The sequence below is a fragment of the Vipera berus genome, assembly GCF_964194415.1.
Source record: "Vipera berus genome assembly, chromosome: Z".
Classification (NCBI taxonomy): domain Eukaryota; kingdom Metazoa; phylum Chordata; class Lepidosauria; order Squamata; family Viperidae; genus Vipera; species Vipera berus.
This window is the reverse complement of record NC_138205.1, coordinates 95,552,434-95,606,132: the sequence shown is the minus strand read 5'-3', so window position 1 is coordinate 95,606,132 and position 53,699 is coordinate 95,552,434. Positions and strand designations below refer to the sequence as shown.

Genomic DNA, 53,699 nt, shown 5'->3' with positions numbered 1-53,699 from the left:
TGTGAATTTTCCAACACTGGAAGTTTTAAAGAAGCATCTGGACAGCCATTTGTCTGAAATGGTATAGGGCAGGGGTAGGCAATCTTGGCTCTTCCTTCCTGAGCAGGGGGTTGGACTAGATGATCTCCAAGGTCCCTTCCAACATCATCACCATCGTTTTGTTGTTGTTGTTGTTGTTGTTGTTGTTGTTGTTGTTGTTATTATTATTATTATTATTATTATTATTATTATTATTATTATTATTATTAAATATAGGAAACTTAATTATCTCTCCTTATGCCAATAGTCTGATCCAAACTGGAACATCCTATTTAAACTTTTCTAGTCTACTCTGACCATTAAACATAACACTAACTTCTATATTAATTTCATTTTATATTCCAAATATATACAATATAAACATTTCACAGAAAATTTTGGAAAATAGATTTCATTTAATGAGTCTTGGTTCTGATCAAAAACTAGCAGAGTGGTGTTATTATACATTAATATTAAGGGAGAATAAACTTTCAAATTTAACAAAAGCATGAAAACAATGGGCACTTATATGTCAAATGATCCTTAAATGGCAAATTGGATTTTATTCACAAATAACTAATCTCATTTATGTGTAGAACACTGAATGGATTTTGTTCATTGCATCCAAATTCTGCTAAATCGAAGTATAATTAGTTTACTTTAATATGTTATTAAAATACATATTGATTTATCATGTAAATTTCTTTTTAAAAAATACTGATTAATGTAGAATCAGAGCACAACAGGCTTATAAATGAAAACATGCAAATTCATCATAAATTTAACGGACTTGCTCATTCCAATGTGTAAATCGCATAACCATCCTGTGTGTGCATATATGTTTTCCAATTTACCACTCCTTCTCAATTAATGCTAATTACTGATGATCCTTACTAATTAGCAAACAGACATTTTTTTCTCATAATGCAATGATTCCATAAGCCCTTTTTATCCAGAAAAGATCATTCAGGGTTGAATTTTTGTTTAAGCTAGTGATTGCCAGGTATGGTAACTGAGAGCTGATGATAGTGGATGATGGGACACAGGCCTTAAGAGGAATATAAGGCAGTCAGATTTCCAGCAACAACCAAGCAAATCCATCAGAAATTGCTAACAGAAATGTATTTATTTATTCATTATGAAATTTATATGCTGCCCCTCTCACCAAGAGGCAACTCTAGTGGCTTACAATAAGTAAAAGCAACAGAATAAAAAAATAAAAAAATATTACAATAATAAATATTAGCATTAAAATTAACCTTGAAGATTGACAAAGATTGTGAGCAAGGGACCAAGGGACACATGGGATGGAAGTAGAATAATCTTTTAATCCATTATTCACCTCCAGTTGGCACCACCCCTATCAGGCCCCCAGGACAATTGTCAGAGCCAGGTTTTCAGACCCTTCCTTATAGCCCAGAGACTCGGTGTGGACCTCACCTCAAGGGACACAATACTCCAAATGGCAGAACTTGCCTACAGATTCCTTAGAGAAATTTAATGGTGTCCCCAAACAAATCTGTTACCAGCTAACCAGAAAAAGAAATAAAAAACTTTTTACTGGCAATATCTTAAGAAACAATGTGAAAATAAATAGACATTGAATTTGCAGTTATGAGCTATCTAATTAATGGTAGTGTTTGTATTCCTGTCCAAAACAATATAGCATGTATTTTCAGCACATTTTAAGTTGGAGCCACACTAAAAATAATTAGAGCAGCACTTAGATCTAGATGTGTTCAAAAAAGGCTGCATAACTGTTTGTCATGGATACTTTAATTTTATAACTGATCAGCAGGTAAGACTTGATACGCTTAATCAAGTCTTCTAGCCCTATAATTCTATGATTTTTAACATAGTGAAAAGAAAAACGTAGCAACTAAACCAAATATAATACGGGCATTACTTATCATTTAAAATGAGATATCCAGTTTTTTTTCTAATTATTATTTTTCTTGTTTCCCCTGCAGCTGTGCTTGCTATCACCCTTAGTCATATCATCCATCATCCAGCTACTGAAGCCAACTCCCTGCAACAAAGAGACACTTGTAAGTTTATATTGCTGCCATAAATTTTTGGACAATGAAAGTTCTTTAGGGAAAAAAAGAACTCTCAAACTCCTGGATATACTGCACAATCCAGATCATCAAATAACCTCCATGCTGGGATTTGTGGAATGTTCCATCTTTAGTCAAAACTGGAGACCTAATAAATTAATAATCCTATAGTGCACATTGTAAACATGAAAATCACTGGGTCAATAGAAGACCTCCATCTACTGAAGGAAATGAGAGCTATTTTTCCACTTCAGAATTCTACAAGTAAAGTTTTCCAAGTTTATATGAGGGAAAAGAAAATATTAATTGGAGAAATGTATAACATATATTAGTTTTTGAGTAGCTGTTGTGGCTTACAATATTTGATGAAATCAAGTTTTGAAAAATAGTTTGTATATTCAGGCTTCTTAAACAACATCTAATTTTACATCTCAGTACATGCAATTCTTCAGTTAGGTTTTGTTGTACTCTTATTTTGAATATTACCATCTGAGTATTCATTGCTTTAGACTTATTCAAAAGTACTAACAGCAAGAAGATATTTATTTTAAAGGAAAAACTCTTTAACAGCACATCTCAGATGTTAGATACTTTCACTTGTCTTAATTTGATACATAGACAAGGATTCATGGATTTAATCATCATTAATTATAATCCAACTGTTTGTCTCTGGAGGATGGACTCTGGTTTGGATATAATAGAGGTAGTCCTCGGTTTACCACCACAACCCAACATTTCCCTTGTTAAGTAAGTCAGTTATTAAGTGTGTTTTGCCTATTTTAGGACCTTTGATGTCACTTGTTAAGTGAATAACTACAGCTGTTAAGATAGTAACATGGTTGCTAAGTACATTGGACTTCCTCATTGACTTTGCTTGTCAGAAGGTTGCAAAAGGTGATCACATGATCCTGGGACCCTGCAACTGTCATAAATACATGCCAGTTGTCAAGCATCTGAACCTTGATCATATGGCTACAAGGATGCTGCAATGATAGTAAGTGTGAAAAATAGTTATAGAATTCCCCAAAAGGCTCACCAATAGCTGAGGCCCATATTAGTTGCTGAACACTTGCCTATTCCTGTCTTTAATATTATCACATAATAAAGGTGACTATATGGAGTCAAAATGTGGATCTTAATTCATATTTCAATGTATGGAATGTTCCATGAACACTAATGCCTATGAGTGTAGATCCAAGTGAAGACAACCTGTTTAACTGATTAGGGATCATCAAGTCAGTGTTAATTCTTAGCAACTATACAGATGAAGTGAAAATCATAAACATTGGTTAATACTATTGATTTTGATCTTGCAAATCACACATGACTTCTAAGAAGCCTTAGAAGCCTCAAAAGTATGTCCCATTGAAATTAGTGGGCATTTCTTTATATAAATGAGCTTCAGATGGCAGCCCTAAGGTTCTTTATGTTCCATGATACAACCTATGGAAAGTAATAGCATTGTATTTTTGCAGAAATAAGCATTTCTGAAATTTTACTTTTTAAATTCTCCATTCTGATCTTTGATGATGAAGTACAACTTTTTAGGATGCCAAAAGCAATAGACAATGTCACATATATTTTAGCAGATATGATTTTATCATATGGTGCAATTACTGATGTATAGTTAGCAATCACAAGAGTTATTGATATCTGTATTAGATATCTATGAGGGAGATCAAAGTCAACAATCAATTTTTTAGTCAAGACATATACCTGCCCTAGAGTAGAATTCTGGCAACCTTCACAAAATATAGTAATAAATTAGGAATTCAAGAGAATACTAATTCCATGGATATAACAAAAGTTGGAAGAATAACATTTTCATATATAAAAAAATCTCCAAAAGAACAAGAAGGTGTTAAACTAATAAATTTTGATTCTTAACACACTGTCTTCTCTAGTAATATTATAACAGGCATTAATCATAGAGTGCATCTCCCAATAATGATATACACATTATAGAGATATTTATTGTCCATAATGTCCTGTTTCATTTTCAGTTGATAGATTCCCTCTGCAATAATTAGTCTGAGAGAGTGACCAACCCAGAACATTCTTCCATATGTATATAACCGAGCTACCATCACTCCACCCTGTCAATTAGCTCACCTTTGCAACATAATAGAGCCTTGGTGGAGCAGTGGGCTAATGCCTCCTTAAGTAACACCAGCTGCCTGCAATTAGTGCAGGTTCGCATCCCACCAGGCTCAAGGTTGACTCAGCCTTCCATCCTTCCGAGGTAGGTAAAATGAGGACCCAGATTGTTGGGGGCAATAAGCTGACTTTGTAATAATGGCGCTTGGGGGGTGTATGAAAGCCCTAATAAGCAGGCATATACATAGAATGAAGGCTACTGCTAAGCTTGTAAGCCACCCTGAGTCTTCGGAGAAGAGCGGGATATAAATGGAATTAAAATAAAATAAAAATAAATAATTTTGAATGGCTTGCTCAGTCATATGGCAAAGGGTTGTCCACACTCTTCAGAAGGACTGAGAAGATACTATACTGCTCAAAAAATAAAGGGAACACTTAACAACACAATGTACTGTATTTAATAGTAGGATGTCTTATCTTGTGTTCCCTTTATTTTTTTGAGCAGTATATCTTCCCAATTTCTGCTGTCTTGGCCCCCATAGCACCTGGCAAATACCACAGAGATGCAGTGAGCAGGTGTTCATTCACCTTTATTGTCACATGTAGCTGGGAAGCAAAACTGACATGAAATGATTAGAGAAGTCCTATTTTAGTGAAACATGTTTAAGCTCATTTTCTTGGTCATGGATATTAAATGGAGTTAATTTAATTCTCCAGTATTTATTTTATATAAATAGAATCTAGAGGCATTATGAAGGCTCTTCGGGCCTCTTTGTACATAAATCTAAACTGTTCTGAGTTAACTGGCTGTCAATTAACACAGCTTTGGAGCTCATATATGTTCTCCTGTCATGAGTTAGTAAAGCAAGTCATATGGGCAGCGGAAGCAAATTTATTTATTTATTTGTTAAATTTATTTGTCACCTATCTTGCCAAATGTCATGGATTGCTCAGAATTTGAACTAGTGTTTCCAGGCATTGTACAATTGCCATTACACCCACACTATCTCAGGAGGGCTGTAATTTCTATGCTAGAGCAGGTATATTAGACGGGCGTTTATCTTGAAACCAAAACCTGAATTTGACTCCAAACCTAATCTTTGAATCCTGGTAGAGAAATTTTACTTAGGAATATTTCAAAGAATCAGCCTTATTTACAGCCAACTTGCTGCTCAACAGTCCAATATAAATTTACAGAAGCATAAGAAATAGGTGTGGCTGCTGGGTGGCACTGATGTGATCAAAGTAGTTTAAGCAATAGGAGGAAAACCAAGATATGACTGAAGGCCTCTGAGAAAGGAAAGAAGTAGAGGGGTGTTAATTTGGTTTATAGATTGTACTGAGTTGAAAAAGAGGGGAAAAAATTATGTTGTAAAAATATCATTTTTCAGAAGATAGTATTTCAAGGAGAAATGTGTTTTAGTTTTAGGAAGATGAATTTTGGTTAGTCGTAGCATCCAAAGAAATACTACAAGGAAGTTTAATTTAACTGGGTTTTAGATTTACTCTTGGGGCTTGAATTTAATTTAATTGTTTTATTTGTTTTTAATTTTTTGTATTCATGGTTTTAACTGCCCTGTAAACCGCCCTGAGTCCTACGGGAATAGGGCGGTATACAAATCCAATAAAATAAAATAAAATAAATAAATAAAATAAATAAATAAGCTCCTGGGTAGTTTTTTAAAAAATGGACTCCATGTTACCAGTTAAAGTCGAACTCAGTTTAAATTGGTCATATTTTCAGTCAAAAATTAAAACCTTAATGGTTTACTATTCAAAGATATATTTATAATAATCCATTAGAACTGTGCACAGTAGAAAATTTGAGGAGTAAATAGTTTCATCCTTCCTCTTATTTCAAGGCTGCCTGTTCCAAACCAAAAATTAGGGAAGTTCTGTTTAAAAATATTTTTATGATGAAAGGATTAAATTATGGCAATTCACAGACTTTGGGAGAGAAGTTCTCACTGACAAAAACTGTTCCCATTTTCTTAAGTCAATGTTTTCTTCATTGATATCATTAATATTTAAATTGTGTCTTAAAGGGTTAATGGATGTCTAATGACTACAGCTAACAAAAAGACTACATAAGACAAAAGATATTGAGGATGTTTTCAGGCCATATTAAACATTTTGGTTCTATGCATATTTATTTGGAGTAAGCTCTATTATGTTTATGCATTCTACTTCCCCGAGATTAAGACTGAACCTTTAAAACTGTTTTATTTCAAGGGAAAGGATTATATATTCAATTAATTTTTCTGCTGAAATCAGTGGGACTTAAAAATCCTTAATTTTGAATGTTGTGTTCTTATTTTAAATCTATTACTAAAAGTATAATATGTAATTATCCTATGTATATGCTTGGCTTCAATACTGTCCATTTCTGGAAAATTATAGTGCATTCCATAATAAAACATTATAGATTGCTTTATTACCTTTGGGAATTCAGCTGTGCTAGTAAATTATAGCTTAAGAATGCTTGCCATTTAATTTAAAAAGAAGTTAGTCATGCAACAGAAACCTTTGTTAAATGTATTACATTAGTTAAATAATATTTTTCCCATCATGGTGATTGAAAATAGACCTGTGTGTTCCTGATTCAATTCTATTTAAAATATTGGAAATTGTACTTTTAAGTAGTTTAGTAACAATCAAGTTCTGTTGTCTGGTCCAATAAACTATTCTGTAAAACCATTATTGGGAGTTAGAGTTAAATTTCTTACATATTATGATTTAATATGACTTAAAATAATAGATACAATCATTTAAAATGAAATTATTAATTGGCACAATCTTGAAATCTTGAAAAAAGATTAGTTATAATCTTGAAAAAAGATTAGTTATAATCTTGAAAAAAGATTAGTTATAAAAATTTGACATCTCCAGTTAGCAAAAGCATGCAACAATCAAATAAATAGATCCTCTAAGCTAAATGGAACTTTTGACATTAAATATATACCTTATGACAAGTAATACACTTTGGGACATCTGTTGTCCTTGGGACAAACTACAATTAACTCATAAAATGATAAGATTAAATAAAGGAGTCCAGGATTGGTAACAGCTACTTCTAAAATTTTAAGATTCTCATACTGAATCTACAGAGGTCTATCAAATTGTGTGTGTTTTACGTTTCTAGGACAAAATTCACTGCCAATCAGCTGTCTGTTGACTGCTTTCTGAGACTTAGGTATCTATGTTTTAATTGATGACATACCACTTCAGTTTCCATAACAAGATCATTCTATACAGAGTTTGCAAAATAATGAATCTATCAAATATTTTGCTTATTTCTATCTGGAGCCAGGAAACAGCATGGCTGCAAGGGAAAGATAAGGTGTACATCTTCTATTCTCAAACTAGCTGATTTCAATAAATTGGTAGTTCAATTAATGTTTTGTTGATTTATTTTTGCTGTGAGTTATCATGATGAGTTGTTACTGTTTCACAAAATTAATCTCTGATGTATTCCATTGCAGCTTTTATTGTTTAGGGGGGGGGGGTTTGGTCATTCATTCATTCATTCCTTTCAAGTCAGTATTAACATCTGCTAACTGCCTGGACAAATCCCTGCAATATACTTAGCAAGATTTTGGTAGCAGTTTGTCCCCACCTGCATCCTGGAACTGAGAGAGATGACTGGTCCAAAGTCATCCTGTTGGCTTTGTACTTCAGGCAAGATTAGAACTCACAGTCTCCTGGTTTCTAACCTGATGCATTAAAATAAACCACCAAACTGGCAACCTGATCTAAACTGGAAGCAATGATTACCTGGTTCTTTATGTTCTGCAGAAGTTTAAACATGGTCTCTCTGTTTCTAATACAATGTCTTAACATTGCACCAACCTAACTTTTTATCATTGAAACATACACGTGATAATATAAACCACATTAGAAATAACTCAGGCACCACACAAGTTATGTAGCAAGTAAACACATGGTCACTCATAAAGGACTCAAATGTCTATACACCAATGCACAGAGTATGAACAGCAAGCAGGGTGAACTAGAAATTCAGGTAAATGAGGGCAGATATGATATTGTTGCCATTACGGAAACATGGTGGGATGAAAGACACAAATGGAACACATAGCTAGAGGGTTTTAAATTACTTAAAAGAAACAAGACCAAACAAAAGAGGAAGTGCAGTTGCTCTCTATATAAGAAATAACTACATCTCTACAGAAATAGAGCACAACCATAATGAAAACAGTCTTGAATGCATTTGGGTCAATATAAAAAAAGGGGGGGAATGACATTGCCATAGGTGTATACTATAGGCCACCCAACCAAACAGAGGAAATAGATGAACTTTTTGCTGGTCAGCTAACTAAGGTATGTAGGAAGCACATGACAATGTGCACAGTAATGGGGGACTTTAATTACCCTGACATCAACTGGGAGACAAACTCTGCACCAAGTGGAAGATCAAACAAATTCCTGACAAACCTAGCAGACAACTTTGTCTCCCAAAAAGTAGTGAAGGGAACTAGGGGATTAGCCATATTGGATCGAATCCTCACTAACAGAGATGAAATGATAGAAGGTGTTGAAGCCATAGAAACCTTGGGGGGGGGAGTGATCATGCAATTTTGGAATTCAACATTATGGAAGCACAAGCAATTGAACACAGTCAAACTAGAGTCTTGGATTTTAAGAGAGCTAATTTCAATAAATGTAGAGAGAGTTTGGGAAGGATTCCATGGATGAGAATCCTAAAGAGGAAAACAACTCAAGAAGCTTGGGAAATTTTGAAAAGTGAGATAATAAAAGTCCAGTCTAGCACAATATCAACAAAGAGGAAAAATAACAGCTCTCAAAAGAAACCAGCATGGGTGCATAAAGAACTCTCTGATAAACTGAAAGATAAAAAGGACAAGTATAAAAAGTGGAAAGAGGGGCACATAACTAAGGCAGAATATCAGCAAATAGCCCATGCCTGCAAAGATAAAGTGAGGAAAGCTAAGGCTCAAAATGAACTATGGCTTGTGACCAAAGTCAAAAATAACAAAAAAAGCCTCTTTCAACATGTAAAAAACAAGAAAAAAGTTAATGAAATGATTGGTCCATTAGTGGGGGAAAGTGGCAAGAAGGTAACAAGCAACAGGGAGAAAGCAGAACTATTTAACTCATTTTTTTGCATTTGTCTTTACACAAAGGGGAAAAACTAGTGCAACCTAACAAAAACAGTACTATAAAAAATAGATTAGAAACACAAGTTAAGATAGGCAAGAAAATGATAAGTGAGCACCTATGCAGCCTAGACAAGTTCAAATCACCAGGACCAGATGGATTACACCCCAAGGTTCTCAAGGAACTGGCAGACATGATCTCAGAACCACTGAACTATATTTTTCAAAGATCCTGGAGCACTGGGGAACTACCAGAGGACTGGAAAAGAGCTGATGTAGTTCCCATCTTCAAAAAGGGGGAAAAATAGATCCAGGAAACTACAGACCTAACAGCCTGACCTCAATACCTGGGAAGATTCTGGAAAAGATAATCAAACAACAAATCAGTGAACACCTAGAGGCAGACAAAGTTATTACTAAAAGCCAACATGGATTTATAAAAAACAGATCATGCCAGACAAATCTTATTGCATTCTTTGACCAAATGACAAAATTAGTGGGCCAGAGGAATGCTGTGGATATAATTTACATGGACTTCAGTAAGGCATTTGATAAAGTAGATCACAACCTACTACTTGATAAGACAGAAAAATGTGGGTTAGACAGCATCACCACCAGATGGATTTGTAGCTGGCTGACCAAGCGTACTCAGCGTGTGGTCTCAATGGAACTGCATCTATATGAAGGGAAGTATGTAGTGGGGTGCCCCAGGACTCTGTTCTAGGCCCAGTGCTTTTCAACATCTTCATCAACAATTTGGATGAGGGGATAGATGGGGAACTCATCAAATTTGCAGATGACATCAAGCTGGCAGGAATAGCCAACACTCAAGAAGTTAGGCTTAAGATACAGAAGGACCTTGACAGACTTGACCATTGGTCACTATCTAATAAAATGAAATTCAGTGGTGAAAAAAGTAAGGTTCTACATTTAGGCAAGAAAAACCAAATGTGCAGGTATAGTATAGGTCAGGGGTCGGTATCTTAAACACTCAAAGATCCAGTTGGACCCATTTCCCAGAGAAAACACTGGGAGCCGCAAAACTCACACGCACGTGAAGGGGAGGGAGCTTGATTGAAAAATTTAATTAAAAAGAAATAGAGGCTGCTGTGCATCAGTTCTCTCTCTCTTTCTCTCCCTCCACCCTCTCCCCCCCCTCTCTCTGATCTTCTGCTTACCTGGCAAGCTGGCTTCATGCAGTTCTCCAACAAGCTAACACACATTCTTATTGGGCTGGCTCTCCTGCCCTTGGTCTGCCAGTCCTCTTCCCCCAGAGAGAGAGAGAGAGAGAGAGAGAGAGAGAGGCGCAAGTGCCTCTCTCTGTTTATCTCTCTCTCTCTGCAAATGGCACAGGATGACTGGGAGCCTCAGAAGGAGGCTGAAAGAGCCACATGCCAACCCGTAATATAGGTGGTACCTTGCTCAATAGTAGCAACTGTGAGAGGGATCTCGGAGTCCTAGTGGACAATCGCTTAGATATGAGCCAGCAGTGTGCTGCAACTGCCAAAAAAGCCAACACAGTGTTAGGCTGCATTAACAGAGGGACAGAATCAAGATCACGTGAAGTATTAATACCACTTTACAATGCCTTGGTAAGGCCACACTTGGAATACTGCATCCACTTTTGGTCACCATGATGTAAAAAAGATGTGGAGACTCTGGAAAGAGTACAGAGAAGAGCAACAAAGATTATTAGAGGTGTGGAAGCTAAAACATATAGGGAACAGCTGCTGGAATTGGGTATGTGTAGTTTAATGAAGAGAAGGACTAGAGGTGAAATGATAACAGTGCTCCAATATCTCAGGGGCTGCCAGAAAGAAGAGGGAGTCAAGCTATTCTCCAAAGCGCCCAAAGGCAGGACAAGAAGCAACGGATGGGAACTAATCCAGGAGAGAAGCAACCTAGAACTAAGGAGAAACTTCCTGACAGTTAGAACAATTAACCAGTGGAACAACCTGCCTCCAGAAGCGTTTAATGCTCCAACACTGGAAGTTTTTAAGAAGAGACTGGACAGCCATTTGTCTGAAATGGTATAGGGTTTCCTGCCTGAGCAGGGAGGGGACTGGACTAGATGACCTCCAAGGTCCCTTCCATTATTATTGTTGTTGTTGTTGTTGTTGTTGTTGTTGTTATTATTATTATTATTATTATTATTATTATTATTGTGTCTGATGTGCATTTACCATTCTGTAAGACTACATACAATACAATATATGCAACAATCATCTTTCAGAAGTAACTCAAAAAGAAATGTGTAAAAGAAAATACTGAATTGGAATAAATGATGAAATATACAAATGCTGGGACTTACATATTTGTATCAGGCACTAGGAGGCAAGTTCATAATCACAGGTTATATAGTGGCATGTGTGTTGTCACTTTGATGTCATCTGGTGCAAGTATTTCTGCTCTGTGTGCCTTATGTTAGAAATTTTGTCAAGTGATAATATGAAATTTTCAAAACTTTTACGGCATTTTCTAACAAAATCTGGCAAACTTACTGGTAAATCAAAACTGTTTCTTCAAAACTAATGCAAGCAATGACTTCTATTTGGACAGTAATGGGTTTAGTTGCTAGGGATATGGAGAAGAAAGCAAAACAACAAAGGCATTGTTCACACTTGTATTTCTTGAAGCCTAAATGGATAAAAGTCATCCTATCCCTGAGAAGCTTATAAATCTATGCTTAGAAAAAAGGCAGGACAAGCTACTGACACCGTCTTGGTGAATCATGATATGCAACATCATAAAAAAATCTATGATGGACAATGTGTAGGAGCAATTACTAGCATATGTGCATGTTAATAAATGTTAGCAGTACAACTGGACAAAATTGTGATCTCCAAAGCATGGATAGTTGTCTAATTTTTGGTCCCTTCATTTTCCAAACATTTAATTAGTGGTCTGTGATTACAAAAAGTTTGAGAAGCACAGATCTCTAAGGATACGCTTAAGAGAAAAAAAATGTATATAATTTTTATCAGGTTTTATTCTTCCACAAACATTAGGTCCTTATTTTACTATGAAAGTCTTGAGGATTGCATGAGCATGATTTAATTGTTCTTCTCAAGGATAGATTCAGGGTCATTTCATTGATTTACAAAGCTTTTAATGATAGTTTCTCATACCATTGCATAGTGCCACCTAATTGGTATATGCAGTCTCTCTTCCCTTAATTTTCAGATATTTATTGGTGTCTCATATATAGGATTTAACATGATTACCACATATTTTTTGGGTGTGTGTGTGAAATTCTTCTAGTTGTACATAGTGTATATTCTATGAGTATCTTCAGTTACATTGATCATAAGGAGGCACCACATAACTGGCGTCAGCTTTATTGCACAGATACTTACATCTAAAGAGTCTCAATAATATTGTTTATGCTTGCGTGTATATACTTTAGCATGTATTCCATTGTTACAATAATTATTTTATTATCTTTCTCTGCTTAATTTAAAATAAGCAATAAATGAAGTATATTTAGAAAGGTGTGTGTTAACATCATTGTTATTTTATTTTCCTCTTCTGGACTTATATTTCATTTAGTAATCAATTGATCAATCAATAACACATATCTAGAAAACTTAAAATGCAGTTTTAATGCCAGTGCATTTGTGTAAAATTAGGGAAAGTGCTCTTGTGAGTGAACATATGCATAATTGAAGAGAAACTATTTAATCTGTCCCTCATTTGCTCTGCTATTAATTTAAACCATTTTAGTTTTTGTTAAAATACCCCAAATGCTCATATGCTCTTAGGTAGCTTTGGCAAACATCCTTCTAAAACAGGCACTTGGAAGAGTCGGAAAATATTCAGATATGAAGGCCTTTGAAGTGTCAAATTGGCCAAATGTAAGAAAACTGACAGAGATCTCAGTGAAAGATTTGCAAGACCGTGCTACATGTTCACATATGGCCATTCTGGTGTTATACACACAAGAGCTTGATCATATTCTGGCAACTTTCCAGCAGTGAAATATCATATCAGAAAGATATTCTACTATCTTCCTTTTGAAAGTTTTGTATTTTTGGCAAAGATGATTACAATACCATCAGCTTCAAAAAAGAAAGAGAGCGCCCTCTAGCCTCCATCCTTCAGAAGAGCCTTGATCTCAGCACTGAGTTTTTACCCTTTTAAATTAGGAGTTTTATTTCCTTGGCAGTAGTTTTATAATCAAAACATTAATCATGAATCCACTGCATACTTATAGTTATTTAGCTTATCTCTGCTACTCAAATAAAAGAAGCATTGTACGGAATACAAAATATGTTATAATCAGTTTTTGCAACAGTTTATTAGATGACTTTAGAACACTGTTTTGCAAACATGGCAACTTTCAGATGTATGTGAACTTCAACTTCCAGAACTCCAAGTTCACAAGAGGCAGAGTTTGCCTCATACTGGATAATTGTGAAATCCTTCAGTTCTGATAACAGATCTGCAGATTACAAAATGCAGTTTGTAAGTTACTCTTCAGTCTCAGCAGGAAACATAGGAAACTTATAATAACAAGCCTAGATTCAACTTGTAGCTTATGGATGTGTAGTTTATGAGGGAGGACAAGAAGGAGTAAGTGATTAATTCTCCATTGTAATGTGAACTCTGCCTCTTATATACTGGGATATGACATTACAATGGAACATTATTCTGGTATTAACTGTAGTTATGCCTATGAATGAGGTTATGCCTATAAAATCTAATTCTTACATATCCAAAGCTGCCTTTTACCTAAAATTCAGCCTGAAGTAAAACATTACATGAAAAAAATACACCTTCAGGACATATGAAAAAGTTATCCCAAGTATTATCAGTCACTTTGAATTTCTATAGCTCTTCGTATTGTAATATCTTCCTTTGCTGCAGTGCTGGTGAAGTGTCAAGAGTAAACTCTTACTTCATTATGGAATCAAAACAGCTAATTCTTTCAAACTGCTATGATAAAATATATATGGCTAATGGTTCAAATTCCTGATACATTTTAATTAGTTCTATTTCCTTTTGGTTTAATAGCAACTGACTCTGCTTTACTTGGCTTAGAGCCTTAAGAAATGTGTTCACTAATGTTTAATTCAAGTATTTTTCCTAGCCTAGAGGTGATCTCTGGATTACTGAGCATATTATCTTTTCCTGAATTTAAGTGATGGTGTTGAAAATGGCCTTATCCTTTCTAAAGGATCAATAACCCAAATGTTCCTTTGAGCAACAATGGCAATGGCTATCTCTGGCATTTGTTGCAAAAAAATTGGTACTTCTGAAATTAAAGCAACAATTAACACCCAGAACAAAATTAGGAATAGTCTTAAAGTGAAATGTTGAAATGAAAAATCTTTATTTATTATAAATGTTGGTTATATATATTTCAAAGTGCTATTAAAATCCACTTTCCGTTCTCTAAAATAATTTATCTAAATATTTTCTGAAATCAGTCTTTTAGCATCTGATATAACTAATGGATCTAATAATCAAAGTGGTATATCTTTTTGACAGCCAAAGAGAAAAATAACACAAGGCAAATTACATTCTAAAATTTAAAAATGATACTCCAGTAGGGAGGTAGCTATGGCAGGCCAGGGGCTCTCCCAAGGTAGAAACAATTTTAACTAGGCACCTTACAACAATCCAGCAGTTATAGATCAATTTTTATCATAAAGAGATTCACAGGAAATTGGGATGGGATGAGAGTTACTTTTTTAAAATGGGTTGAATAATGATTAAATTTATCTTCCTCCCAGGCATTGAGCTTTCTAAAAATGAGTGTTGAGGGACATAGATGAGTAAGATACCTGCCACATAGAAATTTGACTGGAAAGTTACAAAAAGAAAAAGAATAATACTGATATGCATTGTAGGAGGACAGCTGTGCTAGTCTATGATGGTAAAAAAGTCAGCTTATGAAATCTTATTCCAGAAAAGGTGCTACATATTCCAGCATATTTTGTATAACCAAATGGGAAATCTTAACAATTTTTCAGAGAACTGTTACATCATCCCAATTTTTCTTGGCAGCTTGGGTTTGTTTCCTTATTGATTCAGAAGTAGCACCATTTTTAGTAGACTGAGCTTCAGTTGATCATTCACATCCTAGCAATAGTTAAGATTTCTATGAAATAATACTCAGATACTTATAATTTCAATCAATTATAATGAGAAAGGCATATATATATTATTGCAAATCAATCAATGTTTAATTTGCTGGCTTACAGTTTATTTTTTTTGTGTGATCTTAAGATATTTATGGATGATGGGAAATGGTCAGAATTTCACACTACAACATAGAATGTGCAAATTTTCATGTTGAGTGTTTCTGTCATCTGCAGAAATGTGCTATAGGAATGATGGTAGAATTCGGTGATACTACTTCTAACTCTGATGAGGCACCTCCTGTCCAACGTATGGGTTTATGGTTATCATTACTGGGGGAAACTGACATCTGGAAGCACAATTACAGTGCAGCTTTCATGGAACCAAAACTAGAATTGGTTATAGCTTCCAGAGATCTCTAGGAGTTTTCTGATCCAAAGTTATAGTCAAATTCTCTGGTGCAGTTCAGAGATAAATGTTAATTCATCACACAGCAAGTTTGCCCTACTCAGCTACTGTAGACATACTAAAACCAGAGACCCAAACATTTTTGAAATGTTGGCTGGTTGATGAAGACATTTTGCAGATGACCTGTTTACTCCTGGTAGGAAAGCAAAAGAAACATTTAATTAGCTACCAAAAAAATCATACTTCAGGAAGTAGCATGTATGTTTCTGAGCCATCAAAGCTGCAATGATTTCAAAATTATGGAACACTAATCAGATAATAAGCATTCTAGACAAACTGGCCTTTGCTATATAAAAAATAAAAAGTCCCAATTGCCTGCCTGGTCTTAAACCTTTGCACTTGTTCATCACCTGGGGAAGAGATGATGTAAGGTATAACTTCTTGTTACAAGGCAGAGTGACAAGATGATGGCTGATCTCTTTCTTTCAGGTTAAAGCCTTAACCAAGGAGTCAAATTGACAGTGAAAGTGGCTGCTCCAAGTTAAAATGCCTGCTGTTTAGCACCAGTGACTAATCCAAAGTCACCCAATTGGTTTTTATGTCTAAGACAGCACTAGAACTCATAGTCTCCTGGTTTCTATATCAGCACTTAATCTATTACATCTGCTGGAGAATTCTGGGAGTCAAAATCCACGCATCTTAAAATGGACACAGTTGAGAAACACTGCGGTGGAGAGATGAAGTTCTACAGGACAGGCACCGCAATTGCGAAGGTACAACTTCACAAATGTAGGGTCCAAGAAGATAGCATTGTTTGATAGGCTTGCCCTAAAGTGTTTCCTTTTTGCTAGATACGATAGAGCAATTTTATCATTTTCTTTCCTATAGCACTATTTTTTTTTAAAAAAAGTAATAACATTGTGCTGTACTTATTTCTGTGTACACGCCTATGTTTGATAATAGATTCTTTCCTTCCTATTTTTCTTTTACTTTTTTTGTTGCACTTTTATCTTTTTTATTTCTTTTTTTCTCTTTTCCCTTCAGTTTTTATCTTCCTTTTAAAAAACCTTTAATTATGGTTGTCTTGTATAAAAAGATAATAGATTGTTGGGCAGGAAGCCACAAAAATTTCTGGTAACAAAATTTAAAAAGCAGAAACAAATATTCCATAACTCTTAGAGAACTTACTCTTTATACTATTATAATATTGTTAGAATAGGTTCCTGTTCCATGTTAGGCCTTTGACATTCTTATATCCTAGTGTAAAAGCCAAGAATAAAGCAAACCTTTTAAGGCAATCATAGAGTTACTCTCATTGCTGGAACTCTTGACTTTTATTACCTTTTCCCATTAAAATTAGATAAGTCTGCCTGCCTAGTTTAGAAAAGACAGCTTCAATGTTCATTATTTTATGGAGTGAAATACTAGCAATACATTTAAATGAGCAAGAAAGTGTGCCTGCTACAAATTGCAATAAATATTTCTTGCTTTCATGTTCAGATCTGGAAAGCTTGCTAGAGAACTGAGGCAAGCCAAGTTTCAATGAATTAAAACACATCTTAATCCATGGCTTCTAAGCTATGTATTCAGAACCCTGCAGAAGATAACTTTATCATGCCAAGTTTGCAAACAAAGATTTAATCTTATGCCAATCTAATAATGTTACTTGGACAATTTTCCTTTTTCAGAGATTGATACAGAGTAGCAAATTCAGTTGTCATGTAAAGCATCCATTGGGATTTTATTCATATGCAACTTTATATTTGTACATGTAGACAGACCTGTACATGTAGACAGATCTGCACCCATTATGTGATTTAATACAAGCCTACATTGAATTTTATGTTTCTTATGCTTTTACTAATTGCATTTGAACAGCTGAAAAAACATTATTGAGCAAATACTATTTGTAATATTTTTCAGGTCCTAAGGGATTTGATTATGCCAATGATTAAGCCAATGTTAGCTCTTACGGAGAACATAAATAGACCTTCAGATAATTTTTTCCTACCTTAATCCTTCTACTGTAGTTTTGCAATGATACATGCATTGCCACTGAAATTGAGTCTACCTATCTTGCTGCTTGCTCTTCTTCTCTATCCTTTCATCTTTCCCAGCATTATGAAATTTCAAGATAGGTATGTATTTGAAGAATGGATGCAAAATGTGATAATTTGAGCTGGGTGATTTTGTTTCTTGTATTAGAATTTGGGATTGATGTGTTCTATGGTCTGCTTGTTTTCTTAACTATCCAGGTATTCTGAGGAATCTTCTTCCACATCATTTTTCATGATTTCCAAGGAAAAAAGACAGATTGAAGATGGCTGTACAAAAAATGGAGCTGACAACCAGAGTGAAGAATGAAGAGCCAACAAGTGAACTCTTAAATTATTCCAAACCACTCTGAACAAGGAGACAACTTGAGATTACTAACAAGTACTCCAGACAACTGCTTCTCACAGGAATACCATAAGATAGTAGTCTCCAGTGTATTCAAAGCTCTGGGAGATGAAGGAATAGCCATCTCCTTCAAACCACAGTCAGTGACTTTTTTTTCTAATCATTTTTGGGAGTTGCTTGTTAACTGCTTTTCAGCTCTTAAAAAATCTTTGTATTGCCAAATTTGACAGCACTGGCTAATTTTCCTTTTAGTCCCTAGTGAATAGAAGTATCAACTACAAACTTAACAATTTTTTTCTTGGAATAAACAATAAAAGGGTGATTAAAAATTGATTTTAGAAAATTATAGAGTAAGGGTCCAGATAAATTTGAAATTAGAATTTAGAAATATATTATTTAGAATTATAAAAAATCATTCCCATGGGAAAATTATTTTGTTTTGATTTAAAAAAATAAGGTAACATTTTAAAAATTAGACAGTAAACTAAAGATTATAATTAAAGGGCAAAAATACATAAATTCAGCATAATTACAGAAACAAAATATTCTACCATTGGACATACTGAGGGATATTTTAAAAAAATGAACTCAGAAGTTCATAATAATAATATCTACAGAGCATCTGCCTTTATTGTGACCCTTTGTCTACAAAATGTTATGGAAGAGGAACAACTAACATGATATAGGGGAAGGAGTGTTAGTACTTGGGGATAAAGCTAAAAGAAGGATCAGCCTTGAATGTCTACATACTTACAAGCAAGTTAAGTCCAACACCCTCTTGAATTCCCTTGACCCTCTTCTAACTCCTAGCAGATGCTGTTACTTGAGAATATTCCTAAATGTGAGTAGCAATAAATCATTTCAAATTAATTAAATCTTCACATGCAGGCCTGATTTTTCATACCTGACATATGATCAAAACTCAGTTGAAAATGAGTTTAGAAATGGTTTTACAAATGACAGGATGACATGGAAAAGGATGTTACACTTGACATACAAAAGCTGATGTTTTAATAATTAAATGTATATACAAATAATAAGTAAGAGAGTAACGAGGATAATATTCCCATATAGGATTCCCAAAATAGGTTTTTAAGTTTTAAAGAATGTCATGAAAAGGGACAAAGAAGACATAAAAAAAGTTGGACTAAAAAGATGTTTTATGAGAAAATGAATACAATTTTGGTTTATTTGAGCGAGGTTAATAACGTTTATTTTATTTATTTATTTCTATTCCACATTTATTATTTTTTTCTACAAATAACTGAAGGCAAAGAACATATCCAACACACATTCTTCCTCTTATTTTCCCCACCACAACAAAAACCCTGTGAAGTGAATTGGGCAGAGAGAGAGGGACTGGCCCAAGGTCACCCAGCTGGCTTTCATGGCTTAGGTAGGACTAGAACTCATGTCTCCTGCTCTTTAGTCTGATATATTAATCATTAGATTAAACTGATTCTCAGTAACAACAGTTAAATTGTTATTTTTGGAATGGACGTTTGCTGATACCAGGAGTGAAGTGACAATGTTTTGCGGATTGTTTATAGATAAGAAATGGGATATGGGAAGAAGAGATCAATTGTTGTATTTCAAGAGGAGGTGATAGGTTACTGAAATTGTTTATATGTAATGAAAGTTGGTAGTCATTTCTTTTTATTTACTATATTCTTATTTTTCTTTATTTTCTATTTTTATTTTCCCATTTTTTCTTTTCTTCTTTTAGTCTTTCTATTGTTTTATCTTTAGTTTGTATTAGCTTTTACTATTGTAATTATAATCTTTGATAAAATTACTATATAAAAATGGAGTCCTCTCCCATATCAACATTCAAAAGCATCAATACTCTCTATTCTGCTTCTCCAAAGTCCAACTTTTACTTCATCAAATATCATGCGAAAAACTAATACATGATTCTGATCTTTGTAGATGTGTCACAGCATCAGAACATCTGTAATAAAGCCTATCAAGTGTTAGATTGTGGTGCATTTCTTGACTGTTAGTTCCTTTACTGTTGACAGTGAATTCCAAAAAGCAGAGGCTATCCAGCACTTCAATATCTTGTCAGTTCCAGGTTGGTTCCTGTACCTGTTGGTTGCTGTACCTATACTTCTGAATAATTCCATTGTAGTCCCATTTCCCCCCCATGATCCTTGATTTTCATTGCTATAGCTTTCAGCCTTTTCAGCTACCAGAGTAATCTCAGCGAAATGCAGGCTACTAATGTTTTTCTCGCTAATTTTAAAACTATGTTTATCTTCCAATCCAGCCTTACTCAATATATATTATGTATATAAACTTAATAAATATAGAATATTACATTCCTGTCTCATTCCTTTGCCAGTTTTATATCATATTTCACATAGACTGCAGTTTCCTGACCTGTGTACAGATATCTCATAAAGACAATATTCAGGGATTTCCATTTTCATAAGCACAGTCCACAGTTTAAAATTGTCAACATAATCAAATGAATCTCCGTTGAGTATATAAATTAAGCAGATATTGACTTATTTTTTTGTAGTTTTTGGCTTATCTGGCATACATCGGCAATTATGCCTCATGTACTTTGGCCTTTTCTAAATATCTGGCATCTTTCTTTAAATGTAAGGTTCTAATGTACACTGAATGACCTAATTATTATTTTGCTGACATATGAGATTAAGAGGATTGTTGTACATGCTGTTATTTTTTGTTGGTTGTTGTCATTCACACGTAGGCTGACCTTTTTTAATGTGTTGGCCACTGTGTCCTTAACTATAGTTTGCAAAGCAAAGCAATCTAAGGATGAAACCTCTTTTTGAATTCAAAGATCTTTTGGAAGTTTTTTCTTGTTTTTCCAAGTTGATTTTTATCTTGAATATATTTACAGATGTCAGTGCAATACTGTTTCTTGTCTCTTTTAAAATTCATCATTAAGTTCCCTCCTGAGATGTTTCTCTCTCTAGACTTTGGCAATTTAAAGAAAATCCAGTTTTCTTCCTTACATGTCATAGTCTTAGACTATATGAATTTCAAATTCATATTTAATAATAGTCCTGATATATTCTTGTTCCCTGTCCCTAAGCTGCAGAAGTTTTTCATTTTTCCTTGGGAATGGTAGCTATATGCTCAGTTTCATGGTGTGAATGATGGTTGATTTTGTTCTTTTACTTCAGACTTCAATCTCGCACACAAGCAATCTGTTGCACAGACAATCATCACTAGTCACATCTTTATTGTTCCAAGTCCTAATTCCAGTCAATTTGATTTCAGTGCATTTCATCTTGTTATGACCATATACAATATATATAGTTAGTATTCACAGAAAATTATTACCGATGAAAAAAGTTATAGGATACCAAAATATAATTAATAGGGTCTTATTTATTGGATAATTTATTCTTCATTTATGTTCACACAAGAATAATTTGATTTTTAAGATTCAGTTCAAATAGGCACATAATCAAATTAAATATGATAAAAAGTAAGTAACATGTAATATCATTAACATGTTTAACATGGTTTTAAACCATACAAAACAGCAAACAGTCTGCAGTATGATGAATTGGGAATGCAGGAATAGTTCGATGGGGTGAAAGTAGAGATATATGTAATTCATCTTTTGTTGATTGTAAAAAAATTAACACTCAAGAAAAAGATGTGTTCCGATTCCTTTCTAAAAAATTTTTTAAATAAAATCTATAAATTTCTGGTCTATGTACTGTATAAAAAGTGCTTGTTAAAATGCATAATCTATTTTGCATACTCAGGAGGAAAATATACCGGTAATTGTCTTCTATGGATTTCAGGAAACATATATTGGCTGTTAAAGTGGTTTATCCATCTGTTTATACTTTCACACAGAAAATGTAGTGACTATTTTGTTCTGTGCAACAAATAGAAATGCCAGTTCAGAAGTGGAAAAAGGGCTCTGGTTTTTGTCTTAATATGTTGTGACATTTAAGTTCATTTGCCTGATTGGTTCCTTTCTCTTGTTTTTTCCTTTCCCCTATGCCTTAATTATAGCTATAATATGAAGTTTACTATGATCTTATGGGGTTACGAGTTCTGGAACTCTTAGGAGACAAATGTCCCACATAGCTTGACGTGAAATTGCATATGTAGTGGCAAATTTTAGATAAGCACATTTGCAAATGAGCTGCAATTAGCTAGCATTAATAATTACTGCTACAAATACTACTGAGGAAAGTAACTGAAGTTAAGTGGGAAAAGAATGTCCACAACTATCTCATGGCTAAGATGACATTTATATCGTATGTTTATCTCTCCAATCAAGTTCTCTACCCACTTTCATTTTTAGATATTAACTGATGTATGGCAGAGGACCAGTGTGCTGTTACATCAGCCATAAAGTATTATGCAGTGCATATTGTGCTGCCACCATGTGGTTGTTTGGGAACTACAACATTTATGTTAATTTGTTCAGCCAACCCCTCCCATTTGTGACGTACTTCCTCCTTCTTCTTAACCCTGAATGTTCTATCACTTCCTGGCACCATTATATGCGGCCTGCTCTCATGGTAGGACCATTACTGTCTTTGACCTTGAAATACCGTCCATTTCATCATCTACTACATCTTGTCTGCTGTAATTTTCTCTGCATGCAAATAAAGGTCCTCGTGGATGATAAAAAGGTAATTTCATGAGTTCTGCTATCTGGCAAATGCTGTCAGCAGTGATAGTATCCACTTATACAGGCCAGGCACATGTGTCTCAGCAAGGGGATACATCATTAAACAACAGTCTGAGTCAGAATAACCAGCTTGATGACTGCTTCTTACAACTAACTCCCGATGTGAGGGTCCATAGCCAAACTGTCCTCTCATGTGTGTCTTCCTAGGAAATGCTTTATAAATATAGACTCAAACAATATATTTTTAAAATTACTCTGTACATTATATAGTATATATAAGAAACACAGATTATAAAAGATAATAGCCATTTGGTTGTAAAACTGAATGGGGGAATAGAGTGCATGGATAGATACACTAGTGCCTAATAAAAACAAGTAGAAAAAAAAGAATTTGGGAAATTAAAAGATAAAGGGAAAAACTCCTGGTAATTACACAGAGATAGTTTTCTTGGCTACTTTACAGAGAAGATTTGTGGTTATCTTCTGCTGGAATCTTTCCCCCCACCAACTTCTAGGTTAATATATACCTCTGGGCCTTTCTCATTGTCTTCCTCCCAAACACTTCAACAATATTATTAAATTTTCAGATACCTGAAGGTCATTTATGTTTCCATAGGCTACCAAATAAAGAGTAGAAAGAGCATCATAGACATCATAGGTCCAAATTTCTATAAGATGTGAACGCTCCTATGCTAATTAAATGTTGGACTTGGAAAATGAAACTGAAACAAGATAAAAGGAAATGGAAGAAAAACAGAGCATCCCAAGTTAAAAAAAGAGTATAAACATCTTCACTTGATCATGGATGGGTCATGGATATCTAAAATAACATTATACCCAAGGCAACCTCTAATCTTCCACTTTGGATTAATGAACTTGATTGATACATAAAATAAGTGGCCATCTCTGAATACCTGTCTTGTATAGAAATATAGTCAAATGTTATTCTTATACAATTAATTTATGTAGAAATGGAAACCACTACAATTTGGAATAAAAGTCAATTAGAAGGTGGCCAATGGCTGTATTTAGTTGAAGACAACTTACAATTTGTCTGTAAATGACTGCAATCATGTGTAACTAGGCTTTGGGTGCAATAAGTACAATAAGTGTTGGGGTGTGGGAGGCCTGGCTGTGGTGGTCCTTCCAGTAAGGTAAGCAGGTATGGGGCACATGGGGCAGCTTCACCCCCTCCACCCCTGCCCTAACTTGATTTTTAGGGGTGTGCCTCACCTCAAAACTAGGGCTTAGTTTTGGAGTAGGGCTTACATTAGGTCCACCCCCAAAAATCAAACTAGGGGCTTACTATTGGGCTGGGTCTAACTTTCGGGGAAATACTGTAATCCTAAAAATGGATTTAGTGCAAATACGATGCTACATAAATATCATATGAACTTGTCATGGAATAATCTTGGAAACCAAACAAATCTGCCTTGGACTACCCAGAAAAGAAGAAGGAACCAGAGCAATTAATATCAGGATTCAGATCATTTATAGCATATGATTCAAATAAGGAGAATACTTTAGGACTGTGCTGAGAGTGGAGCTGGACAGCATGATAAAACAGGATAATCTGATTACAAAAAATTAAGAGTCTTTATCAAGTGGCATTAATAATGAAAATCAGAATTTCAAAGTTATTCAACAAGGCACATATAGGTATTACTGACAAAAACAAAGAAAAGGCATTATATGGATATGTGGAAGGCAAATATTTAAGCATTTTGTGAATTGTGACACCATGCATTTATTAGTTTGGTATCCTCATGGTTATATGGTGATAACCTGGCAATTAAAAAAGGATTTGCACATGTTTGTAACATGTAAATACATGATTATATGAAAATGCAGAAAATTGATATGGAGGAGGTAGAATAAAATCAAAGTGGAAGTGATGAGGGTGAAAACAAGGGCTCCCTACTTATTAGGAGAGATAGGAAGGGCTGCTAATAGTGGAGACAAAGGGGACCAGTAGTTTGGTGGTCATTTGCAAATCTGCCTGGATAAGTATTGGAAGATAATGTTGTGGAAACCTGTAGATTCTGCATTTGAATGTACACTTAATCTAAACTCAAGAATAGGACATTATCGTGTCAAAGATGCTCCTTTGCTGTTGCTGCATTATACTATCTCAATTACATTCCTAAGCCTTAGAAAATAGATTTATTTTTTTAATCTGAATTGTAATCCATTCCAAAATAAATTAAGAATCCAGGTTTCTTGAAATATTGACAAGAAAATGAAATCAATTGTTTTCAGTTCTGCAAGTAATGAAGTTGGGAATATGTTGAGCATTAGAATCTGCAAGTATTTGATATATGCTGCAAGGTTAATAGGATATCTAAGTTTGGAATGGTTGCTGTTAGGAACAGAGTGCAGAAAGACAAATCAGTTTAAAGTGATTATATTTCACAGCACACTTCAAGAGTCAAGAGGTACTTGACTTGTAATCTGTTCATGTCTTCTAAAACAGATTCATACAAGTTTTATTCAAGTTAAGAGAATAACAAGCTACAATCATAGCTTGTGCAGGACAGATTTCCTATAGACTTTTGCCACTGAAATGAACAGGGACATTGTTACATTTCTTTAACATATTTTAATTTCTTTGAAATTTCTATTACTGGAAGCCAATATCCAACAGTAATTTTAAGTTAATTTACACCCATAAACCAATGCATGTTCATGCAGAGATTGCATTGATTTGTTTAGTTGCCTAGGAATAAATTTTTCCAATTAAATAGGAATTGCTTGAGTAGATAAGCATAATAATGGTAACTGATTTTAAAGTAAAAATGAAGGGACTGTACATCAAAAGTGCATCAGAAATCAGTTTATTTTAGTAAAGAATGATATCAGGTTAATACGAACATTATATATGTATATAATCAATGATTTAGGATTATAGAACTGCTGGAAAAGAAAAAGTGAGATGAAAACTCAGTTATACTGGAAAAATACATGGAAGAAAATTTGTAACTATCCCATGCTCTCAGAATTCCAAACTAGCATCAGCTATATTTGGTCTGCAGTTCCTTAAATACTCTGCTCATGGTTTTTGCAGAATTTCTTACAAATTCCCTATAACTGTAATGCAAACTATTTGCCTATGCCTTGTAAGATTTAATTAAGCAAACCAGAAATATTTTAAATAGGATTTATTATTTTCAAATGGTAAAATGCTGGAATTAGACAGAGAACACATGTAAAAACAACTCCTCTTAAAGACCTATGCACATCAGTAAACCCAAATCATTTATCTTGGTATTGATCAGGCTTCTTGCTGTACCTTCCATTAAACAAAAAGTTAGGATTTTCAAATTTATTTCTAACAATGCCTCTAGGCATTCTCCAATTATAGTCCAATCTTTAACTCTGTCTTTAATATTTAACTAGTCCACATGAAAACTCAAGTCCCCCCAGATTAATCCCAAGTAATTCTGTACGGTTCAATTGTTTTGCCACTGACAGCAGTTTGTCTAGTAAATAATACTACTACTACTAATAATAATAATAAACATTGAAGGAAAATGTGATAACAACTTGACATGGGCATGGCTTAAGATGGGAACCATCAAAAAAGAAACAGAAGGCTTAATACTGGCTGCTCAAGAACAAGCACTACAATCTAATGCCATGAAAGCGAAGATACAAAAATCTACTGACAATCCAAACTGCCGACTTTGCAATGACAAAGTTGAACCTGTTTCACTTTTAATATGTGAGTGCAGCAAAATTGCGCAAACTGATTACAAAGCTAGACATGACCGAGTTGCTAAAAAAATCCACTGGGCATTGTGTAAAAAATACGACTTGCCTGTGTCTGAAAAGTCGTGGGAACATAGGGTGGAAAAAGTTGTCAAGAATGAGAGGGTGAAGATCTTGTGGGACTTCCGAATACAGACAGAGCACCATTTGGAACACAACACGCCAGATATCGCAGTCATAGAGAACCGAAGTGTACAGTTGATTGATATCGCTGTACCACGGAGATGTCAGAGTCGAAGAAAAAGAACTGAAAAAAATTACGAAATACTGCTACCTGGCCATCAAAACTGCGCAATTATGGATGAAATGTGTAACAGTGATACCCATTGTCATCAGGGCACTGGGAACTATGTCCAAAAACTTTGCAAAATACATCAAGAAATACATCAAAATACATCAACCATTAGAGCCAGTCAATTTGAGTGTTCAGTTGACTGAGATTCATGTTTTATGAATAAAAGTTTTATAATAATAATATGGAAGGGTTCTTGGAGATCATATAGTCCAACTCCTTGCTAAGGCTAGAAACTCTATACCACTTCAGACAAATGACTGTCCAGTCTCTTCTTAAAAACTTCCAGCCTTTGAGCATTAACTGCTTCTGGAGGCAGGTTGTTCCACTGATTAATTGTTCTGTCAGGAAATTTAGTTCTAGGTTGCTTCTCTCTTTGGTTAGTTTCTATGTGTTGCTTCTTGTCCTGCCCTCAGGTGCTTTGGAGAATAGCTTGATTCCCTCTTCTTTTGTGGCAACCCCTGAGATATTGGAACACTACTATCATGTCACTCTTAGTCCTTCTCTTCATTAAACTAAGGTAAAGGTTCCCCCGCACATACGTGCTAGTCATTTCCAACTCTAGGGGGCGGTGCTCATCTCCGTTTCAAAGCCAAAGAGCCAGCACTTGTCCGAGGACGTCTCCATGGTCATGTGGCCGGCATGACTAGACGCCAAAGGCGCATGGAATGCTATTACCTTCCCACTGTAGTGCTCCCTATTTTTCTACCTGCATTTTTACGTGCTTTCGAACTGCTAGGTTGGCAGAAGCTGGGACGAGTAACAGGCTCTGTTACACGGCACTCGGGATTCAACCCGCCAAACTGCCAACCATCTGGTCGACAAGCTCAGCGTCCTAACCCACTGAGCCACCGTGTCCCTCTTTATTAAACTAAACATACCCAATTCCAGCAACTGTTCCTTATGTTTTAGCCTCCAGTCCCCTAATTATCTTTGTTGCTCTTCTCTGTACTCTTTCTAGTCTCGACATCTTTTTTACATCATGGTGGCCAAAACTGGATGCAGTATTCCAAGTGTGGCCTTACCAAGGCACTGTAAAGTGGTATTAACACTTCACGTGATCTTGACTCTGTCCCTGTTAATACAGACTAGAACAGGGGTGTCAAACTGCCGGCCTGCGGGCCAGACATGTCATCAGGAAACTGCGCTCATCTCATTGCTGGCAATGGAGAAAAAGCTCCGATACGTCGTGTATCATCACAAGTTTGACATGTCTGGCCTAGAACGTGTTGGTTTTTTTGGCTGCTGCAGCACATTGCTGGCTCATATTTAAGTGATTGTCCACTAGGACTCTGAGATTCCTCTCACAATTACTACTATTGAGCAAGGTACCAGCTATACTATACCTGTGCATTTGTTTTTTCTTGCCTAAATGTAGAACCTTACTTTTTTCACCGCTGAATTTCATTTTATTAGATAGCACCCAACGGTCAGGTCTGTCAAGATCCTTCTGTATCTTAAGCCTATCTTCTTGAGTGTTGGCTATTCCTGCCAGCTTGGTGTCATCTGCAAATTTGATGCGTTCCCTATTTATCCCCTCATCCAAATATTTGATGAAGATGTTGAAGAACACTGGGCCCAGAACAAAGCCCTGGGGCACACCACTGCACACTTCCCTCCATGTAGATGTAGCTCCATTGAGGACCACAGGGTGAGTACAGCCAGTCAGCCAGCTACGAATCCATCATCTGATGATGCTGTCTAACCCACATTTTTCTATCTTATTAAGTAGTAGGTTGTGATCTACTTAATGAAATGCCTTACTGAAGTCCAAGTAAATTATATCCACAGCATTCCTCTGGTTCACTAATTTTGTCACATGTTCAAAGAATGCAATAAGATTTGTCTAATATATATATATATATATATATATATATATATATATATATATATATATATATATATATATATATGTGTGTGTGTGTGTGTGTGTGTGTGTGTGTGTGTGTGTGTGTGTGTACTCAATTGGCCACACCCACCCAATAAGCCACACCCACCCAGCACCTGACGATACATAAGTGTGTTCTGAGTTGCAGTTTGGTCTCTAAAATGTTCACCATCACTGACCTAGGTTATAATCCATGTGGTCCTGGTGATTTGAACTCATCTAGGGTGGACAGGTGCTCACTTAACATTTTCTTGCTTATCTTAACTTGTGTTTCTAATTTATTTTTTACAGTACTGTTTTTGATAGGTTGGACTGGTTTTTCCCTTTGTATAAATTAGAAACAATTCTTCTGGGACTTCTGGTTTTGCACTGTAGCACTTGGCCATGTGATTGTGGAGCTCCGCACCCCACGGCTAGTTTCGCCCTGCCAGGGGACCCTAAATGGGACAAAAGTCACCATGGAGAGGCGACAAAGAAAGAGGGGTGCTCTGACGATCACGGAACAACGGCGGTCGATCCGTTCAATCTGAGAGAAGCCTGCTAACCCAACAGGAGAAAGGCTAGCTGTACACTAGTGTTTAGCCACTTGTAGCCAAAATCCAAGAGCAGGAACTAGAACAGTGGTGAACAGCGTGCTTGGAATTGGTGATAGTATCGATCTTCTTTCTTCTATTTTGTAACTGATTCCTTGGAAAAGATCCCCAAAGTAAGAAATCCTCCAAAAGTGAAGGGAGGGGACTACAGCCCCACTCCTCCACAGACGGAAGCAGTGAATTAACTTTTAAGGGGGAAAGAAGTATACTGAAATGAAATTTATAATACTACAGTCTGGATAAATCTAGAAACTAAGAAAATTGTTAAGATTTTACACCCTAAAGGGTTCTGATGAAATTATATAAAAAAAATAGAATTGTTTGGAAAAGCTGGAAAACAAACTACTGACATCTAGCGGAGAATCACAGTATAGAACATCAACAAGACTGATTCAGAAATTGGCAAGACACCCAGAAACAAAGAATAATCTGTTCCCTTGAACTTTAATAACTCTCAAGAAGACAGCTAGGAACAAAGAAAGAAAACATACTGAGCCAGCCATAAGATTAAAAAGTGTCTGCAGAAAAAGAAATACTCTGACTGCTGTTTAAGCCCAAGAATTGTTTACAGAAAAAGAAAAAGTTTGATTCTTGGCTAATCTCTCAGGGGAAAATTTACAGGAAGTACTCAAGGTGGCTAAATATGCTGGATTGCAATTCTGTCTGGTTGCTAACTGACTCCTGAATAGAAGAACTGTCATAAAATACTGTTTTCACTGATACCTTGACAATTGGAAACACATTGGATTACAAAAACCATATATAGAGATAAGAACTATATAAGATTGGGTTGTTTGGATTCTGAGATTGGCTGGTTTGACAAGGCTAATCATAGAGACTATGGCACTGATGAAAGATTATTTGGAGGGGGGAAGACAATATGGATAATGTATACTTATCAAAAAAATGACAGGAAACCACATCTAATATCTACTCCTGAAAGATGTAGCCTGGAATATCAGAGACCTCCAGAAGCAATATTCCAAGACAAGATAAATACTTTACAGGAGGAAATGTATGCAATGCTCCAACAGATACAAGTCACAATGGCTTCAAACCACGAGGAGATCAAAAACAACTTTGATGACAGAAATGAGCACATCTCCAATCAAAACTTACAATAAAAAAACTCTCAGAAAATGACAATAAAGAATGAACAAACAAATAAAATAATAGAACACAAACTAGAAGAAAATGACTTAAACAGAGAAGCTACAAATGAAAAGAATTATAACTTAACACAAACAGGAAAAAATCTACAAGATTTTGCCATAACAATAAAAATGGAAAACATACTTTGTCAGGACGTCAAAATAAATCTGAGGACAAGAAAGGACAAAATGGACTATAGAACTGCCAGGAGAATCATTAGAGTTTGGGAGACAAAAAGCACATATCCTACGCAATTTGTCCTCCTTAATCCCAACAATACCACAAAAATACAGGAACTTTCTGGCAAGCAAAATATATTAACTTGGAAAGCTACTTGGCAAAAAACGAAGACCAGAGTTAAATTCAAAAGATTTGATTCACCTTACCAGATGGAAAACTACATGAGCAAACACCTATTTGAATATGGTTAAAAGAACAAATAATTTTGGATATAAAGGGGCTCTATAGTAAGCGGGATAAAAGATATAAGTAGTATAGTATTTTTTACAATATATGAAATGTAAAAATATTGGGATGATATATGTAAATGAAAAGTTTGAAATTTAAAGGTAATTAATTTGAAGAGAACTAGGACTGAGAAATGACCGAAATATTGAGGGGAAATTAAGCTTAAACAAGAATTTTTGAAAACAGGATATATAGTGACTTAACAAAATAACTTTTATAAATATAAGTGAAATATAAGCTGATCAAAAAAGATGTTATATGTAGATGTTATAAGATAAATAAGTAGCATAGTATCCTTATAACACATGAAATATGAAAATATTGGGATGGTGTATGTAAATGGAAAGCTTGGATATTTAGATAATCAACATTGAGAAAATTATGACTGATAAAAATGGTTTGAATAGTAAGGGGAAATTAAGCTTAAATAAGTTATGAAAATGGAATGCATGATGATTTTTATAAATATAAGTTGATTAGAAAAAATATCATATATGGACATTATTATTATTTGTACAAACATAGAAAAAATGCCTATATTTAATCATTTATCCATTGAAAATATTGTTATACTGTTTTTAAGGTTGACAAAAGAATACTATTGGAAGAAGGGAAGATCAAAGAAATGTACTACCGTATTTTTCGGACCATAAGACGCACTTTTTCCCCCAAAAGTGCAGGGGGGGGAAACGAGGGTGCGTCTTATGGTCCGAAGGTGATCCGTATGGCCAGCCCCAACCTCTGCAAGTGGAGCACGAATCGGCACGTGCTGACAAACGCTGATCTCACGCTCCTGCACTCTCCCTCGCTCGGTTTCAGCTTCCCTTGCTACAAGAGAAAGCAGGCTGAAACGGAGTGAGGGAGATTGCCAGGAATGCGAATTGGCTGATCTCGCACTGCTGCAATCTGCCTCGTTTCAGCCTGCTTTCTCTTGTAGCAAGGGAAGCTGAAACCGAGCGAGGGAGTTTGGAGGAGCGCGAGATCAGCCAATTCGCATTTCTGGCAATCTCCCTCACTCAATTTCAGCTTGCTTTCTGCAAGAGAAAGCTGGGCTGCAGGGCTGCCTCTGCGGGTACTGCTCTAATGCAGAGAGGGAAGGACAAAGAGGGAGGGAAGGAAGGAAGGAAGGGACAATGGGAGAGGGAGGGAGAGAAAGAGAGAGAGAGAGGAGAAAGAATTTTTTTTCTTGTTTTCCTGCTCTAAAAACTGGATGCGTCTTATGGTCCGGTGTGTCTTATGGTCCGAAAAATACGGTAATTAATACACTAATTATGGAATTATAAAAATTAATCATTGTTGACTGTTAGTTAATTATTACTGTTTTTTTAAATATATGAACCAAGACAACACGCTGTTCACTAGGCACTAGGGATAGTGATTGTAAAATCAGTAATATATATATATATATATATATATATATATATATATATATATATATATATATATATATATATATATATATATATATATATATATATATATATATATATATATATATATATATATATATATATATATATATATATATATATATATATATATATATATATATATATATATATATTAAAAAGAAACAATTCTTCCAATTTAGTTAGTGTTGCTGAATCCAGGGCAGGAATAGTGGATGTTACAGCACAGCAATGTTGTTAGGATTTGAAAGTCCTGCATCTGCCTCTTGGTCCTTTTTTTGAGCTGCAAAATCTGTGAGATTGGAAGTCAACTGTGATAACTGTCAGGCATGTCAAGGTCCACAATCAAGGAAGTCCAAGAGACAAAATCATGATGTGTTGATGAAATGCATAAGGTATACTCCTGAAGACAAATACAAATAAATGAATGTATATCTTTGCTGTCTATAATATAAAGAAAAACTTACACTGAAGCACCTTCAGATATCCCACTGATTTTTTTTGAGAACAAAATATATAAGAATCCAGGATATACTTGTTCTACCCTTCTATTACCAATACTATCAACCCTCAGGTGCCAATTTTGTTATGTCTGAATAAGAATTGCATTTGTGATTCCATTTATTTATATTCAAGTATAACTGCTCATACGGCTTGATGGCCAATATTTCTGGCTTTCTCAGATCCTTTGTTGTTGAACACAATTCTTCAGACTGCCTGGCTCAACACCTGAAACTTAAAATTTGAAGATACGTGTTCAACATGAATATAGGATATGGAAAACTATACTAGCATTGTCTTCTGATTACACCTTAGTTCTTGCTATACAGAAAACTAAAATATGAGGGGGAGGGGACAATAATTAACAATCTTCTGTCATTTTAATATGAAAAATTCATTAATATATTGTCATCACTGAACGTAGACAGAGCAAACATCAAATAATAATAATAATAATAATAATAATAATAATAATAATAATAATAATAATAATAATAATAATAATAATAATAATAATAATAATAATAATTTTATTTATATACCGCCCTTCTCCCGGAGGACTCAGGGCGGTGAACAGGGCAAATATATAAAAAATAGAAAAATACAAAAGTTAAAAGAAAATTAAACATATGCCCGATTAAAACAGGAAATACAAATATTAAAAATGACCATAAAATAGAACTTCAAGCCAAAAGACATAATTATATATGCTTCTTTGTCTTTAGTAGGCTAGAGATTTTGAAAAGAGCATTATGTTAACAAATTTCTGTTGGGATGAGAGAAAAGAATAAGGAAGAATCATTAGATGACAAATTGCTCCAGACACAGATAGAGATGATATAGATATAAAACTGAAACAGATGATACAGATTTCCTGTTTTTATCAGTTATGCTACCCAAACCTTTATCAGTACTGTATTTTGAAAAAAGAGCTGGTAATGTGAGCTTTTAACTAGTTACTGTAATTTATTAAAAAAACACAGAAGATATGTTAAGTCATTAGTATTTCAATTGTTTGACAGGATTGTTGGAAAGCAAGAGAATGATGAATATATAAATTATCATCATCACCATCAAATTATCATCATCATCATAAGCAGGTATTTTAGGTCATCAGCACAAGGTATGAACTAAAAATATTTAAGAGCAAATATGAAGTACAGGAACTGATTCATAGACTGCACATTGTCACAAAATATGTACAAAATTAACATGCAGCTAAAATCTGAAGACTTCTGAATCTTTTGAATGGTTCCTCTACATATGCTAAGAATCTGGTAGAAATAAAAAGTTCAGTAATGAAATCCTTATTCTAGTCACCATACCCTACAAGCTCAAATTGAAGAATATTTATTACTTTTTACATTTAATGTATCTCTGGTAGTTTAAAGAAAAAAGAGCATAAGAATAAAATAATTTCATTAAAATGATTGTTTTCTGGTGTTCCTTTTCCAAATATAAATGCCTTTTATTTTGAAATATATTTTACAGTTGTCACAGAATAATGGTCTTGATCCAGGGATTTTCTTCCACAGATAGCAGCACTGAGAATTTCTCATTCCCAGATGATTGTCTCAAATACTTATCTAAATCTTGCTTTAAAATCAGAATTGCCTGCATGCGAAGCTTGTATGAAAAAAGGAGGGTTAACTTTGATTATTCAATCACAGCTATGATGACATTTTTGACCCCCCTACCTCCTCTGGCCCTGTTTAAAAAACTAACCAACCTGTTTAAAAAACTAACCAACCTATGAATTCTGAAATATTTATAACCTGTTTATAGGAACAGATTGATAATCATGAAGAGAAAGTTCAGATGTGTCTTTCAGTCCATTTTCATAAGCGTGCGTACTATTGCCATCTAAACTGTCCTTTTAAATGAGAAGTTGGATTTGTACTTCTGGTTATTTATCAATGGGTTGCTCCTGAGAGCAGCCATGCTTTGAAGGCAGGCTTTTTTTTTAACAAGGAGCTTCTTTAAGATAGTTTTTAAAAAATTAATTACACAATAAACTTCTGGATCTCTGTCAAGTTGCTCGCTGTGAGAAAGCCAGAGAGAAGCCCTGCTGGGTGGGTAAACTGATGACTCACTTTTAATATCAGGCAGAGCCAGGATCTCTAGTCCTGCCAAGTGAGCTCTACAGGGATCCCCGGTTCAACCCACTCACATTTCCTCGGCACAGCACTCTTTTTCAGCAAACATAGCTTAAGTGAGGCCCTTTGCTTTGTAAACACAAGGGCTTGATGAAATACAGCATCAGTGAAGGGAAATTCTAGTCTTAGCTTAGTACACAGATCCAATGTCCTAGCTTAATACATAGAAAATACTGCCCCATTAATTTAATTACTCTAAGAATAATTCTTTTTAGATGTTATCTTTGAGCATTGGATTCCAGAATGGATTATTTACATTTTTCCTTTCTTAAAGATGAACTTCAAAATTAATTCCTTCCTTCCTTCCTTCCTTCCTTCCTTCCTTCCTTCCTTCCTTCCTTGTCCTCCTCCCTCCCTCCCTCCTTTTCTGTTTTGGAAACTTGATTTTTTTTCCAGGGAAAAAAGAAGCAGTTCTATTCAGTTTTGATTTGTGGTTCATGAGCCATTAAATTTTGCAAAGACAAACTATGTGGTTCTATATTTTGACATTACAACTTTAAGTCATGCTATTTGGAACTTTTTATGAGTTTGTTAGATGTATTTACTGGAAATACCCCAATCTCTGCTTGGCAAAATTTAAAATGTGGAGAATTCTTCCAGTACAATAGTCTCATCTCTAACAGATTTATGTTTTATTGCATTTCAGTGTAAAAAATACATAAGGTATAAAAATAATTTACATGGCTGCCCATCTCATAGCAATGACTCTGAAGAGTAAATAATATTAAACCCAACACTTAAAACGATAATCCACAGAATTTCTGGTAAATGACATCTTCCAATCATAAAACATTGGATCCCTTACCCTGGGGAAACAGCCAGTTCTTCAGAAAATCTAAAAGGGTCAGGTCCATTCAGATTTTTGTGGGATTGCTGTTCCACACAGCAGGCGATGTCGCAGAGAAGGCACAACTGCTGGATCCCACAAGACAACCTTGTTTAGCAGAGAGCCCTGGAGCATTCCCTCTATGCTAGAACTCCTGGGTCAAGCAGAAATACACTGGATGTAATATGGTCCCATAAACTGTCTGGCCCTATGATAACTGGTAAATATGCTGCCAATTAGAAAATTATTATCAAATGTTTAAATACATAACACCTCTTTCTTATTGCATTCAGGTTACTATTAAGAGACAAAACAGTTTCAGTTCTAACTTACTGGAATACTCTGTTTGGTTATGAAAACTCATTGCCAAATTGATTGCAAATTGAACAATTCAGTCAGAGATGCTCAATTACTCTCTACCAAGATTCGTAAACGTTACCCTTTTATAGCAACCAAAAGCTTTTCTCTGATAGGATACAAAGCTGTTGTACACTTCAAAAGAAATTTGGATAAGACTTCAGAGAAAATATTACCCTGTAATGGGGATACATCTGTGCAATATATGTGCAAAATATGCTATTTTTCATTACTTTTCAATTCCTATGAAATATATGATGAAACATCTCAAATTAAGTTTCTCTTGAAATTATGTGGAGGCTTGCTCCTTTGTCTTCTTCATATGAATTTTACTAGGAATCAGACATAAGAGACATAAGACTCTCGATGTAACTTGGAAATATATTGTTCTAAGATAGATATGTCCAAAAGAAGCTCAAGAGATATTATCATAAAGAATGGCATTTTCATACCTTCAACAACTCATTTAGAAGAAATAGTCTTTTTCATCCTTTAAGGCAGGGGCCTTCAAACTTGGCCATTTTATGACTTGTGGATTTCAACTCCCAGAATTCCTCATCCAGGCATGCTGGCTGAGGAATTCTGGGAGTTGAAGTTCACAAGTCACAAAAGGGTCAAGTTTGAAGACCCCCTGCTTTAAGGCAAAGAGGGAACCAGTAGCTTTCCTGATGTTGCTGATGGTGACAGAGGCTATCAATTATGATTCAATAATACCTGACAGACCCCAATCCTCATTTAGGAAATTTATTCTATAGTCATGAGGTAGTTTGAACGGAACACCCAATGCTTTTTGTCTTGCCCTCAGGCGCTTTGGAGAATATGTCAACTTCCTTTTCTCTGTGACAGCTCAAGTATTGGTACACTGCTATCAGGTCTCAGCTAAACCTTCTCTTTGTTAAGCTAAATATACCTAGTTCTCTTAGCCATTTGTCATAATTTTTGCAGCATCTCCATGGTGAGGTGATCAAAATTCAGATGCATGGCAACTGGTATGTATTTATGATGGCTGCAGTGTCCCATGGTCACATTCTGTGACCTTCTGACAAGCAAACTCCCAGGGGAGATTCACTTAACAGCTATGTTACTAACTTACCAACTGTGGCAAGAAAAGTTGTAAAATGAGGCAAAACTCACTTAAATTTTGGGCTTAACTGTGATTGTAAATCAAGTTCCAAATGTGACCCCATTAATCCAATATAGAGTGGTAATATTGCTTCTTTGTTCTTGATGCTCTCCCTCTGTTGATGTAACCTAGCACTGCATTAGCCTTTTGGCAGTGGAGCATTCTGTTGTCTCTTGGGTGATGGTCTGCTAGGATTCCTTGATCTCTCTCACAGTTACTACTATTGAGCCAGGTACTGCCTATTCTGTACCTATGCATCTGGTTTTTCTGCCTAAGCGCAGGACCTTATTTTTCTCACTACTACATCCTACATCATGCAAATTATTTCCTCTGTGTTGCTTTGTCCAATCCGCTTCAGTGACTTTCTCAATCCTATACAGAAAAATGAAAGAGGGGAAATAGATAATATCTGGCAGAAATGTCCGTTTTCCTGGTAACTGAGCACTCCCTTCTGCCATCCTTCTAGTCAGGAGAATGGAAAGCTGCTAGTGATTTTGTTAAATAGTACTTATATCTTGTTGCTTTTAGGATATATAAATAAAATTATTATTATTATTATTATTATTATTATTATTATTATTATTATTATTATTATTATTATTATTATTATTATTATTATTATATGATGGATACAACCTGCAAATGTGGGCAACTATCAACAAATTTAAAAGCTCTCTGTAAATAATCAGTTCACACCATCTGTTGCCTTAAAGCTACACTTACATAGCCTCAGTTAATGAATTAAGCAATTTTTCCAAAATTTTAAAACAATTGCTTAAAGCTGCTGCTGAGTGTTAAATGACTCCTGAACAATTATTTTAGTGCACACATTCTACCACGCTCTCCCCCCCCACACATGTAACTGGTTTATTTTAGACTGTTACACTTAAGATACTACTCTTCTTTCCTGCTACCTTTTATCTTCCCCACTAATCCCCTTTTTAAAATATATTTTCTCATATGCAGAAAATATGCTTTAAATTGTTTTGTCATTAGTTGTCTCTTGATTATCAATATTATAGCAAAAACAATGCAAGAATAATAGGGGTCTTTTATTTTTAAAAACATGTGTGGTACTTTCTTGGCTCCTTCTTAAATGTTATTATTACTGGAGCTTTTACAATTCTGTGACTCCAAAGGAACCCTACAATTTCCTTCGGTGTAGGGTTTCTCCTTTTCCTGTGTTTTCATGCCACAAAAAGGGTGTCTCAGAAAGTTTTCTTCTCTCTCTCTCTTCCCCTAAAAGAACTGTAATAGCCCCAGCATATTCCTAATCTAATTAACATCCATAACACTTAGACAATAAATTGACTTCAACTGCTCTTGAAGTTCCCTGCCACCTTGTTAAGTTGCCTTCCATTGCAGCTGTAAATCAAAGGAGAAGGGCTAAGGTCACAGTCCATGTTTGCTGTACGCTTGAGTGAGAGACACTGATGGTTTTACCAAGTGCTCCTTTATGTTGTTTTTGCAGAGCTGTAGAAGAGAGTACATTGCAATCCCAAACAAAATTTTGTTCATCTTGAGCAGAAAAGCAAAGTAGCAAAGTTCAGTTAAGTGTAAATGTCAAATACAAGGTAAATAAAAATTAAAAAAATCAAATAAGTCTACAGCTCACTGTTTAACATGTTTATTCAGGAGTAAGAACTCCAGAATTCCATGACATTTTTTTAATGCAGCCAACAAATCAAAGACTCACAAGTAAAAAACAAGTGTATATGTGTGTATGTGTGAGAAAGAGTGAGAGTATTAATATGATGTTCCATGCTTGAACTGAAATGCAGGTGCACTTAGAACTGTAGCTTTAAAAATTATGTGTTAAGTATTGTTAGAAAATTATATCCTGGTTAAATCATTCCCATAATGCATTCCATTTATAAAAAGATACACATTCAGAGCTTTAGGAATATAACAATATAAACTATTAAACTAGATCATTGATCCATGTAGCTCAATTTTGATTATTATGGCTATGTATTCCATCACTATCAAAGTAGGAATTAAATATTAACAATTACAATTGTTAATATTTACTGTTACAATACATTGCTGTCAGTGAATTATTGTTTATTTCACTGCTTGTAACCAACCCTGTATCAATAATAAAATAAAGGTATCTACTAATGCTCAAAATGTAACCTATGATGAAGAACTGATATCTTTGCAGGACTTGCTGAACCACTTTCTGAATTTAGTGGTACAGTACACCAACTTAGCTGGATCTTCTTATCAGAGTCATGAATACTTTAGGGCCCCTTGCTTTCAAGAAGTGTATTCTAAGTATTGTTAAAATTACTGTATATTTAATCTACTATCTAAATAAGTAATAGGCAATTTATGACCCTGGGGCCACATGGGACCTTGAGTCTCTCTCTCTCTCTCTCTCTCTCTCTCTCTCTCTGTGTGTGTGTGTGTGTGTGTGTATGTGTGTGTATGTGTGTGTGTGTTTTACAGAGCTTCTCCTGATGTCAATTACTGGGAATAAATAGTTTTCTGCCATTTTGACATGATGATCTCATTATAGTATAAGCTCTTATATCAATGTAGCACAGGTTTTAAAATAAACAGCCCTCTTCTGCCTTCATTCTTTCTTACCTCCTGCTTGCTCCTCCAGACCTGTGAAAGTGAAAAATCTTTGTCTTGTCTATATGTAGACTTGCCTATCTAGCAGGATGCTCACTTCACTCTAGAAGGCTCCAGCCACCAAGAAGGTAGAGGTCCACTTCTGGCCTCGAGAATCATTCTGCAGTTACATTTAGATCAATTGCCATTTTAATTTTTATTAGATGTACACATTGGCATATTTTCAGCACTGAGTAGTGAAGGGTGAGTAGTAAAGAACAAATTCAGCAAAATATCTAGTAGTGGGGAATCAAAAAGAGAAGGGGATCTTTTTTGCATTTCCCAAATTGGTAGCCTAACATTTATGGTCAGAGAGTGAGATCACAAGGCAATAATATTGAAACATGCCATCTAAAAATTCTATATATCTTTTGGTTATATCTTGCTAAAAGATAAATTGGATAAAAATCTACCTCAGATGATTAAAGACAGAAATACTGTCATCTGGATACATTATCTATTATCCATCTCCTTAAAGAATCTATCTATGTTCTCCGATACTTTTCTATAAGCATAGATCTATTTTATTGGTTTATTGTTTTTACCATGGCATTAGTGAATGCATGGCGAAAAAAATCCCATTACATCTGAAAAGAAGGGATCATATTGTGTTTTACCACAAAATACACTGTAATTGCTACTGTATTACAAATAAATATTTTAATAAGGAAAAGCTGAAGCAGTCATGGAAAAACATATCTCATCACTGGTTCACTTAAATTGGATATATGTACATCTGGCTTTATTTTTAAAGCATATGCAAGTCTTAACATTTTCAGCAACAGGATAGCTCAATAGATATGAGGCAACCCAGTTTTTGTGTTTGATAAATCGCATGTAAAATCCTGTATGAATTCTTAAAATATATTTTATATCATCTAGTATTGATACCAGCAAATGTTGAACTGCCCAGAAATGTTCATTGAACAGAAAAGAATGGAAGTTTTATTATGTTAAGGCAGCAGCAATAACTATACGTCCTAGAAGCTAAGCCATATTGAACTCAATGGGACCTATGTCCAATTAATGTATAGGATTCCTCAGCAAAATTTCTAGCTTCCATGCTTGTGGTCATGTATCTTAAGATTGATCTGGCTCACATCAGGCTAAGTCATAATGTATTTGGTTTGGATTCAGATTAGCATGTTGTGCTAACCATAATTTATGACATAGCATGTGGTGGTTTATTCACTAAAGCATAGGTCATATTTGGACATTATATATAACTTATTCTTAAAAAGATTATCTTTCTCTTTGATGGTTTGTCAAGGAATAATTCTGTATTTTTGAATGGCTTCCAGCTCAAGTCTGTCTTACAGTGGGGTGGGTGGTCATAATTAGAGAAAGAATGACTTTAATGTTGCACAGAAGTGTTTAATACCGGGAGAGCTAACTGAGCAGGCATACTGTACAATAAATATTGACATAGCTATAGCTTGCATTTCTATTTCTATTATAGTAACTACTTTTAAATGTATGCCTTTCCATAAACATTTAGCAAATTCGTATTTAATCTTCATTTTTCATAATGCACTGTCCCTAGTTTCTTGTAATGAATGACCTATTCCCTAATATATTAACAAGGAATTCTCATGAACAAGAATAGCTAATCTCACATTTTCTGTTATTTTACAAGTCCCATAGTTGTTTACTATTTTTCAAGTTGTCTGAATTCATGAAAACAAAAACTGAGGATAAAGCCAAGTTTGCTGTACTTACCTATCCCTTAAGCCAGTTGTTTCTGGCTGTTATTCCACTTTGATAGTGTAAGTTCAATGTCCTACACTTAAAACCATCTTCAAAGAGTATTTAGCAGCTTATAACTTTGAAGAACTCTGATCAGATCTCACCCATACTAAAAAATTTGCTCTGTTTGCCAACTCCATTCCACTTTCTCTCTAATATGTCAAGGAGGAGGGACAGATTTTAAGTCTCTTAATGGCCCAGAGATTCTCTATTTAAGGAAGTGCCCTTCTTCTCCCAGATTTGCAAAAGAGATTGCTTTTCAGAAATGCAGGAAAGAGCCTTCTCCTGTGTCAATGCACTATTGTTGGATTTTTAATTAGTGCCAATGCTGTGTTTTCTCTTGAAAAGAGAGTCAGAATGTATCTTTTCAGTGTAATTACTCACATCGTTTGATGTTTTATTACAAGCAGTAGTTTTGCTTCTTTGTTATAAACATTGATAAGGATAGTTATCATTGCTTTAATCTAGCTATTGTTTTGTTATTTTGTCAGGTACCTTTTTGTCAAGCACATATAGAGAAAGAGGAGACAGGATACTAATACAATAAATAAATAGTTATTTATCTCCAGGAATACTACAAAACTATATAGTTGATGATGTAGGAGACCAGAAATCACAACAAAGCAGTTGTTAGATGAGGTAGGGAAGTTGTGAAAAAGTGCCAAGTATGTATGTGAACATATCTTGGCTCAAAATGTCTTTGATTATATCTAGTGCATTCTGGGCAGGTATCAGAGGACCTCTGTTAAGAGTTAGAAACTTTTTTTATGGCTGCCATGAAGAACAGTTTAGCTAGACATTATGTTCTCTGACATTTTGCAGAGCTGGCTATAAGCAACACAGCCAAATAAAAGAGAGGGCAAAAAGTCACACAAACTATCAGAATAAACACAAGCCCCTTCCATGCTAAATTCTTTTTAAAAAATAATAGCCTGAAATACAAACTTCAAACTACCAGTTTCTAGAAGCAAGGATTATTCCAGAACAGGCATCTATAAAATCTGCAGGCATAAAATATGAGATGGATCAAATGAAAGTATTTTGCTGTTAAATCTATTCATTTTGCTAAACATAAATTTGAATTACAAGTTTATTAAAAAAAATTGTAGTGATATGTTTAAGACAGGTTACTGTACAACATATTGATTTCAATCCTTACCAATCAGTTCCTACAGAAGTCTTACTGAGAATTAATTGCCATTTTTAAAAAATAAAACATAATCAGTTTGCAAAGTCTGGCCATTTATAGAAAAATAGTAACAAATTAATTATAAATCACATTGTCATTTTTGTTGTATGGGGGAATCATTTCATAATATTCCCTTCAGCCAATTAGTTTTCCCCCCCACTTTATCCTTCTTTAAAAGGTGATGACTTTTTTTGTATACCTATTCATCAATCTTTAGGTCTATGGCATTGATCAGACACCTGGAAACTGCCATATGTTTTAGCCATCAGGTTTGTAGATTCAAAATAATGGGCTTCTTTTTCTTCTTTGTATTCCTTTAAAGTAGGCAATAATACCAGACAGATGATGATATAGATACAGAAGTTGATATTGATTAAAAAACTAGAATTAGATTCTTTGCAAAATCATGTCTTTTTGAAGAAATTTAACAGCATTACCACTCATGCTGTTAAATGTAAAAAATCAGGGGCAAACTATTAAATAGCAATCCTTGAATGAAAATATGTATCTTCCTTGTAATGAGAACAAAACTGCTATTGATTAAAATTGCAATAATGCTTAAGGTTCCATTATCTTCTCAAATCTGCTTGTTATTTTCTTCTTTCTATGTGCTATTTTATTTTATTATTAGAAAGAAATCAACATTTTAAATAATATCTCAGCTGACTTTCGGGTTCATTAACTGGAAAAGCTCCTAGGAATTGTATCAAAGAATAATTACAACTTTTGGGAAACATATTTCACTTATTTATTTATTTGGCCACACTTCTGTCCTATTTATGTCCTGGGAATAGGATACATACAAATGTGGGTTGAGGAAGAATGCAACAATATAAACATTTAAAACACAACAAAAATAAAATATGAAAGAACTAAAGGCAATGTAATATACCAAAACCTAATAATTTGCTGACTACAAAGGTAATGAAGTTGTCACCATTCTCATGTTAAATGGCTTGAAAAGAAGTTCCACAATCGATACTACAGAGAAGACTTTGTCTTCATTATAAAGAAAGATATGGATCAGAGGGAAATCTCTGCCATAAAATATGCTCAGATATAATATGATTTGTTGAACTTATGACTAGACCATCTATTATGATTTATTTAATTGATCTTGATTCTGAAGGTCCCCCCAGCTTTTTGTCCTTGAAAACATTAAGTGGAAGATCAAATTAGATCTTGCCATTTTAAAAAGCATTGAGAAGGGATTGGTTATGCTTTCTGATTATCTTTGGAGGACTCAGAACAAGGGTAGTACAACAGAACTGACTCTCCTGGCTCTCTTATTCAATACCATCAACCATGATATTCTTCTCAATCAGCTCTGCGGTTAGGCGTGGGAGATACTTTTGTGGTGGTTCTCCTCCTTTCTCCATGGCCAGTGGTGTTAGTTTGCAGGGCAGAAGGGAGGCCAAGCTCTAGTCCCTGCAGTATGGGATGCCTCAGGCTCAGGCCTCTCTATTCTCCTTTTTTAACATCTACATGAAACTGCTGGGGGAGGTCATCCAATAATGCAGGTTATGATATTATTATTTAGGTTGAGGATATCCAGTTATACATCTCCATCCCCGGCTGTTGTGGTCCTTAAAGGATATGAGTTTCTGGATGGAAAGAGGAATCAACTTTGGCTCAATGCTAGCAATATGGAGTGGTCTGGGGTTTTGGTTCCTCAGGCTCTATTGATTTCTCATCTGACTTTATGAGATTGTAATTCCCTGGACTAAACTGGTGCTTTATTAGGGGAGGCTTAGCTAGGGAGGCTTTTGCACAGATCATGTTGTGTGCCAATCGCATCTTTCCTGGACCTTTTATAGCACTCATGACTTAGTCACCATGCTCCCTAAGAATGTCTCCCCCGCTTCATTAGAATGGATAGGATAGGGATGTTCCAGATCTCTTCTCTGAGATCAACTACCTAGTGGGACCTCTGAAATATGCCTTTTCTATTGCTGCCCCTTCTTTATGGGATTCAGCAGGCCCCCATCCTTAGCTTTCTGGAACGCCATCAAGACCTGTTTTTAGCAAATCATTATGATAGTAAAGAATAGATAGCATGAAATGTTGGATCTGGCGGTGGAACATTCCCCAATGGGATGCTTATTTTGTTTCTGTTTTATTGTTTTGTCATTTTTGGTTATATTTTAAGCTATTGGGTTTTACTGCTGCATGAGCCAACAGTGATTTAAGATAGAAATCTTAATTAATGAATAGAAAAATTTCAATTAAACTTAAGCACAAATCTTTTATTGAAACCAAAGAATCCCTAACTTGGATCTAACTCTGTAATAAGCTGTATGTTCACAGAGAGTAAAAGGGATCCTTTTAAGAATATTATTAATAACTTTTTTAAAGTAGATACTGCAATAATGTTGAGAAATCATTCTGAAATTTGTGCTGGAAAGAGCTATAACTTCTATCTTTTACTCATCAGAAATTTGAGACCCTCAGCATTCCTATTTAATTCTAAAAGATGCAATATTATGTTAGGAAAGATTAGCATACAAATGGTAATGGAAACTCTACACTGTTGGAACAATAACAGGAGACTTGGAAATTCTAGCCAGTGTTTTTCAATGTTGGCAACTTTAAGATGTGTGAACTTCAACTCCCAGAATTCCCCAGCTAGCACGTTGGCTGGGGAATTTTGAGTTGCAGTCCACACATGTTAAAGTTGCCAGGTTTGAAAAACAGTGTTGTAGTCCGACTTCTTGAATTACCCAGAATATTGAAGAAGTACATCTGCTGTACTCATAAAAGTACAATGGATACAATGATAGGACCATTTCCTTGCCTGGCCCTTAGTCCCAACTATCCAAGATTAAATAAATGCTTATTGAGGATTTTGGATTAAACAAACTTCAGGAACAAGGTCTTTCTACATGTTATTTGATGCTCTTTCTAGCTTAAAAAAGAGATGGATTTCTTTGCAACACACTAGAGAAGCGTAGCCAAATATCTACTCATATCTATCTAAAATGAAATGCACATTTTTACCAATTCTTATTTTAGCCTTAAATAGTACCAAATGAAACAAAAATAATCCAGTGGAATAAATTGGATTACTGATTAAATTATTTATTAATAGCAACATTTGATCTGTTCTTCGGAAGGAAAAATTTGTTTTAATATTTACAGGTTTGAACATCTCAAACTTTGGGGATATTATAAAGTGCCTATTTTTCTTTTCCACGCTTACTTTTTTTTGTATGCTGAATTTACAGCCCATTATTTGGAAAAGCCTCTTGATATCAATTCTGATAGAACATGGTTGTAAAAAAAGTGGGATAACTGAATTATTCTTTGTTTCTATGTATATTTGGTAAGTGTTCATTTAGAAATATAGCTGTAAAGTTCTGCCTACACTTTTGTATGCATTTTGTTGGCAGAAATATTAGGATAAATGTCAGAAATGCTGTGAATATTAGTATTACTTCATAAGATTTTTAGGATCCAGCAAGAACAGTCAGATTGTTATGCTAACAGTAAATTATTTGAGAAAACTATCTCAAAGCGATGACTAAATATAATTTCCAATTAAAGTTAAGTCCTGTGCATAAATTAAAGGAAAAAATCTTATTTAATAATTCCTGATATTTACTGTTAATACAAAAGCTTTCATTAAATGGCACCATTTTGCCCAAATGTCCATGATTGGTGGAGAAATGACAGCATTTACTTTAATAAGCTAGGAAACACACATTAAATGTACATATTTTCAAAATGATATGTTGTTTTAAAACAGTAATAGGTAAACTACCTAGAAACCTATTCTAATGCCTTAATAATGCTGTGCTTATACAAGCTATTCTCCAAAGCACCTGAAAGCAGGACAAGTAGCAACGGATGGAAACTAGTAAAGGAGAGAAGCAACCTAGAACTAAGGAGAAACTTCCTGACAGTTAGAACAACTAACCAGTGGAACAACCTGCCTCCAGAGGTGGTGAATGCTCCAACACTGGAAGTTTTTAAGAAGAGACTGGACAGCCATTTGTCTGAAATGATATAGGGTTTCCTGCATTAGCAGGGGGTTGGACTAGATGACCTCCAAGGTCCCTTCCAACTACTTCTTCTTCTTCTTCTTCTTCTTCTTCTTCTTCTTATTATTATTATTATTATTATTATTATTATTATTATTATTATTATTATTATTATTATTATTATTATTATTATTATTATTATTATTATTATATTATCATCATCATCATCATCATCATCATCATTTTTCTTTTACTTTGGTCTCTTTCAATCAGATCTAAACCCTAGATATTATTTCTTATGAAAATGAACACCACCCAACACACACACACACACACACACACACACACAAATATTCCCTTAGCAACATGTATCCAGGCTTACTTATATACTTTATTCATTTCATTATTATATTTAGGTCCTGCTCAACTCCAAAACAACTCTGGGCATGCAAAAAAAACCTTCAAACACTTACTCACATCTGTCCAACCTTGAGCTGCATTTTTACTATTTGAATTCTTGAAAATTGAAGGGAAATGCAGGGTTAGTATATTCTCTGAAATATGAACTAATTTCAATTTTTTTTCTTGGATGATAGATATATTGATGTGTTAATGAGCTCAGTTCTTGAAAAAAATGTTGCATATTTGAACAAAGTTTAGACAGTCTCTTGAAATGCAAAGGAAGACTGCATATAAAATGTGATTGGGGGCCTCCAAATACTTTCTTTACTGCTTTACTGGACACTCAACTTATATCCACTTCCTGCCATATTAACTGAGTAGAAAATTAAAACTTAACTAGAACTTTGTTTTAATATGGTAATTCTTGGGCACATGAGTGATTTAGCCAATTTTTTTTGCTCAAGTTCTGAATTAACAATGCTGTTTTCTGCTATTTTGAGCAGATTTCAGCATAGTTATGACTAGCCAATAAACTAACTCCCATTTTAAAGCTTTTACACCCATATGATTTACCCTAAATAATATTTGTAATCACCCAAAATATATAACAAAATTTAGTTGTTTAAGAGTTATGGCTAGTCTCCTGACTTTATTTATAATTTTATTTTATGTAATACTTTAATATAATATACGTGTATTAATAGTTGTATTAATATAATTGTATGATTTGATATTGTAATATACATTATAGAATAATAGAATAGAATAATTTTATATACATAACTTTTAATTTTCAATATATTTTAATTTTCAATATATTGGCTGCAAAATAAAGCAGTGTTGCAAGATTAAAGCAATCAAAAATTTGCATACATTTTGATTGCCTGTGTGAATAAGGATGCAACCATATTATAGAACAGTAATGTTCTATAGTATATTATGCTACTTTCTGATGCAATCCAATTCAATTTATTAATATAATACACTTTATCCAAACGTGTTCATAAATAATTTAGATTATTTATAAATGCTGTCTGCAATATTTGACTCAGTGCTGGTCCTCTGCATATAAATGCAGAGCGGTTGGCTTCTTCCCAAATTTAGGAATCAATCTTAAATTCATTTAATTTGAGATTAAAAATGAAATGGATCAGGCAAGAGCAAGAGTGCAACATTGATTGATACCTTACCACAAAAAACTGAAAATATTTAATTTGTTTTATCTATGTCTAATTTCCTGGGACTTATTTATTTTTTTGTTTAGTTTTTTTTTGTATCCATTAAGAAAATAGTCTTACTTATTTTTAATTCATCTTTTCCAACCATCCTGATCACAAATCATTTAATAGTACTTTATAATTTTGCTGGTTTCAAGGCAATAAACTTTATTTGTACCCAGTGCACAGAGATGGGTTCTTTAAGACTTGGGAATTTTTTCTCTCCCTTTTTTATTTGCTACAATCTGTTCAATGTCACTATGTTAAGAACAGCAACATGGCTCCAAAGCTGAAATCTGGGAAGCTGTACATCAGGCACACTTTAGCAGATTTATGTCATCAACTCCCACACAGTATCAATCATTCCCAAGATCATAATTCGCCACCAAAGCAAAAGCTGTACTGAAATCACCAGGACAGACTTCAAACCAAGCCAGTTGCAAGTTTTCAGGAATTAGGAGTGGTGGGTGAGTGATTGAGGTTAAAGAATTCTCAGTAAACTCTCCCAAAAGGGTTAGGGAAGGGAGGGGGAAAAGAGCAATGTTGCCATCAGCACAAATGCAAGATGTCTCTGTTAAAGAAACCAGGATGCATTTTGAGACAAATAAACACAGATTTATCAGTCTGGCTGCAATTTTATGAAGTGCAACATTAGCTCTCTTCTGTCTCTTTCCAATCTAGATCAGATAAACAGATGCATCCAGGACTGTATATGTCAGAGTATATGATCACTAGTAATGGCCAGGACCATTTCAAAGCATTTCAGGTTTCTTTCACTTTATTTTCAGATCAGCATTTTCAGATGTCAAAAAGCCATTGGCACAGCAGCCATGTGATTTTATTATCATACCAATTCTTAAAATATATTTCAACATAAAGAAGGGGAATACAGCATTCTTTTCTAGTTCAAGAAGAAATAAAAATATTCCAATTCATATTTGCTTAGAACATGATAATTTAGTAATAATGAAAGCCCTCATCCTACCATGTTCTTTGTTCTATCAAGCAGGCACACGAACACACAGGCAAGAAGCCAAAATGTGGCGTAATGCCAGTCTGTAGCTTCATCTTCATTTTCAAGAATGCCTTTGGGATAATGTTTATATATCCTATAATTCAACATTCCATTGGTTACCCTACGGTTACCTCAGGAATTATTCTAGAGACAACCTATTTTAGATTTTATACTGTAATATCAAAAATTAATGTCACCCTCTGTATATTAAAGGAAGGATGAGATGTAAAAATCCATGATTTCAATCAAGTTTCAAAATTTGCTATCACGATCATTTTAAAAGAAAAGTGTAACTTCCAGCTCCCATATGAGACTCTTTTCTACTTGTAAATGCAGAAATTTACAGGTGCCAATTCCCACCTGCTGCAAAATGATATCCCATTCTGACAACTTTTATTTACTATAGGAAACCATTTCTCCTTTGGCATTTTAATAATCATGGGACTAATAATTAATTTGGCAAGATTCTGCAGAAAAATGACCACCTAAGGGATCAGGCCCCAAATGCCCCCCCCCAGAATTACACCCCATTCTATATTTTCCAGATCTTAATGACGTATTCTAGTACATATCATTAAGCTCTGGAAAACAAATGGAAGGTATATATGCACATTCATATATGTACAAGTTCTCTCAGAAAAAATGTTTGTAGTTGATTTTTCTTCGTCTTATACATCTTAATGTTTGTTTAAATATTTGGGGGAGTCATTAATCAAATGTAGCTGCCATCAATCTCCCAACTTGTAAAAGTCAACTGAAGGAGGCAGCAATAGTTTAAAAAATGTGTTAAGCTAAGAGAATCATATGGAACTTTTTAAAGGAATGTATCAAGGGAATTTGCAAACTGTAACCTCCTACAACTGCAGGAAAGGCTACTGAAAGTGTGAATTAATTTAACACAGAATTTGTCCTTAGCCATTCTTAAGAAATAACAGACAGTGGAGAAGTGTAGAGAATAGAGTGGCATGCAAAATTATAAATCAACATAAGAGAAGTGGAAGGTGCACTTGAAAAGCTTGGCATCATTTTAAAATACTCTAGACAGGATGATTGATTTTCCATAGGGAAAAGATGTGCAAAGTGGGGGAGGGAAGCAAAGGAAGAGCCTATCATGTTCAAAAGGTCATGAGAAGAAGCAGAGCAGAAGAAAGCATTTGATCAAAAACAAGCTGCCAAATCTGTGTGCTGAGATACTGGCAGTTAAGTAAAAGATGCTTAAGATACCAACACCTACAGTTGCATTGCAATGGAAAATTGGAAATAAATTAATATAAAGTTAATGTCCATTAATTTTACTCCTTTTAGACCACAAAATATATTTTAATTCATTCTGTTTTTTCAGAGTTTTCCATCTACATTTTCTTCTTTGATAGCTTCTCCAATTGTTCACAAAGAAACTCTGCATCTCAGGTACAGGCCTTTAAATGTAATATGTTATGTATATTATTTGCTCTGTAGGTGCATCAGAATAATGCATCATGATGCCATGATCTAAGTGCTCCCTTTCATATTAAAATTATGACATATCGATGAATATCAGCTACAGGGAAAAAAACCAGGATACAAATTCCTTAATTTCTCTCCACAATTTTAGCAAAGAAACTGTTGGCATTTTTGACCAAGCCAAATCCATAAAATGCTAGGGAATTTTTGGAGGCTTGGCATTCTAATAAATCAGCGATCAACAGACACATAGAGATAAATTCCATCCACATACCATTTAAAAGATAGCACCAAAGGTTAAGTAAGAAAACAAACATCACTCCTAGCAGCCAACATCCAAATAAACAATCAGGGAGGAAACTATATCCAAGTAACAATTAAGGAGGAAGAAACTATACTCCAATCAAGACCAGTAAGGCAAGCTAGTAAATATTGTTTAACAATCAGCAAATGTTCCTTTCCTATGAACAGATGACGGTATATAGACTGGTAATGAAATGCCTGCAGAAAAAAAGGCAATCAAGTTGAGAGAACAAGAACTTAATTAACCTAAATAATAGGTTGATGTCTCAACATCATAGATATAAAGCTACTTGGAACAGGTTGGAAAGACTTTATGCAGAATGCCATAAAACTGTGAGAATAATGCTAATGGGTATGGAATGCTGAAGAGAAGCATGCTATGGAACAGCAGAAAAAGAAGAAAAGGAAATAGATATCTAATGCAAATTTTAAAGTATAATTGTTGCCCATGGAATAGCTATGCCACTTACATAATCTGTATCAATACTACATCAATGCCTTATAATAGGAAAAGGTTAGCAAAACTAAAGTGGGATTAATTTGTCAAGGCTGCTGGAAAGATTTTATCCAAGTAGTAATGAATTAAATTTTGGCAAAAGGAGTATTCTTTATACTAGTTAAAGGATAAGGCAAGTTTTTCTTTTTACATTATTTGGAAATCTATGAATATGAGAAAGTTTACTGTACATTTTTTGAATTAAAGAAAGCATATGACAATGTGGATTGGCTTGAATTATTTTGCTATAATGATTCAATTGAAAGTTGGTTGCTAGATGCAGTAAAAGCAATATGACAGAAATCAAGCATGTTTGAGATGAAATAATGTTCAGCCCATCATTTAACATTAAGTAGGTGTGAGATAAGGATGCATTTGTCCCTAGTAGTTTCATGTATTGATGGCTAAGAAATGCTTGTGATGATATCACAAGTAGTTGGAGACAAATGTATATGTACTTTTGTATGGCAATGATTCTATGTTATTACTAGAGAATGTAAATTACTTTCCCCAAATGTTGGATTGTATGCAATGATTTATTATGTATCTGAAAATCAATATATCCAAAAGCAAGAATGACAAGGAAAGTGGGGTGAACAGTGGCAGGTTATAAATAAACACATGGCAAAAAAATAGAGCAAGCAGAACTATGATACTTTGGTATAATGATTACTAAAATTAAGAGAATGGATAGAAGAAGCTAGAAAAAAAGATATGAATGGATGTTGTAAGGAATTTGTTAAAATAATCTAAATTGGCAGTGTGCAAGAGCATATTACTGCCAGTTTTGCTGTACGGAGATAAGAGTTGATATGTTCAGAGAAACATAAACCCTAAGTAAAATACAGGAAAATTGGATGTTTAAGAACTAGGTATGTGATAAAAAGAAGAGATAGGATCCAGAATGAATAGAGGTTAATACATGAGAACTGATTATAAAAGTCAGTGAAGAGTACAGAAGCATATGCATAGTTTGGGCAAATAAAAAAAAAGAATGAGGACCAAATATATGAAAAAGATTAACTGTTCAAAATTAAGAGAAGACTTGCACTTTGTTTAGAACAAGTTGAAATTTTGAGAAATATTTTTATTATGTAAGCATAGGATCTATTATCAATATATAAAACAATACTCCACCCTGTGGTATTATAAAAAAGCAAAATAAAATAGTCTTTAGAAGATTTCAATACACATGGTTTGATATTCTTATATATACTGGGTAATAGGTAGAAATAGTTTGGTGAGGGGGCTCCCCTGTACAAAAATGTTTTGAGAAAGTTTCAAAACAAAATAAATCCTAAAAGCATTTTATAAATTTCAGCCAGAAAAAATATAAGTAAATACAATAAGCTTGCCTACTTCTTGGGGAGGAACCATTCTTCATCAGAATGTCCCACAGAGAGATTTTTGGCATTTCCAGTTCAAGGAATCAAATAAAGAATCTGAAAGAGGCATTTAAAACCATATAGAAATAGTGAGATGAATGGGGAAACATTCAAATATCACAATGAAGCCTATGAACAGGAAACTAAGGTGCATCATGCTGCTCGTGATTTTTTAACATATTGCTACAAAATAATAATTATTGAAATGGCTACATCACACAGATATTTCTAGATTTTCATTTTTTAACAAAGTTTAGTAGCTGCCTCCCAGTATTTGGAAGTATGCCCATCTATCTCCTCCCTCTAGTCTAGGATAGTAGCAAACTGGAGCAGCAAAGAACTTTCTCTTATGAAAAACAGTCATTTTGTGATAGGTCATTCATTGAAAAGAAAATAATTCTCAAAGAATCTCAGAACATGGTCCCAAAATTCAGAATGTTCCTCTTTTTCTGCTCTTATCCTATATAAAACATTATTTACATTGTATATTTCTCTCTTGAGATTTATATATTAAATATTTTTGGTAATTTTAAAAA

The 53,699-nt window shown here is 34.5% G+C and overlaps 1 long non-coding RNA gene across 2 annotated transcripts; it reads right to left on the bottom strand.

Moving 5' to 3' along the window:
• Nucleotides 1-13,584: 13,584 nt before the first annotated feature.
• On the bottom strand, nucleotides 13,585-53,220 carry LOC308678305. Of its 2 annotated transcripts, none has more exons than XR_014028638.1 (4): nucleotides 53,138-53,220; nucleotides 23,427-23,557; nucleotides 18,954-19,034; nucleotides 13,585-13,748 (listed from the first exon to the last, which is right to left on the bottom strand). It is a non-coding gene; the product is annotated as an uncharacterized lncRNA (long non-coding RNA). The 2 variants fall into 2 exon arrangements; XR_014028639.1 differs by lacking the exon at nucleotides 53,138-53,220 and adding an exon at nucleotides 35,868-36,566.
• Nucleotides 53,221-53,699: the final 479 nt, after the last annotated feature.